Raw genomic sequence first — 72089 nt, forward strand, 5'->3', positions numbered from 1 at the left:
GCATTTCTTAGTTCTTCTAAGTTATCCAATCATTTCCGTTTGCGGCTGGTTATCACCTCATAATTTCTGAGATGTTATCCATAAGTCCACGACAAGCTTATTCTTTCGTTGTTGATTTTCTCAACAACTCCATTCAATCTCTTCTTCTAAGGTTGCTTTCTATTTCATTCGTGGGACAAGTTGTCATTTTCTTCCCCATTCTTTTCATTCAACTCTTTTAATTCTTTCTGAAGGTTTTGTGTCATGTCTTCATCAAGTATCATTCCATCCTCTCAAGTTCATGTTCTATTCTTTCCATGTTCAGTCATAGTGCTGCCTAAATCCTTTCAGTCTTATTCGTTTCTTATCTCGTTCTAACCGGAGTGGTTTCATAGTCTATCTAATTCCGTGAGCTTTTGATTCTCGTCATTCTCGTCGTTCATCTCTTCTTCTCGTGTGCTCGCGATTCTTTGCTTCTTCTCTTCAGTTCTTGTTTCACCTCATCCATTTTCTCTTCCGTCTCGGTCCTAAGATCTCGGGATGAGATCTCTTGTTAGTGGAGGAGTGTTGTAACGCCCCGGTTCCGATGCTCAGGTGTCTGCCAGTTATTCGCCTTCGTTGCCATGTCATTTGCTTGCGTGTTGCATTTTGTCATGTCATCATGTGCATCTCATTTTGCATACGTGTTCGTCTCATGCATCCGAGCCTTTTCCTCGTTGTCCATTTTGCAATCCGGCGCTCCTATATCCTCTGGCGTCCCCCTCTTCTCTCTTTTCGTGAGTGGGTGTTAAACTTTTTCGGAATGGACCGAGTCTTGCCAAGCGGCCTTGGTATACCACCGGTAGACCGTCTGTCAAGTTTCGTGCCATTTGGAGGTCGTTTGATACTCCAACGGTTAACCGCGTAGCCCAAAACCCCCCTTTCTCTTTGCAGCCCAACACCCTTCCAAAGTGGCCCAAAACCCATCTAACTCCCCTCCATGCTCTCGGTCGTTCGATCACGATCATGTGGGTGAAAACCGCTCCTCATTTGGACTCTCCTAGCTCCCTCTATCTATAAATATGTGTCCCTCCCCGTCCAAATCGCAGATGAAACCCTAGCCTCGCTCCGGCTAATCGCGGCCTGCCACGTCACCCCGCCGCCGCTCCCAGCCTCTCCCATCGCGCCACGTGGCCTAGGCCTCCGTGCACCACCGCTGGCTCGCGAGCCCGCAGCGGGCCCGCGAGGCCCGTCCGCTGCCGCCCGCTTCCCGCCGTTCCCCGTCGCCCGAGGCCGCGCGCCCGCACCTCTGCGTCGCCGCGCCTCGCCGCTTCCGGCCACGGGTTGCCGCCGCCTGATGCCGGCGACCTCGTCAGGTCCGGCCTCCCCGTCGCCCCTCTCCCTCCTTCTTCCCTCTCTCTCTCTCCAGGACCCGCGCCGCCGCCTCGATCCGCTTCCGCCGCCGTTTGGAGCTCCCTCAAGCTCGGATCCAGCGTCCCTGCGTCCGGATCCATCCATTCCCGTAGATCCCCGCCGTGCCCGCCTGCTAGAGTCGTCGTTGCACCGCCGTCCCGGTGTCTTGCTCGTGCGCCAGGCACGAGGAGGACGACGCCTCGCCCGCGTGGGCCCCTCCCTGGCCCATCTCCAGCGACCGGCCCAAGCCGGCCTGCCTCCTCCTCCAACCTGGGCCTCGGCCCACTATGGTGAGCGCCCAACCTCTCCTAACCCCGCCCCAAGCGCTGTTTAGTATCCCGCGCTCACTCTGTTTTTCTCCAAAAAAACGGTTGTCCCCGAATATTTTGACATTTTCAGGCCATGTTCATCGTATCGTATCTCTGCATCCGTAGCTCCCTTTCATGTGTGTAATATGTCAAATTGTTCGCCTCAACGAGTACATCATTTCATTCCATTGCATCATGTTCATTTGAGGTTATCTTGATGCCTGAATCATCGTTGCAAGAGTGCTTCATAATGTTTTCTGCTGTCTGTTAACAGAACGAGCTCTTTTGTCATTTTTGCCATGTTTGATGTGTGCATCCTATGAGGTTGATGTCTATATGTGTTTTGATCTATGTCATGACATCTTTACAGAGGTGCTTACTATGTATTTTTGTGATCAATGTGGTGACTAGCACAAGCATGCAAACTAGGCTTCGTGATATTGCTGATTTTAGTCCTTGTTCTACTGTTATTTTGATGCCATGTAAACTTGATGCTACAGAGAGATCCATGCATATTTTGAGATACTTCAGTAAGGGTTTTTTGAACATATGGTTGTTGTATATCCATTCATGCCTCTGTTTGCAATTATGGAGTAGTCTAGCATGTCATTTTCGTGCTCTACTTTTGCTTCAAAATGTTTCCTGGCAGATTGTTTACATGTTATTCAATTTTGCCAAGGTTGTTGTAGTTGATCCTAGCATGCTATGAACTTGTTCTTGCCTTGGATTGTTTCACAAACATGTCTTCTTGATGATTCTATGCTTATCTTGTCATGCAATGACTTGTGGTGAGTGAATCGAGCTTGTTAAGTAGTGTACTCGTTGTTGCTGTTTTGCTAGGCTGAATCTGTTATTTCGTGATGCTATGTAAACCTGCTGCTACAAATCATTCTATGCATAATCTAGAGATGTTCACTAAATGTGTTTTGTTCTACATGTTATGCTCTATCCATCCATGCCCCTATTTGCAATTATAGCTTGTTGTATCTTGTTCATATCTTGCTCCAAAGTTGCTTCATAATGTTGCTGTCAGCCTGTTAACATTAAGTTCAGTTGTTGCCATGATTGTTGTTAGTGATCCATGCACCCTATGACCTTGCTCTTGCCATGCTTAGCTTCAAAAACATGTATTCTTACTGTTTGGTGCCTTTCCATGTCATCTCTGTGGTGAGTTGCACAAGCTCATCTACATGCCTTCATATTCTGTTTCTGCCATGTTTAAATCTGTATTATAACTTGCTATGTTTACATGGGTGCCATCATATTTTCTGATCCTTTTTTGGTTCATGGTCAGTAAAGTACTTTTGATCTATGCATTAAGTAGTTTCATGCCATGCCTTTGTTTGCCATGATAAGTTCCTGTAACATGTTGTTTGATAGCTCTAAACATTGCAACCTGATGTTATTTTCTGCAAAGTCTGAAATTGTTATTACTTGCAATCTTGCCATGTGTGTTTGAGCATGTTCTAGTGATTTCTGGAGATAGCTCAGTGTTCATGTTTTGTAATGCTTTACCTATACATCATGTCCATGCCTTTTGTTTTCATGTTGATATGCTGTAGCTTGTTGTTTTGGTGCTTGCAATATGCCTAGTTGCTGTTTTGGACAGCTTGTCCTTTAAACTTGTTTCATGTGTGTGTGTTGAACCGTTGCTCCGTTTTGAGTGTGCTCTATTTGAAACTTGCTTAGAATTGCATGTAGTTTCATATTATCATGTTGCATCCTTGTTTTGAGGTGTTTGCTTGATGTTGTATGCATTTTGCATCAATGCCATGTTTAACTTGTTTTTGCTCATATCTTCTAGGCCATAGCTCCGAACTAAATGAACTTTATATGTAACTTGACTAGAATCTCGTGTAGATCATCTTTGTGCATCTTAACTTGCTGTTTAACAACTTGAACATAAGGTTTATTCATATCTGGACCAATTTCGAAATATGCATATGAGGACTAACCGGAATTGTTATATGTTGTTCCCGGACTCATTTAAACTTGCCTTGATGTGTTGCTCTTGTTTGCATCATCTCTTGCCATGAGTAGCTTCATGTAGCTTTGTCATGTATTATGCTTGTTTGTGCATCATGTCTTGTTCATGTGTGGTGTGTTTACCTTGTTGTGTGCTTCTTCTCGATAGTTCCTGTTTCGTTGCGATCGTGAGGACTCGTTCGTCTACGCTTGGTTCGGCTTCATCCGTTCGTCTTCTTCATGGACTCGTTCTTCTTCCTTGCGGGATTTCAGGCAAGATGACTGCTACTCTGGATCTCACTACTATCATTGCTATGCTAGTTGTTTCGTTCTATCGCTATGCTGCTACCTATCACCTGTTTATCAAGCCATCCCAAATTGCCATGAACCTCTAACCTTTGACACCTTTCCTATGCAAACCGTTGTTTGGCTATGTTACCGCTTTGCTCAGCCCCTCTTATAGCGTTGCTAGTTGCAGGTGAAGTTGAAGATTGCTCCATGGCGGATAGGATTTTTGTTGGGATATCACAATATCTCTTATATTATTAATGCATCTATATACTTGGTAAAGGGTGGAAGACTCGGCCTTTTTGCCTGGTGTTTTGTTCCACTCTTGCCGCCCTAGTTTCTGTCATACCGGTGTTATGTTCCCGGATTTTGCGTTCCTTACGCGGTTGGGTGATTTATGGGACCCTCTTGACAGTTTGCTTTGAATAAAACTCCTCTAGCAAGGCCCAACCTTGGTTTTACCATTTGCCTCACCACCACCTATACCCTTCCCTTGGGTCGGCCAACCCGAGGGTCATCTTTATTTTAGCCCCCCCCCCCCCGGGCTAGTGCTTGTCTAAGTGTTGGTCCGAACCGAGCCGCCTGCGGGGCCACCTCGGGGAAACTCGAAGTCTGGTCTTACTCGTAGCCTGTCTCATCCGGTGTTGCCCTGAGAACAAGATATGTGCAGCTCCTATCGGGATTGTCGGCGCATCGGGCGGTCTTGTTGGTCTTGTTTTACCATTGTCGGAATGTCTTGTAAACCGGGATTCCGAGTCTGATCGGGTCTTCTTGGGAGAAGGTATATCCTTCGTTGATCGCGAGAGCTTATCATGGGCTAATTTGGGACACCCCTGCAGGGTATAATCTTTCGAAAGCCGTGCCTGCGGTTATAGGCAGATGGGAATTTTTTAATGTCCGGTTGTAGATAACTTGACACCAGATCCGAATTAAAACGCATCAACCGCGTGTGTAGCCGTGATGGTCTCTTCTCGGCGGAGTCCGGGAAGTGAACACAGTTTTGGGTTATGTTTGACGTAAGCAGGAGTTCAGGATCACTTCTTGATCATTACTAGTTGACGACCGTTCCTTTGCTCTCTTCTCGCTCTTATTTGCGTATGTTAGCCACCATATATGCTTAGTTGCTGTTGCAGCCTCACCACTTTACCCCTTCCTTTACCTTTAAGATTTGCTAGTCTTGATACCCATGGTAATGGGATTGCTGAGTCCTCGTGGCTCACAGATTACTACAACAACAGTTGCAGGTATAGGTTCTGCGATGATCATGACGCGAGAGCGATGCTTGCTTACGTTGAGTTCTTCTTCTGCTTCTTCGATCAGGGGATAGGTTCCAGGTCGGCAGCCTGGGCTAGCAGGGTGGATGTCGTTTGAGTTTCTGTTTGTGTTACATCCGTAGTCGGATGATGCTCTTATGTATTGTGATGTTGCATATGTGTGGCATTGTATGCCTTTTGTATATATCCCCATCTATTATGTAATATTGATGTAATGATATCCACCTTGCAAAAGTGTTTCAATATGCGGGTCTATCCTTGGTGGGACCTTCGAGTTCCTTTTGGATAGGGTCGCATATTGGGCGTGACAGTAGGCGGGGTGGTGGTCTCCGCATATGCTTGTTGATGTGTGGTTATTGGTGTGCTCTCGGCCGGCTCTAGACGAATAAGATTCTTCGGCCATAGCAGCACCCAACCCTTGCAACTTCCAATCCGTGGCGGGGTCTAGTCGTCCGCTCCCACATGCTGTACTGGAGGAGGCAAATCCTCGTGCCCCGATTTCACACTGGTCAAGCTAACCATGAAGTGCCCGGCGGGGATCGGCTGGTTGTGGAACGTGGGTTGCGAGGGGTCCACTATCATCCCCTTTCCCACGTCCACCTTCTGGCCTTTGATCAAGTAGAGTATGGTGCACGGGGTTTCTTTCGCCTGCAAACACATATGTCTGTGGCATAAAACAACTGAAAGACAACAAAAATGGAATATTATATATATATATGTTGGTGCGACATGTAATTACCATAACGGCGTCGAGCTCAGCCAAAGACGAAGGCCCACCTAGCGCGCCTGACTGAGGACAGGCTGCTATGAGTGGGAGCGGCTGCGAGAGGAGGCCCGGTTACGTGAGCAAGTGATGGTGCGATGGTGTTGTTGTTCATGGAGTTACTCCCGACGAAACTGGGCAAAGGGAAATCATGTACCATCTTGTCTGAATTTTCCTTCGTCCAGTTGATGATAACTGGAACCAAGTTAGTAGCGAAATCATTTCTGCAGGCAATTACAGCTGCATTGACGGCCTGCTGTAGCAACTCATATTTGTTCTCCGCTGCTTTTTTCGCGTCCTCGGCTGCTTTTTTCTTGACCGCAAGCTTCACCTTCGCGTCGATATCCGTTTGACTAAACTTCTTTTTCTGCTTCTTGGCCTCCGGACCCTCGTTGTAAAACACCTTCCACGTGGCGTCATCTCCAGCGCCGTGCACACGACCATATTGCGGCCGCTGGCCCAAAGGGAGTCCCTTAAGTTCGTTCAAGGCCCGGTTGAGAGGGGTGTCCCACTTGGGCCTCATCGGAGAAGTAGGGCTTTCGGCTGCAAGCTGGTGTTGCTTCTCCAGTAGTCTAATCAATTTCCTCGTGATCTTGTCCGTGTAAAAAAACCTTTTTCTCCTTGTCCCACTTGTAGCGGGCCCTGATGAAGTCACGCTCCAAGGGGTTGATGAACTTCGCGAAGGGGTCTGGGAGACCCGCGGCTTCATGTTTCGCGTCCTCCTTATCCCATATGGGCCTTTTACCGAGGTAGCCACAGCTTCCGAGGCGATGCTTCCCCGTGTTCCTTTGCTGAAGGCTCTTGAATTTAGCAGCCTTAGCCTTGGCTACCTCGGTACGCAAGTGTCCTTGAACTTTTCGAACTCCTCTTCCTTAAGTGTCGTATTTTCCTCCAGAATCTTGGACAGGGGTTCATTAGCCTCAATAGCTCGTTTCACCCTCCCTTTCCAGGAGGCCAAATCATTGCTGAACATGCCCATGGTGTGGTTGTTAATCTTTTTCATCTTTGGATCATCCCAGGGTTATTCTATGTTATCATCCCGGTCGGGGAACTTGAATCTCTTGTGCAACTTCGTTAGGAGCAACTGCGTCAAATGTTCTTTACTCCTTAAGTCATCGTCGTTGATGCTCGCGCATTCCCGTAGGATGCATCCTACTTGGTTTCCATAGCACTTGCGAGGTTCTTCCGGCTCTAACGGCTCAAACTTGCCAGGTGCCATCTTTGTGATCACAAGTCGTCCAATCCCTAGTTTGTTAGGTTTTCATATCCTTTGCTTCTTATGCTTCCTCTTTTCGGTAGCGGCATCGGGGCCGGTACCTTCCCCGTCGGTATCTTCCCCGCCGGTACCTTCCCCACCGGTCTCGGCGCCGCCATCGGTGCCGGTGTCGTCGGTGTCGATGTCGGCGTCAGTACCATCATCGAGGCCGACCTGCAAACCTTGTTTAGCAGTCAAATAGTCGAGGTACTCTTGTTCACCCTCATAATCCATCTTGTCTACATCTTGGTCAGAAGGCCCAGTTTCTTCGTTGTTCGACATGTTTCCTATGATTAAGTGTCCTCATTTATTTCTGAAAGTATGAATAAATGAGAAATGACATAAAAATAAATCTATGTGCCAGCACTCGATATGCCAACTATGTAGCACAAATCATGCCTTTATTCACGGGAAATTTCGGCATGACCTTTGCTAAAAAATGGACATATCGAGCGCCTGAAATTCACCGGAACATAAATGAATCAACATTCTGGCATAACATAGGCCACTTGGATCATTTTCCAAACATGACATGTCCAAAACATGACATATCCACATATCACATGTCCAGTTCAAATTTGCATATAAATTCAGCTAATTTTGAAACCTAGCTAAATTCATAACTAAATAGATAACCTAATTAACATACTACCCTAACTAAAACCTAAGTAAATTAACCAAAGAACCCTAGCAGAGAGAGAGGGGGGGTGTTTACAGAGGGTGCAGGGGCGAGGAGGCAGGCCCGACGACGGCCGAGGTTGGGAGGGGAGGAAGCAGAGGAGGGAGGCGAGGGCCGACGGGTCGGGGGCGAGCACGCCGGGGTCGGGGGCGAGCGCCTGGGTCGGGGGCGAGCGCTGGTGTCGGGGTCAGGGGCGAGGGCCGGGTCGGGGGCAAGCGCTGGGGTCGGGGTCGGGGGCGAGGGCCGGGTCGGGGGCGAGCAATGGGGGAAGAGAGAGTGGGGATTTGGGGGGAAAAGGCGGGATGAAGCAGGGATAGTGAGAATTTTGGGTTAAGTGGACGCGTTTGGACAAAACGTGCTGCTACTACCTTCAGTAGTTTTAGCGGTTTATACGAAATGCGCTACTACTACCTTCAGTAGCTGTAGCGGTTTATACAAAATGCACTACTACTACTGCCAGTTTTCCTTTTTCTTTTCCTTTATTTTCTCCCACTTTTATTTCCCGAGAGCAGTGAACGAAGGGAGAGCGATATATATTGCATCATTTGATGGTTAAATATGTATGCAAAATAGGAACATATATATTACATCATTGGACCCATGCATAATAATGGCTAAGTGTGTATACAAAATAGGAACATATATATATATATATATATATATATGTATATTACATCATTTGGCTGATAACATACGGTTCCTCAGCGTTGACGTTTTCGTTTTTGAGTCAGCTTCTTTCCCTTCTTGTTTGTCGAAGAATAATTGAACCCCTCATTGTGACTTTGCCTTTTTCCATGGAGTACGATTTTTCTTAGGTAATGTAGAATTGATTCTTCTTTTGACGTATACTTCATCATCATCGTCATCTTCCCTCATTGGGTTGCCGTACTGATCATAGTCTTCCTCGTTGGCGACATGTTGTGCATGAATGACGGCCCCAGGTCTATTATGTCATCCACAATATGGACACATAGATGCACCATCACGTCAAAGAACGCGGGCGGGAAGTACATATCAAGCTCATTCAGTATCACAATGATCTCTTCATGTAGCCTTCGGAGCTGCTTCACACTGATCGACTTTCGAGAGATGATGTCGAAAAAGTTGTAGAGACCAATAAGCGTGTCACGGACGTGCTTGTCCATTATCCCTCTAAGGGCAACAGGTAGTATCTGCGTCATCATCACATGACAATCATGAGACTTCATCCTGCTAAACCTTTTCTTGTCCGTGTCTAGACATCTGCTTATCTTGCCACAGTAACCGGAACTAACTTTGACTCCGATAAGGCACTTAAAGAATTGATTGATCTCAGCCTGACTTAAGGTGAAGCAAGAAGGGGGGCAATAATCCTCTTTCTTTATTTTCTTGCCCTTCTTCTCCCGTGCCTCTGTCTCCGTCTCTGTCTTGTCTGACATTTTACGGGGCGGCATGCGCAGATCTTCCCTGATTTTCAAATCTTGCAAGTCTTTTCTTGCCTTCGGCCAATCCTTGGTCTTATTCGGCATGTTCATCAGTGTTGCGAGCAAGCTCTCAAGGACATTCTTACAGATATGTATTTGATCAAGGCAATGAGGTGTATCGAGTTTGTGCCAGTACTCCAAGTCCTAGAACACAGACCTCGTCTTCCATACCTTTAGCAGCGGCTCCGGCGCCTTTCTCATCGTCTTTCTCGGAGCGGGGCACTGCTTCCAGTTTTTCAACAGCTCATCGATTTCGGCACCGCTTTGCTTACATGGAGGTCCTCGATGCTCAGAGTGACCATTGAATAGATCTCCATGGTTTCTCCACGGGTCGTTCTGTTCAAACCATCTTCGATGCCCCATGTACACGATTTTCCCAGACCCGCCATCTTTCCTTGACGTTAGCTGCTGAGACGTCGTATCATCCATGCACCGCGTGCATCCGCAATATCCATGCACACCTGGCCTGCCACATATCCGTAACCGAGATAGTCGTGCACTGTCATGATCAGCGTGGCTCTCATGTTGAAATACTCGCCTTTGCTGGCGTCCCATGTCTTGGCCTGTGTTTTCCATAACGTGTCTAACTCCTCTTGAAGTAGCCCCAGATACAAATTAATATTATTTCCTGGTTGTTTCGGCCCTTGAATAAGCATGCTCATGTGAATGTACTTCGATTTCATGCACAACCAGGGGGGAGGTGGTACATCCATACAAACACGGGCCATGTGCTATGGTTGGTGTTCTGGTTGCCAAACGGATTCATGCCATCGGTACACATGCCGAGCACGATGTTCCTTGCATCACATTCAAAATACCGATAGAAGCTGTTCAACGCTCTCCACTTGCTTCCATCCTTCATGTGTCTCATCTTCAGATCATCTCCATCGTCGGGCTTCTTCCTCTCCGCGTGCCAGCACATTAGCTTTGCTTCCTTGGGATCTAAAAAATACCTCTGGAGACGGGGAGTGATCGGTAAGTACCATACAACTTTCTGGGGACATTTCTTCCCGGCCTTCTTGTATCAAGAAGCATTGCACACCAGACAGCTTGTTTTTTCCGCGTGCTCCTTCCGATAAATTATGCAATCGTTGATGCATGCATGGTACCTAACGTGTGGCAGATCAAGAGGGCACACGATCTTCTTGGCCTCATCAACACTAGTAGGACATAGATTACCCGCAGGAAGAACATCCTTTAGGTACTTGAGATGCTCATCGAGGCTAGTGTTGGTCCATTTGTTTTTAGCATTCGTCTTCAGGAGTTTGAGCGTGAAACTCAAGCAGGTCACCTCAGGATTGCAACCATCATACAATGGAGTGTTCGAGTCTACCACCAGTTGCTCCAGCTTAGCCTCCTCTCTAGAAGCAGCTCTCTCAGTACTCGTCTCCTTGCGAAGCAATGCTTGAACATGAGGGTCCCGCACGATTGAACTTAGTACCGACGAACTCTCCTGCGTGGAGTCCATGTCGTTCTGTCCACCGCCATGTCCGGCCCCTTCTCCTTCGCCATGTCCGGCCCCTTCTCCTCCGCCATGTCCGGCCCCTTCTCCGCCGCCATGTCCGGCCTCTTCCCCACCGCCATTATCGATCATCTCTTTGTCTTGCCCCGTGTCATCATTGCCTGCCCCGTCGGCATCCTCAACATCGTCATCCTCATCTTCAGTTATCCACCGAGTATAGCCATCGATGAAACCAGTCATGAGCAGGTGCGCTTCGACACGACCATCGTCATAGGGGTCGAGCCAAACTATTCCTTTGCATTTTCGACACGGACCTAAAACCTCTGTCAGGTTATTTTCTTTCATGTCCTGCATCGCCGACCGCAACCACCTATCCACCATCGTTCCACTGACCATCATGAACGTCTGCACGGTAATAATAAAACAAATTGATTATAAAAATGCGTGCATGCATCAAAGTCATACAAAAATTCGGCATGACCTTCCCTAAAAATAGGACATATATGGATCTAGAGTTTGCCCGGAATTCGTCGAAACAGAAATAAATCGACATTTCGGCAAAACATAGGCAACTCAAAAGCACAATTTGGCGTCAACTCATGCCACACACACAATTTCCACAAACATATCACACACACATAAACATATTTCCATTTTGCAAAAGCATGAAATTTTCATCACCTCTATCTCGAGATCGAGCACATGGTGGAGATGATGTTGTAGGGAGATCAAAAGTGCAAAAGCTCTTCTTGACAAAGATAGATCTAGTTAGGGGGCAAATAGGTCACTTAACTAAATCCTACATCTACCTAGCTACCTAATTTGGGAGGAGACAACTTCAACTAGTGGAGGGGAAGGAAAAAGAGAAAGGAGATGCATTAATGGAGGTGGTGTAGTTAGGTAGGAGTAATGAAGAGAGAGAAAGGTAGATAGAAGAGAGAGAGTAATGGGGGAGAAGTATTGAGGAAGAAGAAGAGTGAGAGTGGGAGCATGTGGGAGGTAGGGGAAAGGGAAGAGAGGAGGGGGAGGGGGAGGAACGGATGGGGAAAAGGTGGTGGGTTGGTGCGGATTAGCAGTAGAGCGGGAGTTAAAACGCGCTGCTGCTAAGGAAGTAGCAGCAGCGCGCTTTGGGCAACGACGCTTGAGGGAGTCCTGGATTAGGGGGTGTCCGGATAGCCGGACTATCATCATCAGCCGAACTATCATCGGCCGGACTATCATCATCGACCAGACTCCAAGACTATGAAGATACAAGATTGAAGACTTCGTCCCGTGTCCGGATGGGACTTTCCTTGGCGTGGAAGGCAAGCTTGGCGATACGGATACGTAGATCTCCTACCATTGTAACCGACTCTATGTAACCCTAGCCCTCTCCGGTCTCTATATAAACTGGATGGCTCTAGTCCGTAGGACACAACAACAACCATTACAATCATACCATAGGCTAGCTTCTAGGTTTTAGCCTCCTTGATCTCGTGGTAGATCCACTCTTGTAAACATCCACAATATCAATATCAATCAAGCAGGACGTAGGGTTTTACCTCCATCAAGAGGGCCCGAACCTGGGTAAAACATCGTGTCCCTTATCTCCTGTTACCATCCGCCTAGACGCACAGTTCGGGACCCCCTACCCGAGATCCGCCGGTTTTGACACCGACATTGGTGCTTTCATTGAGAGTTCCTCTGTGTCGTCACCGATAGGCTTGATGGCCTCTTCAATCGACAACGACGCAGTCCTGGGTGAGACTTTTCTCCCCGGACAGATCTTCATATTCGGCGGCTTCGCACTGCGGGCCAACTCACTTGGCCATCTGGAGCAGATTGAAAGCTACGCCCCTGGCCGTCAGGTCAGGTTTGGAAGCCTAAACTTCACGGCCGATATCCGCGGGGACTTGATATTCGATGGATCTGAGCCACAGCCGAGCATGCCGCGCTGTCACGATGGGCACGACCTAACTCTGCCGCCGGACAGCACCTTGGAGGCGGCACACGAATCCGCTCCGACCCATAGTCCGGAGCCGATCGCTCAGATCGAGAACGGATAGCTGGACAACGCCTCGGGAGCTGCAACTTCTACGACGATGGAGCCAAACACTTACCTTGTCCCGCATAAAGCTCATGACTCCGAGGTGCCGGACTCTCTGCCGGACTCCGAACCTCCTGTGCCCCTGCCAGTCGAATCCGATTGGGCGCCGATCATGGAATTCATCGCAGCGGACATCTTTCAGCACTCACCCTTCGGCGATATCTTAAATTCGCTGAAGCATCTCTCGCTATCCGGAGAGCCCTGGCCGAACTACGGCCAGGATGGTTGGGACGCGGACGACGAAGAAATTCAGAGCCCACCCACCACCCACTTCGTAGCCACCGTCGACGATCTAACCGACGTACTCGACTACGACTCCGAAGACATCGACGGTATGGACGATGATGCCGGAGACTATCAAGAACCAGTACCTACAGGACACTGGAAGACCACCTCGTCATACGACATATACATGGTGGACACCCCAAAAGATGGGGACGGCGAAGAAGCAACGGAGGCCGATTCCTTAAAGAAACAGCCCAAGCGCCGACATCAGCGGTGCCGCTCTAAATCCCGCCACAGCAAGAATGGAGATTCCGGCACAGGAGATAATAACACCCCAGAAAGTGCCGAAGACAACCCCCTCCAGCACGATCCAGCGTAGGAGGAGGCAGAAGCAAGCCCCTACGAGAGGGCGGCAGACGAAGAGGTCGAGGATGATAATTACTTACCTCCCTCCGGAGACGAGGCAAGCCTCGACGACGACGAATTTGTCGTGCCTGAGGATCCCGTCGAACAAGAGCGTTTCAGACGCAGGCTAATGGCCACGGCAAACAGCCTAAAGAAAAAGCAGCAACAGCTTCAAGCTGATCAAGACCTACTGGCCGACAGATGGACCGAGGTCCTCGCGGCCGAAGAGTATGAACTCGAACGCCCCTCCAAAATTACCCAAAACGCAAGTTGCTCCCCCGACTAGAGGAGGAAGCGTACAAACCTGCATCACCAGCGCACAATACGGCAGACCGACCACCTCGTGGCCGCGACAGAGAGGCGTGCAAGCCCTCCACCAAAACCGTACCCCGGCATCGCTCAAAAAGCATGAAGCCACGGGGGAACGCGCCGGACTTGCGGGATATATTGGAGGACAAGGCAAGAAAATCCAGATCTATCTATGGATCACATGGGCTCCCCAAGACCCACGACGGATACCGTCGCGCCGGATACAACTACTCCGGCCGGGCCGAACACAGCAGACAACGCTCTCTCGAGCTACGTCGCGATATTGCTCAATACAGAGGCGCCACGCACCCACTATGCTTCAGTGATGAAGTAATGGATCATCAAATCCCTGAAGGGTTTAAACCCGTTAATATCGAATCCTACGATGGCACAACAGACCCCACGGTTTGGATTGAGGATTATCTCCTCCATATACATATGGCCCGCGGCGACGATCTTCACGCCATCAAATATCTCCCGCTCAAGCTTAAAGGACCAGCTCGGCATTGACTTAACAGCCTGCCCGCAGAGTCAATTGGATGCTGGGAAGACCTGGAAGCCGCATTCCTCGACAACTTCCAGGGCACGTATGTGCGACCACCGGACGCAGATGACCTAAGCCACATAATCCAGCAGCCAGACGAATCGGCCAGGCAATTCTGGACACGGTTCTTAACAAAGAAAAATCAAATCATCGACTATCCGGATGCAGAGGCCCTCGCTGCCTTCAAACATAACATCCGCGACGAGTGGCTGGCCCGGCACCTAGGACAGGAAAAGCCGAAATCCATGGCAGCCCTCACATCACTCATGACCCGCTTCTGTGCGGGAGAGGATAGCTGGCTAGCTCGCAGCAACAACCTCAGCAAAAACGCTGGCAGTCCGGATACCAAGGACCGCAATGGCAGGTCGCGTCAAAACAAAAACAAACGCCGCATTAACGGCGACAGCAATGAGGATACGGCAGTCAACGCCGAATTTCGAGGCTCCAAGCCCGGTCAATGGAAGAAGCCATTCAGAAGAACCACTCCGGGCCCGTCCAAATTGGACTGAATACTCGACCACTCCTGTCAAATACATGGAACCCCCGAAAAGCCAGCTAACCACACCAACAGAGATTGTTGGGTATTCAAGCAGGCAGGCAAATTAATCGCCGAAAACAATGACAAGGGGCTACACAGCGATGACGAGGAAGAGACCCGGCCGCCGAACAACAGAGGACAAAAGGGATCCCCCCCTCAAGTTCGGACGGTAAACATGATATACGCAACGCATATACCCAAGAGGGAGCGGAAGCGTGCACTAAGGGACGTATACGCGATGGAGCCAGTGCCCCAAAATACAACCCATGGTCCTCTTGCCCGATCACTTTTGATCGAAGAGACCATCCGACCAGTATCCGCCATGGCGGATTCGCCGCATTGGTTTTAGACCCAATCGTCGATGGATTTCACCTCACGAGAGTCCTGATGGACGGCGGCAGTAGCCTGAAACTGCTTTATCAGGATACAGTGCGCAAGATGGGCATACACCCTTCAAGGATTAAACCTACAAAGACAACCTTCAAAGGCGTCATACCAGGTGTCGAGGCCAGTTGTACAGGCTCAGTCACACTAGAAGTGGTCTTCGGATCCCCGGATAATTTCCGAAGCGAGGAGTTAATCTTCGACATAGTCCCGTTCCGCAGTGGCTATCACGCTCTGCTCGGACGAACCGCGTTCGCAAAATTCAACGCGGTGCCGCATTATGCATACCTTAAGCTCAAGATGCCAGGCCCTCGTGGAGTCATCACGGTCAATGGAAACACGGAACGCTCCCTCCGAATGGAGGAACATACAGCGGCTCTCGCGGCAGAAGTACAGAGCAGCCTTTTAAGGCAATTTTTGAGTCCGGCCGTTAAACGACCGGACACGACCAAACGCGCCCGGAGCAACATCAACCAAGACCACCTGGCACGTTCCGAGCACGCGTAGCAATGCGGCCTCAACCCCAGCCCTCGCACAATTGTAAGACAAACTCTCCGCGTACATAATTACGCCCTGGAGATACCATGGGCATATGGGGAGAGGCACAACCACAACAGACCCAGAGTGCGGTTCGACCACACCAGGGGCTCCCAAGTGTGTCGCTCTTTTTATATTTTATTTCTCCCTTTTTTATATAGAACTCTGTTCGGCGGCGAACCTGCCGAACTCATGATGCAACAGCCAGGGAGGGACAAAGGCTGCGACGAACACTCAGGTGGTCTCCATTACGAGCATTAAATTTGTTAAATACACCATTCCGCGGCCTACCCCTAGAGGGAGACGCCTTTTATTCGTCCAATCCCTTGCTTTCCGCACTATTTGTATCATTCCGCACTCATAGCATATCTTCTCGAATAAAATGCAGCACTTTTTGCCCATAATTGCATTACCTTATATATATATATGTTCATTTACGACATGTTGCATCCGTACATTTTGGTACGGCCAAATACACCAGGGGCTTATGTTCCCCGCATTATGGTGTGATAAAGTCCGAACACTTTCACAAGTGCGGCACCCCGAACTTATAGCATTATATGAATCGGCTCCGAATCATGTCTTGGGTCAATAGTTGGGTTTGTCCGGCTCCCAAGTTTGGCACCTTACGTTCCGTTCTATCGGCTAAGGTAGCACTGGGAGAACCACTGCGATTGCGCCCCGGTTGAGCCGGGTTAACGCCTTAGTGGAGAAAGCTAAAACTGACTGTCATGATAAGGCGAGAGACTGGTCGCTGTTCAAGAGGTCTTTTCGGGTCCTTAAAGACCTACGCCGCTTCGAGCGAAGTACCGGATAATGTCCGACGAAGGCGTGGATAGCGCCCCGAATTCGGTCTTCCGAATACTAGGGGCTTCGCCGAAATTTAAAATTATAGAATTCTATGGCTAAGTGAGAGTGTTCAAGCACAATAAGTCCGGTTGCCTTGTTCGTTGTGTTGAGCGCCTCCCTAGATGGACCCAAACATGGGAACAAGAGTGCTCAAGTTTATCCCGAACACCCCAGCACTCGTGGCATGGGGGCTGAAGCCGACGACTTGCCATCTCTCAGATTTAATACACGGCCGCACAGAAGGTAATATTTTAAATTAACAAGCGTTGCTTAGCGCATATGAACAAAGTTTCCAGCGCACAGGATAACACATTGCGAATTCACTCAATAATTACATCCCCGAGGCACTCATCCGCAATCTTGCGGGCACCCTTCAGGACAGTCTTATAGTACATCTCGGGCGTACGAAATTCCTTGCCCGCTGGTGGCGCGTCAGTGATTAGCTTCTCCGCATCCAGCTTGCCCCAATGCACCTTTGCGCGGGCAAGGGCCCGACGAGCACCTTCAATACAGGCGGAGCGCTTGATAACCTCCACCCAGGGGCACGCATCCACCAACCGTCGCATGAGGCCGAAGTAGCTCCCAGGCATGGCCTCTCCAGGCCACAGCCGGACTATGAGGCCCTTCATGGCCTGCTCGGCCACCTTGTGGAGCTCGACCAGCTGCTTCAGCTGGTCGCTAGGGGGCACCGGATGGCCGGCCTCAGCATACTGAGACCAGAAGACCTTCTCCGTTGAGCTCCCCTCCTCAGCTCGGTAGAATGCGGCGGCATCAGACAAGCTGCGAGGCAGATCTGCAAACGCCCCTGGAGAGCTCCGAATTCGGGTAAGTAACACGTAATTTACATTCACATGCTTGCTTTGCATGAAAAATGCCTTACCCGCCGCTATCTTCCTCACCAACTCAATCTCCTGAAGGGACTTATGGGCATCGGCCTTGGCAGTTTTGGCACTTTCGAGAGCCGAGGCAAGCTCGGACTCTCGAGTCTTTGAGTCACGCTCCAAACTCTCATGCTTTTCCATGAGAGCCTGGAGCTCTTGCCGAACCACCGCCACCCGCGCCTCCTGCTTTTCTCGCTCTGCCCGTTCCGCGGTCGCATTGCGTTCGGCCGCGGACACAGCCTCCTTCAGGGTCGCCACCTCGTTCGTGGCCCCTGCAGTACCCATGTTATCCTTGTTATTTTTTGTTGCAACCTAAATCCTTTTCTGTAAGGTACAAGTTCAAAGTGGTGTTACTCACCTCCTTTGTCCTGGAGCTGCTTCTTGGCGCGGCCGAGCTCTTGCTTGGACCACTCGAGCTCCTGCTTCAAAGCACCGACCTCCGCAGTCAGTGCGCCAGAGGTCAGCAGCGCAGCCTGCAACCCATATTGACATAATTTTTTAGCAACCCTGCGTATATCTTCTTTTTTTCAGATCCTCAGTCCGGCTTTTCTTTCCGAACACCGAACCGAGCATTAGGGGCTACTGTCTATGCGGTATTACATTGCATATTTTTAACTTCTTACCTCAAAGCCTGATAGAAGGCTACTGCAGGCTTCGGTCAGCCCGCTCTTGGCAAGTTGTACCTTCTGAATCACCGCACTCATAATAGTGTGGTGTTCTTCCTCGATGGAAGCGCTCTGGAGCACCTCCAACAAATTGTCCGGCGCCTCCGGTTGGACGGAAGCCGCCGGCGTCACGGTCTTGCCCTTCGTGCGAAGGGGCCGCCGGCCGGACTCCGGAACCACTGCGGGTTCTGATGTGGAGTCCGGCGCAAAGTCCGAGAGGTCGCCTTGTGGCGCCTCCGGAGCCTCCCCCTGATGGGTCCCTTCTTGGGATCCCACCTCGGCGTCCTCGGTGTCGCGAGGGGTGGAGGCGGTCGGGATGGAGTCTACATCCGACGGAGCCAACGACCCGCTCGATGAAGCGGGGAGATCATCATTGGCCGGACTACAGGCAGCATGCGGCATCAGAATGACACTATGTGACACAGAAAAAGAAATTATAAATCACTCAGGAATCCGGATACTTACGATCTCGCTGGAGGCCTGGCCCTTGAAGGCCATTCTTCCTCGCCAACGTTGATGTTGGCGGAGCTGTCCGGGGGAATAGTCCTTCCCCTCTTGGACCCTTCGGCCTCCCCTGTTGGGGAAGCCTTCCTCTTCCTCTCTCCCTCCTCTGGGAGAGAGTCCTCTTTCTCCTCCTCGTTTTCGGGGGAGGAGTCCGCCCCGGAGTCGTCGGACACCTGAAAATGGGAACTCTTTCGAGCACCCGTGGCCTCCTTCTTGGCCTTCTTCTCCGGCACCACGTGCGGTGCCGGAACCAGTAGCCTTGCTAGACGGGCGTCTAGTGGGTTTTCTGGCATGGGAGCCGGGCAGATAATCTGCTCCGCCTTCCTCATCCAGTCCTGTCAAAGGAAAAGGGGAAATTAAAACCCGCATAGAGTCAAACTATGAAAAGCAAGTGTCCCGTAAAGGGGTAGAATCACTTACCTCGTCGGCTTGGCACTGCGAGCGAAATCTGCGATCTTCAGTCGCGGATGCGGGGGCTTCGGCGCCCTTAAACAGCACCCTCCAGGCACCTTCGTACGTCGTGTCGAAGAGCCCGCTCAGCGCCTGGTGTTGTTCTGGATTGAACTCCCACAGGTTGAATGCCCGCTCTTGGCATGGGAGAATCCGGCGGACGAGCATGACTTGGACCATGTTAACCAGCCTGAGCTTCTTCACCAGCTTCCGGATACAGGCTTGGAGTCCCGTCAGCTCCTCCGAACTACCCCACAGCAAGCCCTTCTCTTTCCAGGAGGTGAGCTGCGTGGGGATACCAGATCTGAACTCGGGGGCCGCCGCCCACGTAGGGTTGCGCGGCTCGGTGATATAGAACCACCCCGATTGCCACCCCTTGACGGATTCCACGAAGGCCCCTTCGAACCAAAGGACGTTGGGCATCTTGCCCAACATGGCGCCTCCGCACTCCGCTTGAGTGACCTTCACTACATTCGGCTTGACATTGAAGGTCTTGAGCCACAAGCCAAAGTGGGGCTGGATGCAGAGGAAGGCCTCGCACACGACGATAAACGCCGAGATGTTGAGGATGAAGTTCGGCGCCAGATCATGGAAATCCAGGACGTAGTAGAACATGAGCCCCCGGACAAAGGGGTGAAGTGGAAAACCCAGTCCGCGAAGGAAGTGGGGAAGAAAAACGACCCTCTCATGGGGCCTGGGGGTGGGGATGAGCTGCCCCTCGTCGGGCAGCCGGTGCGCGATGTCGCCGGACAGGTAGCCGGCGCTGCGCAGTCTTTCAATGTGCTCCTCCGTAATGGAGGAGGTCATCCACTTGCCTCCCGCTCCGGACATAACTGGGGAAGGTTGAGACGAGATGTGCGGGCTTGGGCACTGGAGCTCGAGTGCGCCGAGATGGATAAGCAAAGGAGGAAGAAGGCGTAGGTGAAAAGGTAAATCCTTATCCCTTATATGGGCGGGCGAAGTCTACGCGTCCCCCACCGGCCTGGTAAAACTCGCTTATCCCCCAAGCGTCACCATCAATGGCGCGGTTGGGTCACCCACGTCCGTATTGATGAGAATCCCGGATTAAGGGGGAACACGATCTCTGCTTCGACAAAACGTGCCAAGGAAACCACTTCGCTAAATGCGCTGAGGTGGTAGAGTAAAAAACAATTCAAGTAATGGCTTGGTAGTGGCGTGACGTCATGCCGCAAAAAACGTCAACAGATTGAACTTGTGTATATGTTATTCTCTCTACGGTGAATGTGGAATTTATTTTGCAGAGCCGGACACTATCCTGGTGTTCACAATCTTCTATCATTCGGAGGAGGAACCCGCCTTGCAATGCCAAGCAATATACGCACCGGACTTATCGTCATTGAAGCCTGGTTCAGGGGCTACTGAGGGAGTCCTGGATTAGGGGGTGTCCGGATAGCCGGACTACCATCATCAGCCGAACTATCATCGGCCGGACTATCATCATCGACCGGACTCCAAGACTATGAAGATACAAGATTGAAGACTTCGTCCCGTGTCCGGATGGGACTTTCCTTGGCGTGGAAGGCAAGCTTGGCGATACGGATACGTAGATCTCCTACCATTGTAACCGACTCTATGTAACCCTAGCCCTCTCCGGTGTCTATATAAACCGGATGGCTCTAGTCCGTAGGACACAACAACAACCATTACAATCATACCATAGGCTAGCTTCTAGGGTTTAGCCTCCTTGATCTCGTGGTAGATCCACTCTTGTAAACATCCACAATATCAATATCAATCAAGCAGGACGTAGGGTTTTACCTCCATCAAGAGGGCCCGAACCTGGGTAAAACATCGTGTCCCTTGTCTCCTGTTACCATCCGCCTAGACGCACAGTTCGGGACCCCCTACCCGAGATCCGCCGGTTTTGACACCGACAGCGCTACTGCTAACCGGGACCAAAATGTGTGCCAATTTGAAATTTAGCAGCAGCGACCTCAGAAAAAGCGCGCTACTACTACATCCATAGCAGTAGCGCGGCTCGCGGCACCGCGCTGCTGCTAAATGGAGTTTGGTGGACACCCGCTGGTCGATATTTGTAGCAGCGCGGTTTACACCGAGCGCGCTATTGCTAAAAACTTGTCAATAGCGAGTTTCCCGCACACGCGCTACTACTAATTAGCAGTAGCGCTCCTTTTTGAGTCGCGCTGCTGCTAAGATTCTGTGTATAGGCTTTTCCCTAGTAGTGCTTGCAATTCATCATACCTGCTCGTTTTAGCACATCTGACACATACTTTTATTGACTCAAGACTATGCCATCTTTAACCTTTTTCACTTCTATTCCCAAGAAGTAGTGCAAATCACCAAGATCTTTAAGAGCAAAGTCTCTCCTTAGATCTTCAAACAATGCTTTGGTTGCATCCTGTGATGAGCTTGCAACAATAATATCATCAACATATAGTAGCATAAAAATGATGATTTTGCCTTTTCTGTAGAAGAATAGTGATGTGTCAGCTTTGGATGGCTGAAAACCAAGTCTTTGGAGTTTCACACTCAGCCTAGAGTACCATGCTCTAGGTGCTTGTTTCAAACCATATAAAGCCTTATCAAGCTTACATACATAATGGTATTTGTCCTTTACCTCATACCCAGGTGGTTGTCTCATATACACTTCTTCCTCTAGAACACCATGAAGAAACGCATTCTGCACATCCAATTGATGAAGACTCCAATTGTTTGATACTACAATAGAGAGAACAAGTCTGACAGTAGCTGCTTTCACAACAGAGCTAAAGGTATCCTCATAATCTATACCATATATTTGTTTAAAACCCTTTGCAACTAGTCTAGCCTTGTATCTGTATATTTCTCCATTTGCCTTTCTTTTAATTCTATAGACCCATTTACAGTCAATTAAGTTTCTCCCTTTTGCTGGAGGAACTAGATGCCATGTTCTATTTTCCATAAGAGCATTATATTCCTCATTCATTGCATTTTTCCAATTTTTATTTTCCAATGCCTCTACCAAAGTGTTTGGTTCTCCTGTGACAGCAAGACCAACAAAACGCCCCTTGTCATACCTGACTGTACCATCCGTACACACTTTTGGTTTTAAGGTACCATGATGAGATCTTGTTCTTGGTGGAGACACAAGAATCATCGCAGAAGGCGGCTGCACAGAAGATCCGGAGCCCTGCACAGCTGATCCGGAGCCTGACCCGGCCGCACCAGATCCAAGGAGGATCTTGTCGCCATCGCCAGCATCTGTGCCTGGCCCGACAGCAGCATATCCGAGGCGGATACTGTCACCCGTCTGTGATGCGCCTGATTGGCCCGCGCTACCGTGCGGAGGAGACCGCACCACTTGGCGGGTGGAGAGCGGCGCCTCGCTGCTTGTGGGTCCACCTGACCCTGAGTGCGCCACAGTGCCCGTGCCCATGGGCCCGCGAGAGGACACGCGTCGTGGCGAGGCTGGGTCGCCCGCTCCCGAGGCTGATGCGGTACGGGTCCCACTATCCGGTGCGGCGGGCAAGGGAAAATCTTCCCCGGGGTCGCCGCTAACTGGATCCAGCGCAGCACCTGAATCTGCACTGTGTTCCGCGCCTGTCTGCTGCATAAAATCATGGCCAACAATAGAATTTCCACCAAAATTTATAGCAGGATTTTTATGAAGATTAACCGAAGGATCAACTGTCTGTTCGTCCCCATGATCAAGAGGTTCAGATGGAGCAGTTTCTGCAAGAAGAAGAACTTCGGAACAAAGGGGAACGCCAGGATTTGGATTAAGCGAGGCAAATGGAAAAATTGTTTCGTCAAAGATAACATCTCAAGAGATGTAGACACGTCCTTCTTTGACATCGAGACACTTGAACACTTTATGGAGATTGCTATAGCCAAGAAAAACACATTATTTTGAACGGAATTCTAGCTTCTTAGAATGAAAGGGTCACCAGAGATTTGGCCAACATGCACAACCAAAGGTGCGTAGAGCATGGTAGTTGGGTTTTTCATGAAACAATTTTTCCAAGGGAGTATCAAGATTGATCACTTTGCTAGGAGTGCGATTGATAAGATAGGTGGCGGCTAGAAAAGCTTCGTCCCAAAATTTTAAGGGCATGGAAGCATGAGCTAAAAGCGAGAGACCCACATCTATAATGTGGATATGTTTTCTCTTGGCTGACCCATTCTGTTGATGGGCATGTGGACATGATATGTGATGTGTGATCCCTATTTGACGAAAGAATGAGTTGAGGCGCTCATACTCACCGCCCCAATCTATTTGCATGGTGATAATCTTGCGATCAAAAAATCGTTCAACTAGTGCTTGAAACTCATGAAACACTTTGAAAACTTCTGATCTATGTTTGAGGATATATATCCATGTGAATTTGCTAAAATCATCGATGAAACTCACATAATAATTTTTCTTATTGATTGAATCTCGGGCAGGCCCCCATACATCAGAGAAAACTATCTCTAAAGGAGCTTTTGAGATACTACCAGAATTTGGATAGGGAAGTTGATGGCTCTTGCCTTGTTGGCAAGCATCACACACTCCCTCTTTATTCAACTCTTTGCTAGAAAAAGAAATTTTACTGTGTCTAATAACATGTTGAACTATTGCCGAGGATGGATGTCCTAAACGATCGTGCCCCCTTGACGGAGAGATCTTGGGGGTGCCAAGTGCATGTCTGCCCGAGCTTATAAGAGCTGATGATAGGGGATAGAGCCCGTTTCTAAACCTGCCGTGGAGGAGGGTTTTCCTCGTTGCCTTGTCCTTGACAAAGAAAAATTGAGGATGAGTTTCAAGAAACACATGATTGTCATAAGCTAGACGATGAGTAGAGATCAAGTTTTTGGTGGCTTTGGGCACATGCAAAATATTTTTAAGATGAAGATTGCGAGTAGGGGTACGAACATATGCATGACCTATATGGGAAATCTTCATACCTACGCCGTTTGGCACGTTTACTTGATCGTGTCCATTGTACTTGTCACGGGCGGTGAGTTTGTCGAGCTCGCTAGTAATGTGGTCTGTTTCACCTGAGTCCACATACCAGTTTGTGTCCATACCGTAGGAGGAGTTGGTGCTGACGGCTGCTGCACTTTTCTCCTTGTTGAAGGAGATGTCAAAACGGCGATAGTACTCCATGGTCGTGTATTGGGCTTGGTGCAGATTTGGCAGAAGACATGAGGCAGATCGTTGCGGCCTCCTCCATTGCCGCGGCCGCCGCCGCGACCACGACCACCGCCGTCGTTGCCACGGCTGCCTCCATTGTGGCCACCGCGGCCACCGCCATGGTTGGATCCACCGCGCCCGCCGCGAGACACGGCGTTGGCAAAGGAGTGGGAGGACAGCCCTCCGCCTTCAAACATAGCCAATCTGCTTTCAAAGCTGATCAGCTGCGAGTAAAGCTCGCTCACCTTGATTTGCTGAGTCCGAGCATAGATCATGGAGACGAAGAACATGTAGTCGTAGTCGAGTCCCGCCAGGATGTAGGACACCATGTCATCGTCGGTTAGCGGCTTGCCCACCAATGCCATCCCATCATCGAGCGCCTTCATGCGCCCGATGTACTCGGCCATCTTCGAGTTGCCGTTCTTGGTGGTGGAGAGGGCGATTCTGGTGTTGACGACATGTGCTTGAGTTTGGGAGATAAAGATCTCCCTGATGGCGGCCCATGCTTCGGCTGCCGTGTCGTAGTGTGGAACCTGAACCATAACAGGGGCTGAGATGGAGTTGAAGATGAAGCTCAACACCTAAGAATCTCAAGCCTTGTCGATGTCGTATGCAGGGTTGGGCACGTCCGTGGGCTTGCCGTCCTTGTCGCGGAGCTTCTGCTCCGGCTGCTCCCTCTCTAGATAGAGGTAGGAGACGAGGTGCGCCCCACGGATGGCCACCATGGCTTGCGCGCGCCATACCAGAAAGTTGGAGCGATGGAGTCGGTCGGCTATGGGGATGAGGGCAGGCACGGCGACAGCGGAGCTTGAGGAGGCCATGGCTACAAGAGATGTGCTTAGAGGAGATAGGGTCTGAATACCATGAAAGATGGCTTGAAGCGTATGCCTAGCAGGGACGCGTTACATGTTATATATACCCATAGGCTAGGGTTTACAGGATTCGATAGTTAGGTTAGGCTTGATCCTCAAGTTAGCTAATCTACAAGATAAGGATCGAAGCAAGAACCTAACTAGCAGATTACAAGATCACCACGCACGCAACTTAAAGGGTATATTTGGTTTTATATATACAACCATATATACGTACATTGTATTCCAACAAGGATATGGCTGCCAAGGTATATGCCGTTTTTCACTACAAAAAATGCAACAATAATGCAGTACACAAATAACATTTGCGCATTTTTTCTGTCTTCCAAATGAACCAGATATGGGACATCCAGAGAAAGACGTGTGTCGAAACGCTAAAAGGTTTCATGTTTCCAGTTGTGGCTGTTGTTTGCCATCCTAGTCTTCCACTTGTAATCACGGGTATTACAAGAGATGGCATCGTTCATTTTTGGAGCTTGACCAATGTCAGGTAAACGCTCACACTTTCAGGTAGGAGTATGCCCCCCCCCCCCCCCCCCCCCCCCTTTTTATTTCAAAAAAAGGAGTATGCCCTTACGAAAACACTTTCACAGTTTCCTTCAGAGCTTTGCAATGTTTTCAACTAATGCTAGCATGACTTGAGAATTGAGATACTACTAGAATGTGTACAATTTCCCTAAAAAAGGTATATACAATCAATGCTAGTTTCACGCAAGTCTGCTTTGAAATGTTTTCTCCCATGTGATACAACTAAATTTACGGGAAATTCGTAAGTGATGGTAGTACATTTTTCCCAGGTTTGAGAGAATCCTTAACGTCGGTTGTCATCAAGGTGTCTGTGGTCTCGCTGCATTGACGGAGTCAAGAAGGTAATCGATAGTATTTAATGTTCTTGCTTTTACAGCCCAGCATTGCTTCACCGCATGGTAATTGGAGGTTGCTTGGATAATTTTTGCCATTTGCCTACATACTCGTTTTCCATTATCCTCTCTGCCTATGATGTCGAGCATGTAGATTAAAGCACATAATCTTTATCTGTCAGGGTTTTGATTGGACATGGTTCAGCAGTATCGATGGTGGAGATCCATGACGAAGAACCAGCTGATATCAAGGGCGAAATGGAAGTCGGTATGAGCGGCAACGATGAAAATTCCGTGTGAGCAACGGACTAGAAAAAAGACCATCGTGCTGAGCCTGAGCGAGGCCGGACAAGGATCCGATATATGACTTGTTGTTTTAGTTTGATATATAGATAGAGCGTTTATGCAGTTGGCTGGTTCGTGCTCCTGGGTCTGGGTGTATATCCAGAGGCTTCACTTGGCCTACAAAATGCATGAGGGATATCGATCCATGCCATGGATCAATAGACCATTTAGCTAGCTATATATGGAGGTGGATGGACTAGGATAGTACAGTCGACTCTGCGAGGGCATCATCCATTACACACGCGCAATGCAATTAACTAATCAGATGCTTGTGGAGAAACAACCGGTTCTACAGTACTTGATACATACCATCACCATTGGTCAACTGACTCGATATTTTCTAGCTTAAAAATGAATTTGGAGCCAACTACTTACATGATCAGATCAACTGCTCGTCGCACGTACAATTATGGCGCACATTTGCGTGTGTGCGCCTCGAGCACTATTGTTGCGTCATCAAATCTCAACACTACTACTAGTACTTGCGCGTATACCTAGGTTGTCAATTTTATCACCCTAATATAAATTATATAACACAAAAATTATACCTTTTGAAAGTAGAAACTCCAAAGTTTATGTTGGTATATTTTTTGTAATATATGACTTGTATTAGGTTGGTTAAATTGACGGCCTAGGGGTACGCACACGCCCTGTAAACTGAGAGAGAGGTAGTACTACGCTAGAAAAACAATATCGACACTGCTGATGTAAAATAATAATATTCTCTCAACACTACCGACTACTGCTGGTTGGTCTGTAAATTAAGAACAGCGTATGGTTTTTCTTAAAGAAAAAAAAATAGCAATTAGGATTATTATTTTTCTTTGCGAGTAGCAATGAGGATGGATGGATAGGGATGACCCTCCATTTTGGGGGCCTTGCGCGAGTGAGCGCAGCCGAAAAGCAGCGTCAGTCAGTCTCAGCAGGCATCGTGTAGCTCAGTAAAGAAAAACAGGCATCGTGTAAAGAGAAAGGCAGGCAACGTGTAGGGAGCACCCCCGTGCACACAGCACGCACGGATGCATCGCCAAGTTTGTGCAGAAATATCAGCGCCAGGGTTAAGCCCGAGCCATCTACTGTAATCATCATCATCAAAGCGGTGGATGGGGAACCTGATGCCACACACATGGCTCCACGCGACAGCGACGACGGCGACGCCAGGAAGCTGCCAAAGTTGATGCAATGACCCATCAGCCATGCTCATTACCGGAGCAGTAGCACGTCGCACTAAATCCGTTCAGTTAGTTCATTAATCGTGGTCAGTCTAGCTAGCGAAACAGGAAGGCATACGCTGTTCAAGTGTTGATTATTCCGCCATGGAGCGAATGATGCTCGCTGCGGCCACGGCGGCGAGCGTTTCACCGGCCATTTGGATGGACGCGCGCGCGCGCGACGACTCTTCTGTCCAGGCTTGGCGTGCCGTGCGGGGTTAAAACTGTAGATGGTCGTCTGCAAGATGATAATAATGATTTAATAGGTGTTGGGTCATCATTAGCCTTTCCTTGCGAGCGTGATCTTTTCATGACTTTGCTCGCTTGATTTTGAGCCCAAGATACATCTTTTTTTTTTAGCCCTAGCCTAAGATACATCATCATTAGAGAAAGTTAAGATGCATAAGCGAACACAGAAAAATTAAGAAGAAGCAAAAAGATCAGCATGCACATGTCGGCCGGGTACGGTGTTTTCGGCCTGCACCGACTGCCCATATATTATCGCATGATTGGATTGCCATCGTCTTCGTCTGGATGATTGATGTTCGATTGGACCGCGAGCGTACTATTACTAGTGACGTAGTACAATCTTTTGGAGAAATCCAATGTTATCATTATTTCAAAAACCACATCATATATTAATTAATCAACATAGTTATTACAATCATTCATTACAAAATTCACCACGCAGGGCGGAACACTACTACTAACTAAGATATCATCTGATCTATTATCAAAACTAAATTTAGCAATCATAGAGGCCACCACATTGGCCGGGCGATTGATCTTGGAGATCTTAAGACTAGATATAAGCTTGGAGATACTCATCGCTTCCTTCTTCAAATCCACCAATGACGACCTGTCAAAATTTCCATTTTCTAGGGTCGCCATCATAAACGCACAACCAGTCTCTAAAATTATAGGATTTTGTAGAGTAATACCTATATAAAGACCGACAATGCATGCCCGGAGCTCCACCTCCTCCATGCTTTTACAAAGTCCAATGAAATCCCGGGATGAGACTATGACCCCCTCCGAGATGAGTCCCTTGCCACCACCCCCACACTCGCCGCACCAATGCTCTCCACAAAACTTGCATCTACGTACATTGATCTTTATATAATTCAAAGGTGGGAGTTGCCATATCACCTGAGCTTCTGAAGGAATAGCAACAATACTTGAATCGGCCACCTACCTCTTACCTTTATTTTTAGAGTCGACCTCTGGGTATGAATGACAATCGACAAACGATGCCCAATAATTATGTACAAAACTTGCAGAGGCTGAGACGGATTCCTTCCCCTTACCAAAAATCATGTCATTTCTCAAATGTCAGGCTCTCCAGAAAATGAATATAATTTGATCACACATAGTAGAGCTTAATTGATCCAAAAGAATAAGAAACTAACTCAGCCCTAGTATACTTGAGAGCCTCCTTCGCAGGCAAGATCCAAATATCTCTCATGGCCATGCGCAACGCATATGCCTTAGGACACACGACTAGCGCATGAAAGGTACTTTCATCTTCCACTCCACAGATAGAACATGTATGAAGAGTGGTTTGGTGGTGGAGAACTTTGTTTACTTGGACAACCAAATTATCAGTAGCGACATACCAAGCAAAAATACGGATTTTCTGAGGAACATTGGCCTTCCAAATAATATCCCACATTTTTCTCTCTCCCAACATCTCACCACTATATTGGCCCTCGTTATCTTTATGGTCCTTTAGACTAAGCACAAGTTTATACACGCTTTTAACCGAGAACAACCCATTCTTCTCACAGTGCAAGGCAACAAAATTACCGTCCCCAAGCGACTGAATCCGCAGCCTTAGGATCTCCTCCGCATCATGTGGATAGAACAGGTTCCCAATCAACTTCTCATCCCATCTCCTTTGTCCACTCATCATTAGATCAGAAACCCATTTGATCCTGGTCCTATTCTTATTTGTAGTAACTTTAAGGTCTGAGGCTCTTGGAAGCCAGTTATCTCTTCAAATATTGATATTAGACCCATCACACACTCTCCAAATACCATCAGATTTAAGCAGATCCAATCCATGTAATATATCTTGCCAAGTGAGCGATGCCGCTTGGGGAAAAGTTGTGTCAAGAATATGCCCCTGGGGATAATATTTTACCTTCATCACCTTGGCGCATAAGGAGTCTGGGTTAACCACAAATCTCCAAGCCTGCTTAGCCAGAAGGGCTTTGCTTAAATAATCTTAGATCACGAAAATTCATGCCCCCTTCACTTTTCCCCAATATTTTTGGTATACAAGATATCGGAATATCATATAATAGACGCGATTTTCGTCAAAATGATGCAAATTCCAGCTCGTCTAACTTGGTTTGTACATCACCGGACATATGCTCTCGCCCTACTTTACATATAAAGCATAAATAAAAATACACGGCCGACCGATACAAGATGATGAAGGAGCCCCCTTATAAAGCAGATACCGGAATAACCGGACAACATAAACATACATGACTACATTGTCGAAAGCTAACACAGGAGCCCTGAATACAACACCACGACCCACCCTAGAACACCCTAGAACACATAAGCTCCACGACAAAGCCCTCAAGAGGGGAAATGATACTAAACATCGTTCTTGTCGAGTTCGAGACGAGCAAGGGTCTTCACTCAAAAACCTGGCATGAAGAGGAGAACCACAAGAACGTCCTCAAGAGGATAGTGACAGCTACCGTTGAGCAAGAACGGCCTAGCCCTTTGGCCTAAGCGAGCTCTAACGCCGCCACATCCATGGTCATTGACGCCGATCCGTCCTACGATGCAGCAACACCCAGGGCGCCCAACTCAGTCCGACGCCACGAACGAGCGCCAGACAGGGAAATCACAACGCGAGGGCTTGTGCCAGCACGGACCAAGTCAGCCCCCCATACATGCGCAATGTCGGACGTCGTCCAACCATAGACCAGATACCCAGCCGCGACCCTTACACCGACATATAACAATTGGACGTCACCCGAACCAACCCATGGGACCCCAACTCGACATGGCCGGAGGTGGCCAAGGGCCAAGGACCTCCACCTGAATTGGCCACGCCTGCACAATCAGGCCTCCCCGTCGTCTGCGGCTTGCCCTTTTGGTCGTTGTGCAGGGGCAGGGACACGGGACAGGAGAGGAGGTCGAGTCTTGAAACCGTGATGTTTTCTACCCTTCTACCTAGATTCTTCGTCCCAAAAAAATGACTCAACTTTGTATTAACTCGGTACAGAGTGAGTACTACATCACATTTTGTCTAATCTTTTTCTACCCTTCTAGTTGCTCTGAACCGTAAATCGTAATAAGTAAGCCAGAAACCAGAACTAGACATTTCAAAGTGAATTAAATGCGAGATCTCGACATGTTGAATTACTGCAATGTACACTTGGTAAGAGTTGACCAGTCCACAACTGCAAGCAACGACAAGAAAAAAATCTACAGATTCTCGTGGCATATCCATTCACATTCGTTAAAAGAGAGAAGAAAAAAAAAAGAACCGAACGTGGGTCCCACACTCACCGTCGACGCAGCTACCCACCGAACAGAAGATAAACTTACCGCAAATGACACCGGGCCCCCACATCATCACCAAACCGGGCCCCACCCGTCAGCCTCCCCCACTCCAACAGCCTAACCACCTTCCCGGCCCCATCCCTACAAGAGCGAGCGCAGCCACCGCAACCCGCACGCGAAAGCGAAGCCCAGTTGAAATTAAAAGGGGAAAATAAACCCAGACCACTCGCCGAACAGTACACCAACCCCCAATCCCACCCCCGCCGCCGCCCCTGACCGGCGCCATGGCCGCCGCCGGAGAGCGGCGCCTCCTCGCGGGCCTCCTCCTGCTGGCCCTGATGGTCTCGGCGCACTGCCTGGACGGCGGCGCGGGCCACCACGGCCCGCGCGTGAAGCGGCGCCGCAAGAAGCGCGAGATCCACTCCCCCGTCAAGACGGTGGTGGTGGTGGTCATGGAGAACCGCAGCTTCGACCACGTCCTCGGCTGGCTCCGCGCCGGCCGCCCCGACATCGACGGGCTCACCGGCACGGAGTCCAACCGCCTCAACGCGTCCGACCCCTCCTCCCCGGAGATCTTCGTCACCGACAAGGCCGGCTACGTCGACTCGGACCCCGGCCACGGCTTCGAGGACATCCGCGAGCAGATCTTCGGCTCCGCCGACACCTCCGCCGTGCCGCCGCCCATGTCCGGGTTCGCGCAGAACGCGCGCGGCATGGGCCTCGGCATGGCGCAGAACGTCATGAGCGGCTTCGCGCCCGACTCCGTCCCCGTCTACGCCGCGCTCGCCGACGAGTTCGCCGTGTTCGACCGCTGGTTCGCGTCGGTGCCCACCTCCACCCAGCCCAACCGGCTCTTCGTGCACTCGGCCACCTCCCACGGCCTCACCTTCAACGCCCGCAAGGACCTCATCAACGGCTTCCCGCAGAAGACCATCTTCGACAGCCTCGAGGAGGACGGCCTCTCCTTCGGCATCTACTACCAGAACATCCCCGCCACGCTCTTCTACCAGAGCCTGCGCCGGCTCAAGCACCTCCTCAAGTTCCACCAGTACAGCCTCAGGTTCAAGCTCGACGCCGCAAGGGGCAAGCTCCCCAACTACGTCGTCGTCGAGCAGAGGTACTTCGACTGCAAGGAGTTCCCGGCCAACGACGACCACCCGTCGCACGACGTCGCCCGGGGCCAGAGGTTTGTCAAGGAGGTCTACGAGACGCTGCGGGCGAGCCCGCAGTGGAACGAGACGGCTCTCATCATCACCTATGATGAGCACGGTGGCTTCTATGACCATGTTCCCACGCCTGTCGTCAAAGTGCCTCAGCCTGATGGCATTATTGGCCCTGACCCTTACTACTTCAAGTTTGATCGGCTCGGGGTGCGCGTGCCCAGCTTCCTCATCTCGCCCTGGGTTGAGAAGGGCACCGGTGAGTACTCCTTAAGTAGTAGTTTTGCTGCCCTTTATCTTCGAGTTCGTAGTGTCTATAAGTAAATTTTATTTATTGATCCACTCTAGCTGCAATAGGGATGAATTGGCTTGCAAATGTTATTAGCTTGCGCTGTGTTTTTGATAGGAAGACTAACTTGAAGATGAATGATGTTTGTATGAATTTCTTATTGATTTTGCATTGAACCATTCACTTGGTATAGTATAGAAGCATGTGGTGAGCTTGTTTCTGGTAATACATATCGATGACCTGATGGCCTCTGCGTTTTAAAATATTGCATCTGAATAATCAAAGTTTTCTAGTAAGAAACTTGGCCAGTAACTTAACCTCTCCATCTTGAAATTGCTCTTTTTACCTTTTGTGACTTGCTTCATATATCAATATCTTAGTACTAAGCACCTTGCTTTGACTTTTGTGCAGTGATCCATGAACCAAATGGTCCTGACAAAACATCACAATATGAGCATTCATCCATCCCTGCGACAGTAAAGAAGCTATTTAACTTACGTGCTAACTACCTGACAAAGAGGGATTTATGGGCTGGGACCTTTGAGAGCTACCTCAAAGTTCGAAAGACACCAAGAACTGATTGTCCAGGTAAATAGTTTTTGTAGTTCAGCATGTTACTACACTAATATGTTTGAGTTATGACATAGTTGTCATTTGATTGGCATTATGCCAGCCATGGTTAGTGGATGTTCATAAATAAGAGTAGATAGAGTTAACAATGTTTACAATTGCTTTTCAATGTGGATATAAATGGCTGATTCTATTGGCATCCTAATCACATATATTAATTTTATTCGAAACAGAGAAACTCCCAGAGGTTACAAAGTCTCTGCGTCCATTCGGTGCCAATGAAGATAAATCTCTATCGGAGTTTCAAGTGGAGTTGATTCAACTCGCCTCTCAGCTCAACGGTGACCACGTGCTCAACAGCTATCCGGATATTGGCAAGACGATGAGCGTAGGAGAGGCAAACCGCTACGCAGAGGATGCTGTCTCCAGATTCCTGGAAGCTGGAAGGATCGCTCTTAGGGCAGGTGCAAACGAATCCGCTCTGGTGACAATGAGGCCCGCGCTCACCAGCAGAGCCGCAATGTCCACCGGCTTGTCATCTGAACTCTGATGGACTGTTACCGGATACTGCCAACAGATTCTGCATCACGATTACCGCTACATCTACATCGGCTGCAAGAGTACGGTAGCATTTATGTAACGGGTATTAGATCTTGCACATGGATTTTTTGTACATATACGCCATGATACTTTGTATCTGAAGCTTAACTTGAGCGGACCCTCGTGGTTTACGCCGAGATATCAGCTGAGGAGTATCACCCAACGACGCACCAGATGCATGCCAAATTCCACTTCTGGATAAGCTGTGGCTGGTGTTGTACCTATTCAGCTCTCTACTGTACCTGCTTGTATAGCAGTTGAACTGCAACGTAAGGAAGTATTGTACCATGAATGATTGTTGGATTTGGCCACCTGTAACTATTTGCATCTGTCTGGATTTGATACAGTTCTGAATCTTTGTTTCACTTCAAATAAAACTGTCAAATGTCAGGCAGAATTTTCGGAATACAGTAGCCAACACTGGCCGGGTGTATGCTCACCAGCCAGAGAAAGGCACATCTCAGAGGGATACCTTCTAACTCCATCATTCATTCTAAAAAATCTGTAGCTCCAAGCATTTTATCGAGGCAAAACCTCACTTGCATACTCTATTGCTTTTATCTCATCCCAGATACAGATAGTGTCTCGTCTTGCCATAATAATAGATAAGAAGATAAATATGTTCACTCTACTTTCCTAGTGTCATTGAAAATTAAGCATGTCCGCGTTGCCACTCAAGCGACCAAATAATTGTCATCTCCTCATCTCCTTCAGTTCTCAGTTTGTTGATGAGGTACGACCCCATCATCTCCTTCAGTTCTCATGCTGCACTTCCAGCCCCGCTTCTCATCTCGGCATGACTTGATGAAAACCGATTTATACTTGTCGCTTGGCGTGCGCAAGCTGATCAAGAACGCGGGATGTTTGACAGGGACTCGTGTTGCTGCCCATGGACACGGTTATGATGAATTGCCTGATCTGTCTGTAATAGTTGTGCAGGCAGTTCTCTGACTTGTCCGCTGGTACTCTTTCAGATGAGAGGAGAGTGTATCTAACAGGCATAGACAGTGTTTATCATCTCAAGCCAACACGGTGTATAATGTCAGGACACCTGCAGCAAAGATGGTAATAATGTAAATCAGATTTCAGGGAAACTCAAGTGAACACTTTACAGATATCCCTTGGCAATAACAACACCCTAGCTAGTGTGTGGAAGTTGGAAATGGACCTCCCCATGTGTCCGTGGGTCAGAAGAGAAAACTTGTGAATTCAATGATGTGTGTGTGTTCTACATGTCTGTTTTGGAAAGGCGAAGCAAGGACATAGATATGATAAAATGAAGGGCAAACAACAGATTACTTTGATTATCATAAAAACACCGCCGGAAGAAATTGTGGTCAGTCTGCAACACTTATTCAGGCTGGCATATCGTGTCTGTAAGTTAGAAATTCTGGCCATCAGCAAGTTCTATTTATATTGCTTTTTTTTGCATGGTAATACGTGTCTCATTTATATAGAATAAATATCAAGTTACAAGGCACGTAAGTACTGACCATACATGACTGAAAAGATAGGAAGATCCTATGCAAAATACCAGCGCCTGTCCCTTTCCTTCGACACCACCGAAGCGGCCACCAAAGGATAAAAAGACAGATCACCTCTTCGCCCAAGCTCGACGCGGCTCCATCGCTGATCAGCAGCTTTACGGACCTCCAAAATAGTTTGCCAAAAGCAAAACCATAGCCGTTGAAAGAATCAGACCGGGGCAACATGTCCCCGGATACGCCATCGAACTTCAGAATTGACACCCTCGCATGACGACGACGTCGGAGAAGGAAACCAGAACTGCCCGCCTTCGACCACAGACCCAACACAAGATACTCCATCTTCCAGCTGTCACTTGCGTAGACAACCGTCTGCGCGTACTCCTGAACGACAAAGCCTCCCTGCTCCACCATGACGTCGGAGACAACGCCACAGCAACGGGGACAGAGCAGAAGGAGAGACACACCTGATGGAGTTGCCGTCGCCGCCTCGTCAACACCATCCATGAACCCTAACGCTGTCGATCTGAGGGATCGACATAGACACGATGCCATCAACTCCGAGACGCTGCCATGAAGGACACCGCCGGTGTGGGAGTGGGGTTGAGGCAGATTTATTCGTCCGGGCGCCGCTCCCACCACCCCAACGACGCACCACGACCTACAAATCCAAAACCTAACTACAGAGCGGAGGAACGGGGTCCCCCCTGCCGCCGGAGCAGCAGTCGAAGGGAGAGGGGGCCAGCGCATCGGCCGGTGGAGATCGGAGGAAAAAGTGCCTCGCCCTAGTCGCCTGGTGGCGGCGGCGGCTAGGGTAGGAAAACTGTCGACCCTATTTATATTGCTTTTACTAGGTCAATGGTGACGCTCGTTGCCGTACTCGTGTATTTTAACAAAATAATGGCAGGAGTATTTCAAAATTCTTAACCTGTAAGTATCTGAATTTTATTACAAACAATTCAAGTTATTGCCCCTCAGTAAATGTGCGGATTATTGCAAAATAAGCTCAAAGTAAACGAAGCGTTTATAGGATTCATCATTTAATATCTCGGGCACCGGATGCTTGAGAGTCAACATTTTTACAAAGTCTGCAACCGAATATGAATGTTTGGGCACATGGCTCTAATCGAGCTCTTCTGAAGATGGTTCGCTACTTCTCATCATTTCAACACTCTCAACCGGGTTTGGTTTCAGCTTTCCAGCAAACTTGGCTAGTATTACGGTCTGGCTCTCGGCATTTTTTTCTACGTGTGCCTCCATGTCGTCAGTTCATAAAATATATGAAGAATAAGCCACTCCAGATTCCATCCCATGGTTTGGGAAATTTCTTATAGACTCATTCATGCGGTAATCTATTTCGGTAGGGTAGTCGCGTGTGTGCTGCGTGTTCCGGTTATCCTGTGATCGGCATTGGATGAGGGTCACCCCATCTCCTTGTATCGTTCGCTCTTGTACTCTGTTTAATTGTTGCTTTATATGTGAAGCGGGATGAAAACCTGTTTCGAGAGAGTGAGAGGTGCATGGAGTGGCCCACTAGTGCCACCTGATTGTATTTTGCAAATTGTAGCACATGAGACCCACGGAAAAGCTCCTTCACGTTCGCTCGTTGGAGCGATCGAATCGATCGAAACGGAGAGTCTTGCGACAACTTCCCTGATATCTCACTGGACCCACCACATGATTGCAAAGATTTGCCAAGACGTGCATAACCCACCTATTAATTTCCATATAATCTGCCCCCCCCCCTTGATTTTCAGTGAGGCCGGGTGCGGGGCCCACAGTAATTACCATAACCCTTCCCCTAATCTTGTACGTAACCTAGTGCAGACTTTTCAAATAGGGAAGATCCCGGCCTGTCGGAAAGCGCGCGTTGGCACGCGCGCGCGCAACTGAGACCCATGACCTTTTTAAGTAATAAAAGCAAGTTATTCTATAAAAAAACTGAGAGCTGCACAAATTTTATTTTAGTGTATTAAAAGGTTGATGAAGGTTGTTTATATTCCTTCCAAAACTGTGTGTTATGTTTGGTTGAACCTGTCGTCTCCTCAGATTGTATGTCGAATGGCAGTCATTAACTTACGACGTGGTAACTGATTTCTCTCAATCTGGAATATCTATCTGATCATTGTATCCAATGGTATTGGTGTTTAGATTTTTCTGGAACTTTGAAAAACCAGGACAAGATGTTTGATGCCTTTGGAGATATCGATAGATATTCTTGAGTCCCAACCAATTGTGTTTGGTGGATCCGATGGCATTATGAAACACCCAGTCCCAATGTCTCATTTCCATCATCTTGGTCTAAATAGATTTTTCTCTACATCTAGACAATGAACTACCATGAAACTTATGGATGGATAAGATTTGTCCACAATGAATTTCTCCAATAAATTTTGGATATAGACAACGTAGTATACCATAATGTATGAATGAAGGTGCTCAAGTTATAGTAATGAGCGGTACTTTGGTTTACCAAAATCCTTCATTTTAAACTCCGTCATTTAGATGATTACATGTGTCGTCATTGCAGACACACAAACATGGATAATCATCATTGTAGGAGTAATCCTTGTGTATAAGGATCTCACTACGTCAGTTGTATCATATGTACTGACAATAGTGAGTCATATGGTGACTTACTGATTTTACACAATGTATGTCGATTCAGAATTGAGATTCCATCGGGAACCATCTATGTTTGAATCTAGTGATCCACATGTATATGTAATCACTACATCTATCAACTGCAGAGATAGATGATTTTGTACTGCCAATGATATAAGTTATCGGAAAGAGATTCCACCTCTGGAGAATAGTTGGGTATCTGCATGAACCCTTGTGCTACAATACTTGCTCTTTGTTTCACCATCTCGTTGTTCTCAATTCTGTTTCCAGAAGAAAACTGGTGTAGGTATTGCTTATGAATACCTTCCTATTATTGAGCAAGATCATTTTTACCTAGATTATAACCTTTGCTTGAGTTCAGTCCGAGTGTTGTTCACACTTTGCCATGGCCATGGTCTTTGGATCTGAATCATTTGAAAGGCTTTTGCAATCTAGTTGAGAAATGCATGTCGACAATTGTAGACTTCCTGTTATATGATTCTCCAGAATCTATATATCAATATATAGTTGATGGAAATATCATTACCCATAGCGACTGCTCGCGATTTCCCAATGCGATTGAGTCGGGTATTCCAATGTCCTAGTCATTTTGTGCATTATGACCTAGGTTGGTGGAGGTTTCCCGTCCACTGGGTGTATACTACCCATCAGGTGTCGGTCAACGTGAAGTTGACTTGCATTTACTGATTCACGTGCCTTCATATCCTTGCTTGCGAGAAGCTGAATCCTGATGTACTATTGTCGTACTTCTCCCCCTGTTGCTTTGAACGGGGAGTTGAGTGATTTTAGTTGTTATCTCCACTCTTTCGGACATATTTTTCAGGATTGTAGGATTGTGTGACACCTTTATAGTCAGTAAATGAATCTGGCAGGTTATTTGCAATGTGTTGCAAATCTTCTGAACGCATGGTTCAGATCTTTGAGTATGTGGATTTGAGGCAGAAATGTGTTGCACATTCCACTAATTTCCTGGCATTCTTTATGGTACTTGAAATCTCCCCCTAATGCCTGGAAATGTTCCTCATTGAATGAGCATACTAGCCTTGAATAACTCCCCATGCAAGGGGCTTGAGGTATTGACGGAAATACAGTTATTCCTCAGATAGATCCCAACTATATGTTGAGGGGCCAATGATGTATGCCGGGTGGTGATATTGGTATGCAACCGAATTACCGCAGATAGGAAATACTTGGTAGATATCCACATATCAAAGATAGAGGGGAATAATATTGTGCAGTTCTGTCATGAGTGTGTAAAACTGCATGACTCCAATGTAAAGTTGGCAAGTTGCAATTCCAAAGTAAAGATAATGCAATTAGCTTAACTCTTTGGATAGGATTCTATCAAACCATTTTGAGTCTAGACATTAGGATAAATTGCTAAATTTCAATCCAAAAGCCATAGAGAAGGCCCTCAAGGAGAATTCTGCAATGTTATCCATTCGATTTGCTTGAAATCGATGTCAGGATAATTAGCCAATGGTTTCGTGTGAATAAAGAACACACTTGAGATCATCATGTAGATATTGCTTTTACTAGGTCAAAGGAGATGCGCCTTGCCGTACTCGTCTATTTTAACAAAATAATGACAATAGTATTTTCAAAATTCTTGACCTGCAAGTATCTGAATTTTATTACAAACAATTCAAGTTATTGCCCCTCAGTAAATGTGCGGATTACTGCAAAATAAGCTCAAAGTAAACGAAGTTTGTCTAAGATGCATACACATCAATCAATATCGTACCAGCAGAAGAAACACATCATGGTTAGTTCTAACAACCAACATAAAGCAAGAAATATATTTTTGAGCAAAAGAGGGTTTCCCCTCCGATTTCATTAAGAGAAACCAAGCACAACAGATTCAGTCCAGTTCAACGAGAAAGAAAAGGCTAAGTTCAAGCGCATTACTAATAAGTTCAAAAACATAAACGACAGGCCAGCCACCACACAGGGGGGTGGGGGGGGGACTACAGGGGACCAAGTCCTAGCACCAACCAAGCTAAAAATCTAGTGGAACACAAAACCCACTGAGCAAGGCTTCATAGAAACAAACTGCAACCACCGCCAAAACCAGACAATTACCATGAAAACCGAGGAATCAAGGAATTCGGGAAACCGATAATCCACTTCTGAGCCCAGACTTGTCTGCACCCGCGCTGAAGAAAAGAATCAAAACAAATATTAGAAAAATTCAAAAAAATTCCAATTTTTTTGGAAAAAAGTCCATTTTACTACCCTGAACAAAGTCGGTGGTTCACATAACCCCCTGATGTTTTTTCTGCTCCTTTACATCCCTCAACTATCCCATGTTGGGGAACGTAGCACAAATTCAAATTTTTCTACGCATCACCAAGATCAATCTATGGAGATTCTAGCAACAAGAGAGGGAGAGGATGAGCATCTTCATACCCTTGAAGATCGCTAAGCGGAAGCGTTACAAGAACGTGGTTGATGGAGTCGTACTCGCGGCGATTCAAATCGCGGAAGATCCGATCTAGCGCCGAACGGACGGCGCCTCCGCGTTCAACACACGTACAGCCCGGGGACGTCTCCTCCTTCTTGATCCAGCAAAGGGAGAGGAGAAGTTGAGGGAGAACTCCGGCAGCATGACGGCGTGGTGGTGGAGCTTGCAGTTCTCCAGCAGGGCTTCGCCAAGCACTACTGAGGAGGAGGTGGAGTTGGAGAGGGGGAGGGCTGCGCCAGGGGCAAGGGGTGAAGCTCCCATGCACCTCCCCACTATATATAGGGGTGGAGGGGGCTGGTTTCTTGCCCTCCAAGTCCATTGGGGCATTGGCAAAGGTGGAAGGAAAGAAATCCCACCATTTCCTTCCCCACCGATTGTTATTCTTCCTTTTTAGGGATCTTGATCTTATCCCTTCGGGATAGGATCTTATTCCTTCTAAGGGGGTATCTTGGTGCGCCTTGACCAGGGGTGTGGGTCCTTGCCCCCACTACCCACGTTCATGTGGGTCCCCCCATGCAGGTGGGCCCCACTCCGGAACCTTCTAAAACCTTCCCGGTACAATACCGAAGAATCCCGAACATTTTCCGGTGGCCAAAATAGGACTTCCCATATATAAATCTTTACCTCCGGACCATTTCGGAACTCCTCTGATGTCCGGGATCTCATCTGGGACTCCGAACGACATTCGGTAACTGCTTCGAGCTCGGGTGTGAAGGTGATTCGTCATTTTTTTTCTTTGGTGGCTGCTATGGTGGTTCCAGAGGCAGGTGACGGGCGTTGGTGTCAAGTTCAGAGGTTTGTTCGGTCTTGATTGTAATTTTACTTCTTGGTTGTTGTTCCTTTGTGCAAAGACTAGTGATTTGCTGTCTTTTTAGTTTTGCCAATTCGGTTTGTACGTGCCTTGTACTATGATCCTTATGATATAAAGAGACATGTATTATCATGCAAAAAAAGGTTTTCGGATCGAAGCATACGCGTGTGTCCCTAGAGTTGCGCATTGCCATGTAGGTCAACGTCGGTTCTGCGCTGCTGCTCACCGGAATCTGACTATCTGATGGTCCTCGAGATTTATTTGTAGCTAAAGAAAATAAATCTAACGGGATTCCCTATTTGTGAAAGTGAAAACTGGATTGGAGTTAATCCAAAGAATCGATTTAACCTTTGATTGATTGGGTACCGCGCCGCCAGGGAGAGGAGATTAATGCCTTGCAGGCAGCGGGCTGTGAAAGTGGTGGAAGAACATATGATCGTATCGCTGGAGTAACCGCTCTAATATCACTATGAATGAGTCAAATATTTCTATCGTATTGATCCGACCCTCATACGATGCGAGGAAACGAGACTTGGAAGTACAGGACAAGTTACGCATGGTTTAAACTTATTCTATCTCTAACTTCAACATAATATACTTCTAACACGAGTAGTGGACTTCGATTGACATGGGACCGGGCCCTCGAGAGATTATTGGACGGCAGTGACACTTGTGGCTTCGGCCATATGAGAACACCGCAATGATGTTGGTTTCAATGGGGCATCACCTTCGGCTGCCACGGTACTCTAACAAGTGGCTGAGGAAGGCCAAAGTTGGAGGATAATGAATCTATTGCGGAGTGATGGGTCTGTACCATTTAGGATGGATACATTGTTGGATAGCAAGTGGTCGGTATGAGGTGAGGAGTTTTAGTCTAAGTGGTGTTGCTTGTAAACTGATGTGATGAGGTAGCCATCCTGGCGTTGACGAGGAAGCCATCTTAGAGTTGCTCTTCTATGATACCGATACGTCTACCTTAGGTCTATACTTAATTTTTTTTGCATCGGTCCGGTCCACGCGTAGGCATGCAAGCCATGCAGAGCAAGCACGGTCAGGTGGCACGTAGCATGCGATGTAAATGGAACAGGCGGTGGATTGAAATACAAAGGAAACCAAAATTGGTAGTAAGAGATAAACAGTTTTCACCTATGTCGGTCCCGTTCATGCAATCCACCTAACCAATCCTAGTGCTTCACTATTATTTCATCGACTCTTCTTTTCGTTCTATTAGCTAAATATCAGTGGTAGAGCAGGATGTGAAAGTTGGAGTATAGATGTTTGTAGATGGGGTGGGGGTAAATACGACTATTTCCTTCAAGCTATGTCCCTAGGAAAAAAATATCCTCAATCATATCTTCTAGGCTTTGTGGTTGGGGGGGGGGGGGGGGGGGGGGGGGGCACCGCCCCCAACCTTGCTATATTCACCGAAGAAAGTCATTTGTTACACGCCGCAAACATTTCTTCTTCTCACTTTTCCCCCTCTCCTCAAACGACGAACATCGACGTGACCATCATCTACGGCGACCGGAGTGACTACGAGACCGTCATCTACGGCGATCAGAGTGACTACGATGGCTACCACACGGATCTAACCAGCACACTTAGTAAATAAACTATATCGACATGTCGTTTATCGTGTCATCTCGCTTGTCGAATTAATGATTACCTTCATAGTATGGAACAAAACTTGTGTGATCATTTCCATGCATGCATGAAGGCTTTTCGATCATGCATGTGGCAACATATGTGCGTATAGTGTAACTTAACTTGTGTGCTTGATCGATCAATTGCAGCCGTCACATGTAAAAGTACATCACCCACGACATGACCATCGAGAATTCGATAGGAGCCGCCAAGAACGCATTCCCGTTCGAGTCCAACAGATCCGTCGTGTGCCAGTGTGCCATCCTAGGCTCAAGGACACTTTGTACGCCAAGCATCACAGGCGGTTCTACCATGAGTGTCGGATCGAAGGCACTATGAATTTCATCTTAGGTGATGTGACCACGACGTTTCATAGTTAAAAGCATCGTGGCATTTCTGCCGCTCAATGGACAACAGAACGCCATTACCGCCCGGGGAGGATAGTGGCTGCCAGTGTTGGTGGTTTTTAGTTCCAATTCTGCTTGGTGTCACCCAACAAAAAGAAAAAACAATGAACTAACAAACAAACAAAGCTACACTTCAAAATGCAAGAAAAGGGCATCCAACAGCTGTATGTCATTATTATGCCCCACCGACATGTTTGGTTGCATGGATGAGTCACATAAAAGCTTTGGGGATCAAATCTGACCCATTGGTTGCATCGACCGCTTGGAGAAACAGACCGGCATGATCCTCAAAACAGTCCTTAGCCTATATATCCCTGGAGGAATGCTCGATCGACGGTTTCCTCAGAGCCAGGCTCAGCGCGTGCAAGGAGGGGGAAAGTGACGGCCGAGCTCGTGCGGGCTAAAAAAATAGGGGGAGTAATTTGATTACCTCCTGCCCAATTGCCTCGTCTATTTACCCCCCCTTTGTCTCATCACCCCTACCCGCGCTCCACAGTCCCCTCACTCCCTTCGAGCTCTCCATCCCGGAAGGCTTCTTCACTGATGACCCCGTACGCTGCACCATCTTCTCCAGTCAACGGAGGTCAGCGGCGGCAATCCTTATTCCTCCTTTTCTCAGAGTTGTTCCCCGTCTCCTCCCCACTGCTTCAATGGTTGTCAGTAACATCAAGCCACACTTCCTGTAGCTTAGATCCGTGAGCATGTTGTAGACTAGAGTACATTTTAAGGTGAGGACGTGGGCATAGCCCAGTGGTTGGGGGCGCATGATTGTAAACCCAACGACCAGAGTTCAATCCACGTCGGGGACGAATTTCTGGAATTTTCATGAGGGATGCTTCTTCTATATTAATAAACCGTGGGTGCTAGTGCCCATGGAGTTTCATTTTTTTTAGAGTACATTTTAAGGTATAGTTTTTGCAAGTATTGCATCATGATGTTGTGTGAGGATGTGGTAGATTAGATGCCGTTTTGGTAATATGGTAGGTTTTGCATGTCGGCGGTGATGATGTTGATGGTGTGGTGGTAGATCGATGCTCGTGTGGTTGTATTACAAGTTTTCCATGTTGGTTTTGTGAATTGCTGTGCGGCCGTAGTATACCAGATGCTATTTCGGTCATGTGTAGTACAAAAACTCGTAGGGGCACGTATGAATGCCAGCTTTTGGAAGAGTGCATGCGATCACCCTCCCCAACCTCCCATGCTTTTCCATTTTTACCTCAAAACTTGAATTGGTGATCTTTTTGTGCATGCATGCAGACAGCCAGCTTCAATTGGCGTCAAGATTAGTACAGACAGCCAGCTTTTGGAACTGTTTGTGCATACATATCCATGAATTGAGTAGTTAATAAGAATTGTACATTGGCGACCGTAGAGCGTAGAGGGAGAGACAGAAAATCGGTGAACGAACTAAGACAAGTCACACAAATGTACTGTGCGTATATATGAAAATCAATCACCCGGTCCGATCTTCAAATTTGACAGTGTCTCAGCTGATGAGGTCTCGTATCGCCTGCATGGTGGCCGGGGAGAGGAAGAAGCTGCTCGGGGACAGCGGCGATATCGATGATGCAGTACCTGGGGAAGCAGAAGGTGCGGGATGATCATGACGACACGGCGCACGCCGCTGCTCCTGGCCAAGCGTGAGAACCAAAGCGTCCGCGGCCGTCGACGTCGAGGCCCTGCCGTCCCTAGCCCCGGACGTCGCCTCTGGTGGCAACGTCGCTGCCGTCGACGACCGCTGCTTGCCCGTGAGCCTCTGCACGACGGCCATGAACTCGTGCGGGTCGGCGTGGACGACCCTCGGCGTGCGCTCGTACACGATCACGGGCCCAGCCCCAGCTGATCCGGCGTGGCCGCCGACGCGTGGTTTCTTGGACGGCCGGGTCGGCAGGCTCAGCGGCTGCGGCCTGTGGCCCTGGAGGCCACCTGCTCTCTTCGGCTTGGACGACGTCGATGGCATGGCGTCTCTATGTGTGTGTGTGTGTGTTGTGTCTCTGTTGGGAGGTTGTCTTTGCAAGCGGATTTAATTTGTCTGTGCTCACGGCGGCATATAAATGCTTGCTTATATAGGGGCGTCGCCGTGGTTGAGCGGGATGGCAAAAGAAATGGTGAGCCGAACTTGGACTTGCTTGTGCATGGCGGCGAACGATTCTGCGTGCACAAGAAAGGGTCAGAGATGGGGATAAGCTAGCGTCCTTTCCTCCGTATGGAAGAAGTTGTTGGTATTACTTTAAATTATTTGATGTGTTTCGTGCGTGATCGCTCCGTTACTATACTATATACACTCGCTTCATAAAGAAATATAGCAGTGATCTAAACGTCTTTATATTTCTTCACAGAGGGAGTATACAATAGATAATGTTGTGTTTTACTACTTTGTAGTATATTGTTTAACATTGATCGCTACCTTTTGCATATGAGAATATATATGTTTGGCGCAAAGGGAATCTAATAAACCATTTACCTATATACTCCCTCTATTTCAAATAGATGGCTCAACTTTGTACTAATTTTAATACAAAATTAGTACAAAAGTTAGATCATCTATTTTGAAACGGATGGAGTAAGTTTGTTTGCAACCCTTGTAAAGCGTCATCTGTTTTGGAACTGAGTCAGCTTACAATATGCATGTAGCAGCCAGCAGACGTATGCATGCCAAATGACGCTAGTTAACTAATAGTAGTATGCCCAATCTTAATCTTATTAGTACTATATAAGGTTAAGATAGGGGGACATCAATCAATCACTAATTCAACGCAGAGCGACTATAATTCACACCTATACGAGGTAGTTTAGTTAGTTCATCTGTGGATTCTGCTTCTTCCTGGACGGAGCATATTTGAGCTGCATTTAACACGGGAGTTAGATGCTAGATGCTTAATTAACTACTCTCTACGGCTTGGACAGTGAGTATTATTGTTGGATTAGTAAAACGTTTCAGGTTAGGCTTTACGCACCGGATGATGCAAGGAAGGAAGGAGCAACAGCTCAGGGCAATACTCCAAATTGATTTAACTAGCCTAGCTCCAGGTCAACCATACACACGCGCAAACGAAGCAGATAGGCAGCTAGCTAGGTGTGTTCAGATTACATTTTATCCTTCATAACGAACGAAATAATGTTTTATTCATACCAAGACCACCACAGGTTTTTGGTTTACAAACATTTTTCCAAGCAACAAGACATTGTGCCCCGGTGCAATTTTTGTCAGCCGTCCAGGAAAAGGCCCTACGAATCGCGTCTAGTTCTTTTAAAATCTTTTTTGGAAGCCTAAAGACAGACATGAAGTAGATGGGTAGCGAGTCAACAACCCAGGAAATCAGAGTAAGCCTAGCACCACGCGACAGTAGACCTGCAGCCCATCCAAAGAGGAATTTATAGAATGAGGCAGTTAGGGGGTGGAAGACTGAAGATGGCAACTTGATATGAGAGAGGGGTAGGCCGAGATAGGTTTGGCGAAAAGAGGAGACCGGACATCCTAGGGTTGAGGCAATGAGACTAGTGACGGATGTGTCAGAGTGCAAGAGGACAAAGATTGTTTTGTGGAAATTGAGGGCAAGGCCAGTGGCAAGGGCGAAGTCATCCATGATCTTTTCTAGAGAAATTGCGGCCTCGTGGGAGCGTGAGCAATGAGTATCATCCGCATATTGCAACACGGCGAGCGGGTGGTCTTGGAAGAGGGATGATGAAATTAAAGTAGTCGACATTATGAGCCTGCAGGATCTGACGTTGCAACAAGTCAGCCACGATGATGAATAGGTAAGGGGAGAGGGGGTCCCCTTGCCGGAGACCGTTTTTGCATTTGATCCAACGCCCAGGGACAACATTTAGAAGGACAGCCGTACTACCGGAAGAAAGAAGAGTTTGAATCCACGAACACCATTTGCGGGGAACACTCTGTGGTGTAAAATAGTTAAAAGAAAGTCCCAGGAGATCGAGTCAAACGCCTTACGAAAGTCTAGTTTAATAATCATGGTGGAAGAAGCCTTTCGGGTGTGGCAACAACTTATGAGGTCGGCAAAATACACGAAATTTTCAGCGATGCTTCTAATGTTAATAAAACCGGTCTGGTCTCCATGGACCAGCAGAGGGGTTAGGGGTTTAAGATGGTTAGTGGGGAGTTTGGCAATTGCTTTTGTGGGACGGTTTTGAAGTGAAATGGGCCTGAAGGCATCTACAGATCGAGCGATGTCTTTCTTGGGGATAAGGACCATGAAGGCCCGGTTGAAGCGTTTGACATTAGCAGTGTGGTTATGAAAGGCATTCAAAAAAGGTAGTAGTGAGTGTCGGTGTCAAAACCGGCGGATCTCGGGTAGAGGGTCCCGAACTGTGCATCTAAGGCTAATGGTAACAGGAGGCGGGGGACACAATGTTTATAGGTTCGAGCCCTCTTGATGGAGGTAATACCCTACTTCCTGCTTGATTGATCTTGATGATATGAGTATTACAAGAGTTGATCTACCACGAGATCATAGAGGCTAAACCCTAGAAGCTAGCCTATGATTATGATTGTTGTTCTCCTACGGACTAAACCTCCAGTTTATATAGACACCGGAGGGGGCTAGGGTTACACAAAGTCGGTTACAGAGAAGGAAATCTACATATCCGAATTGCCAAGCTTGCCTTCCACGCAAAGGAGAGTCCCACCCGGACACGGGACGAAGTGTTCAATCTTGTATCTTCATAATCCAACAATCCGACACAAGTACATAGTCCGGCTGTCCGAGGACCCCTAATCCAGGACTCCCTCAGTAGCCCCTGAACCAGGCTTCAATGACGATGAGTCCGGCGCGCAGATTGTCTTCGGCATTGCAAGGCGGGTTCCTTCTCCGAATACTCCACAGAAGATTTTGAACACAAGGATCGTGTCCGGCTCTGCAAAACAAATTCCACAAACCACCATAGAGAGCACAATATTCCACAAATCTAATCTGCTGACAACTTTTCGTAGCATGACATCACGCCGCGGCCCGGTCATTATACGAACCGTTATTTCCCGGCCTGCTACTACACGTATTGCGAGGCAATTTTATTGGCACGTCTTGTCGAAGCAGAGATCGTGTTCCCTTTATCGCGGGATTCTCATCAATACGGGTGTGGGTAACCCAACCGTGTCGTTAGTATGACTCCTCGGTTCTAGGCAAGTTCCAAACGGCCACGCGGAGGACGCTTGATATTCACCCTCTTTATAAGGATGCCAAGACCTATCCTTTACTCCCCACGCTCGATCCTTCCCTTCTCCTACCTCGAGTTCCAGCACCCAAGGTTTAGTCTAAGCGCTCCGGACCTTCAACCATGTCTGGATCCAACCTTCAAGGCCGGTGGATGGCCTCCTCCATCACAGAGGAGGACATCAAGAAGCTTAAGGAGGCTAGGTATCTGACCGCCGAAATCCCGCACAGGCTGCCCGCTCAAGGGCAGGTCATCCCCACTCCCGAACCCAACAAGAGTGTTGTATTTATTTCCCACTTCCTCCAAGGGCTAGGCTTTAGTCTTGATCCCTTCGTTAGAGGGCTAATGTTCTATTACGGGCTAGATTTCCATGATCTAGCTCCAGATTCCATCCTTCACATCTCGTCGTTTATCGTCGTGTGTGAGGCCTTCCTCCGCATTACCCCTCACTTCGGCTTATGGCTCAAGACCTTTAATGTGAGGCCGAAGATGATCGACGGGCGACACGCGGAGTGCGGAGGTGCTATAATAAGCAAAGGTGCCGACGCCTTATGGCCAAAGGGTTCCTTCCCGGAAGTGTCCGACCTATGGCAATGGGAGTGGTTCTACATCACAGCACCCCGAGGTACAAAGCGGGCGGCCGCCCCAGCCTTCCGCTCGGGCCCTCCACCCCAACTGGCGTCATGGGTCAACAAAGGGCTGGACTGGGGGGCAGTTAATGACGTGCTGACATTGCAAAGCCGCATCCGAGATCTCCTCAAGAGGGATGTCAGTCTCGACAAAGTAATGCTAGTTTGTTGTGTCCTGCCATGCCAACATCGATCTCTCCGTATGTGGGAGTTCAGCCCGGAAGGACCGCGAACTATACAACACTTCTTCGGCGTGACGCTCGAAGGGATGCATCGATTATTCTTCGGATCACGAATAAAGTGTCCGGACACCACCGATGATGCGGGTATGAACTACAACCGTCCAGATACCCAAGTAAGTAACTCCGCGACCGAACATGATGTTTATTATATTTGTCACAACATCATTCTGAAAAACTGCCCTCGTCCAGGACTGGATAAGAAAGGCGGAGAGGATCAGGTGTTTGGCCCCTCTTCCCGAAGGCTCGCCGGATCCCGTACTAACCAGGATGCTGGCTCGCGCATCGTATCAAGTGCCATCAGGAGAAGATGAGGGGAGGAATAGAGAAGCCGAAAGCGGGCTTCATACATTACACATCCAAACTGGGGGAATTAGTGCCTTCGCGAAGGAGGGTGATCGGGGAGGTGAATCTAAAATCCCCCTCCCCACGAGAAGAAAAGGACAGCCCCTGAAGACTTGGAAAGGAAGGTTTCCAAACGAGGGAAGAAACCTTCACCAGGGGGCCTTGCCCCGGGGGGCGTCCTTACCGCACAGCACCCACAAGGGGGCCAGCCGTCAACCGAGCCGTAAGTGAACGAAGGAACTTTGGTAAATATGTCCTGCTTTTTCTTTGAGAATAACAACCAAGACATATGTTTTGCAGTCCGGCTCATAGCCCTTCTCCACAAAGTTCGTCTTTGGGGGATCTTCTTCCGGAGATGATGGAGAGCAAAACACCTCCCCCTGCTTCCCCGCCTCGTGAGACGGACAACCCTGAGGTGTCATCGCGGAGGATTTCTCCTGATCCGCAAAGGCCAGAAGGTAACTCTTCGGCCGCCCGAAGTCCGAGGTTCTCGGCTCCTAAGGAGACCAACAGAAAAAGCTCGGGACTATCCGGTGTACAACCAGACACAGTAATGGATCTTTTGGAGCAAGCGGCTATCTCAGAAGCACATCGTACCTTAATGGGTGCGATGGTTAAGAGGATCTCATCCGCCAAAAGCGGGTTGAATGAAGCTTTTATGAGCCTACTAAGAGGGTTTGTGGTACGCAAAGTAATATATTTTTTTGACTGTACCGCACATGCTAGCTGTGCTCTGTGTAGATAATAGCCCCTGAGACTCTGGTTGCCGTCCAGAGGCGGCAAGCAGAGGATCATAGTCTCAGGTAATGATAGCACTGCATTCATGCGCAGGTGGCTGAGGGTGCGGCGGCTGACCGGACTATTGATTTTGCCAAATTGAGGCGGCAGCCTGACGTGGTGGATGCGGACATCAGCTTGTGAACAAGCGGCTTGACAAGGCACATGGTATGTATATTTGGGTGGTCAGCAAAATTTAAGAGGAGCATGATGCTAGTATCTATAATATGCTTTGACTGCAGATGGTGCTGCCGCCGTGGAGACCCTTCGGGCAGAACTTGCCCGAGCCCAGGAACAAGCCAGGAGAAGTGATGTGGCCGCCCTGAAGGTGGCCGAAGAGTTAAAAGCGGAATAGGCTGCTCATCGCCAGAGCGAAGAGAAGATAGCCAACATGGCTCTTGAGCTGCAAAATGCCGCCAGCCGATATGAGCTCCTCGAAAGGGAAAGCCAAGAAAAAATGGCTGACCTAAAGAAGGCCTTGGAAGCAGCCAAGGAAACTCGCTCTGAAATCAGAGCGGCGCGGGAGGAGCTTCGTCAAGCCGGAGATATCGCGGCTGGGAAGCCCTTTTTATTGCGGACGAAGTTCGACAATCCGAAGTACGTCCCTCTTGATCAATTGTGGAGTTCTGCAGACGCATACCTGGATTTAGCAAAGAGTGCTGCTGATGCGACTGAGTATTTCAAAGATCAGAAAGATCATGAGGTGGAAAGATTGTTCTGGTCGCAGTTCGGTAATCCAAGGCGTCTGCTGCTGTTGAATGAGCAAATGGCTGAGTGAGCTGAGCTTCATAGGTTGTCCGGACTTGCCATGAAGGCTGTCGTGGATTGTCTGTGGCCGAAGGAACCAAGTCCGGAGAGTTATTTTAGTTTGGTGCAACGATTTCTTCATGATGTGCCGCATATTGACGCTACTAAGAGGTCGGTGTGCATAGAGGGTGCGCGGATGGCTCTTGCCCGTGTTAAGACATGTTGGGCAAAGATGGAGGTCACCGAAATTGCAACTAGGGGTCCGCCAGGAGGCCAGGGCTCGCCCGAGCACTATTTTGAGGAAGTCCTAGAAGGTGCCCGTTTAATAGAGGCTCAGTGCTCAAAGAATACCATGTTCCAGTGACATATATCTTGATTGTAAAAACAATGCTTTTAGTAATAACGACTATATTTATACTTTTGCCCGTAAAGTATTGTGGTGCCTCCTGTGCGTCCGTTCATGTATGTATGTATATAACCTGAAAGTTTGCAGTCGTCGGCTTCAGCCCCCATGCATATAATGCGGGGGTGTTCGGTAAAAGCGCGTAATCACACTTGATCCAACGTCTTGGTCCGTTAAGGAGGTGATAGCGCGGCGAACAAGGCAATCAGACTATATAGCTTTAACACTTTCACTTAGCCATAGGAGTTTGATGGTGGGGCTACTATATAGCCCCTAGTATGTCCGCGCTCATCCGAATATGGTGCGTGTACATACGTGACCAGGGAAACCGGTCCTTCGTTAATGCGGAGGAATCACGAGGATTCCGCTGGGTCATCGAGTGGTTGACCAGTCTCTCGCTTTATCATGGTAGTCAGTTTTCGGCTTTCTCTACTGAGGTGCTCATCTAGATAAACCAGGGCACAATCGCAATAGTTCTCTCGGTGCCACCTTAGCCGATAGAGCGGAACGTAAGGTAGCAAAATACGGGAGCCGGGCAAACCCAACTATTGACCAAAGACATGATTCGGAGCTGATGCATATAAGGCCAAACTCGCGATGCCGAACACTCCCGAAGGTATCCAGACTTTAAAATATATACTGGGCTGAATATTGCCCTCGATAATGATCCCTGAATTTATGGATACGTGCATAGATTCGGCGTGACGAAAGGGCAACTATGGTAGGGGCATAGATCCCAAGAACACATCGGTTGCTGCCCTTGAAACTTCTATTTTAGATCGCCAAATAATAAACTTGCCAATAACGCCGACCAAGAGGGTTTGAATCAACAAGAGATGAAAAAAAGGTTTACACAGGGTCTTAATCTAAAAAGAAACCTTTGAATGGGGCCCTGCTGCACGTCTGCGCCTTTGTCTCCGTTGTGCCGTATCTCGGAAGGGTGTATCACCATGGTCATCTGAAAAGAAAAAAGGAAAAGCCAAGGTGAAAGAGTCTGGTGTGACCGTGCATAACGTTGGTTAAACTTAATGAACCATAAAAATTCAATTTATTTGATTGTAAATAGGATCCAGCCGAACTATGGATTCTTTTCGTGCGGGCAGCCCCTAGCACCACATATGGGGGTATAGCCGTTTAGTCAAGCTCAGGTTTATCTGGGCTGCTACAAATAGTGGTGCGCCGAACACGTCTAGCCGTGTCCATGGTCTTGACGACCGATTAGATACTTGGGTTGGAGAGGCTGGTCAGTGGTTCGGCTGCTAGAGCCACCACGTATTCTTTCGCACGCAGGGAGCACTCTGTATTTCCGCTAATTGTGATGACACCACGTGGACCGGGCATCTTAAGCTTAAGATAAGCATAATGCGGAACTGCATTAAAACGAGCGAAGGCTGCTCTTCTGAGTAGTGCATGGTAGCCTCTTCGGAATGGAGTGATATCGAAGATTAGCTCTCCGCTTCGGAAGTTGTCGGGAGAACCGAATACAATCTCTAGTGTTAGAGAGCCCGTGCAGCGGGCCTCTTTGCCTGGTATTACTCCTTTAAAGGTGGTATTGCTTAGGCTGATTCTTGACAGGTCTATCCCCATCTTACGGACAGTGTCCTGATATATCAGATTAAGACTACTGCCGTCGTCCATGAGGACTCGGGTGAGATGGTATCTGTCGATTATTGGGTCGAGCACCAAGGCAACCGAACCTCCGTGCCGGATACTAGTCGGATGATCCTTGCGACCGAAAGTGATTGGGCAGGCCGACCATGGATTGAATTTGGGGGCGACGGGTTCTACAACGTATACGTCTCGGAGTGCATGTTTGCGCGTCCTCTTTGGTATGTGTGTGGCGTAAATCATGTTCACTATTTTGACCTCTGGTGGAAATTTTTTCTGTCCCCCAGTGTTCGACTGGCGAGGCTCGTCCTCGTCTTCACTTGGCGTCTCCCTCCCCTTGTGTTCAGCGTTTAGCTTGCTGGCCTGCTTGAAGACCCAACATTCTCTGTTGGTGTGATTTGCAGGTTTCTCGGGGGTGCCGTGAATCTGACATGATTTGCCTAGAATTTTGTTTAGTCTAGACGGTCCATCTCTGCTGCCTTTAGATGGCTTTTTCCGTTGACCGGGTCGAGAGCCCCTGAATCCGGCGTTTACCGCCCGTTTGTCTGGGCTGTCTTCATTATTTCGACGCTTGTTTTTATCGCGTCGCGGCTTCCCGTTGCCATCCCTGACTTCGGATGTTCCTGGGTCGCTGGTGCCGCTACGGGCTAACCAACTGTCCTCGCCCGCGCAGAAGCGGGTCATAAGGCTTGTTAGGGATGCCATTGTCCTCGGTTTTTCCTGGCCGAGGTGTCTGGAGAGCCATTCGTCCCGGACACTGTGTTTGAAAGCCGCTAAGGCTTGGGCATCCGGGCAGTCGACGATTTGATTCTTCTTGGTGAGAAATCTGTTCCAAAGCTTACGGGCTGACTCTCCGGGTTGTTGGATTATGTGACTTAAATCATCTGCATCCGAAGGTCAGACATAGGTCCCTTGAAAATTAGCCCTGAAAGCGTCCTCAAGTTCCTCCCAACTTCCAATTGAGTTTTCGGGGAGTCTTTTCAATCAGTGCCGAGCTGGTCCTTTCAACTTGAGGGGAAGGTATTTGATGGCGTGGAGATCATCTCCGTGAGCCATGTGGATGTGAAGAATAAAGTCCTCAATCCAGATCGCAGGGTCTGTCGTTCCGTCGTATGCCTCTATGTTTACGGGTTTAAATCCCTCTGGAATTCATGATCCAGCACCTCATCGGTGAAGCACAGGGGGTGCGCGGCACCCCGACATTTCGATGTGTCATGGCATGCTTCCGACGGTTGTCGTGTTCGGTGTTGATTCTGAGCTGGTGTTTGATACGTCTCCAACGTATCTATAATTTTTGATTGTTCCATGCTCTTATATTACCCCTTTTGGATGTTTATGGGCTTTATTTTACACATTTATATCATTTTTGGGACTAACCTACTAACCGGAGGCCCAACCCGTATTGCTGTTTTTTTGCCTATTTCAGTATTTCGAAGAAAAGGAATATCGAACGGAGTCCAAACGGAATGAAACCTTCGGGAGCGTGATTTTTGGAACGAACGGGATCCAGAGGACTTGGAGTGCAAGTCAAGAAGCAGCTGAGGCGGCCACGAGAGGGGAGGGCGCGCCCACCCCTACAGGGCGCCCCCCTGTCTCGTGGCCCCCTCGGGCGACGTACTTCTTCCTCCTATATATGCCTACGTACCCCGAAAACATCCAGGGAGCCAACGAAACACAATTTCCACCGCCGTAACCTTCTGTATCCGCGAGATCCCATCTTGGAGCCTTCGCCGGTGCTCCGCCGGAGGGGGAATCGACCATGGAGGGCTTCTACATCAACACCATAGCCCCTCCGATGAGTTGTGAGTAGTTTACCACAGGCCTTCGGGTCCATAGTTATTAGCTAGATGGCTTCTTCTCTCTTTTTGGATCTCAATACAATGTTCTCCCCCTCTCTTATGGAGATCTATTCGATGTAAACTCTTTTTGCGGTGTGTTTGTCGAGATCTGATGAATTGTGGGTTTATGATCAAGTTTATCTATGAATAATATTTGAATCTCCTCTGAATTCTTTTATGTATGATTGAGTTATCTTTGCAAGTCTCTTCGAATTATCAGTTTGGTTTGGCCTACTAGATTGATCTTTCTTGCCATGGGAGAAGTGCTTAGCTTTGGGTTCAATCTTGCGGTGTCCTTACCCAGTGACAGCAGGGGCAGCAAGGCATGTATTGTATTGTTGCCATCGAGGATAAAAAGATGGGGTTTATATCATATTCCGTGAGTTTATCCCTCTACATCATGTCATCTTGCTTAATGCGTTACTCTGTTCTTTATGAACTTAATACTCTAGATGCAGGCAGGAGTCGGTCGATGTGTGGAGTAATAGTAGTAGATGCAGGCAGGAGTCGGTCTACTTGTTGCGGATGTGATGCCTATATACATGATCATGCCTAGATAATCTCATAATTATTCGCTTTTCTATCAATTGCTCGACAGTAATTTGTTCACCCACCGTAATACTTATGCTATCTTGAGAGAAGCCTCTAGTGAAACCTATGGCTCCCGGGTCTATCTTTTATCATATAAACTTCCAATCTACTTTTATTTGCATCTTTACTTTTTGCATCCATATTATAAAATACCAAAAATATATTTATCTTATCACACTATCTCTATCAGATCTTACTTTGCAAGTGGTCGTGAAGGGATTGACAACCCCTTTATTGCGTTGGTTGCGAGTTCTTTGTTTGTTTGTGTAGGTGCTTGGGACTTTTGAGAAGCCTCCTACTGGATTGATACCTTTGTTTTCAAAAACTAAGGGAAATACTTACGCTACTATTGCTGCATCACCCTTTCCTCTTCAAGGAAAACCAATGCAAGCTCAAGATGTAGCAGTGTTCGACCAGTATAGTTGTTTTGGTGGCCGTGATCCTGCGCCAGAGCACGCTTCGTAGATCCATAGTGGACCTGGCCATACTGGCTTTTTTGTCCAGGTACTCACGTAAATCGTGTGCTGAGTTGTGTGCGGCGTCATTAGCCGCCCTGTCGCGGCCACGGGGTGGTTGGTTCGGCAGATCGACCATATTGTTTTTCGGCTGAATGGGCTCTATGGCCTCGTCGTCGAATTCGGGCAGCAGCTTGCGCTTTGGGTAGCTCTTTGTGTGGCGATCGCCACCGTATTTTTCGTCAGTGTCGAGCACTTTGTTCCATATGCGGTTGAGCGTATCCTGTGCGGCCTTAAGCCTTTGCTTCTGCTTCTTTAAGCTCCTCGCGGTGGCGATAAGCCTATTGCGGAGGTTCTCTTGTTCCAAGTGTTTTTCTGGGATGATGAATGCATCATCGTCCGGACTGTTCTCCTCTCTGAGACAGATTGATGAGTTTTACCCTCGGCATCGCTGTGATCGGACAGTGGCCCCGGACTATGTTCGCCGTCCCCTGGCTCATCCTGCTCCATCGCCGGGCCTATGGGGTCATTTTTACCTTTAGAGTCGTCCAGGGTATTATTCTTTCTTGTGCCGTTATCGCTGTTTTTGCTATGGCGGGATTTAGAGCGGCGCCGTGGGCGCTTTGGTTGCTTCTCAAGAGGATTATCCTCCATTGCATCCTTCCGTTCCTCGCCATTGTTTACTTTGGGTGTGTCCACCATGTATATATCATATGATGAGGTGGTTGTCCAGCGCCTCGTGGGCGGTGGTTCCTGTTCTTCTCCGGCATCGTCGTTCATACTGTCGATGTCTTCGGAGTCGAAATCAAGCATGTTGGTTGAGTCGTCGACAGTGGCTATTAAGTGGGTGGAGGGTGGGGAACGAATTTCTTTGTCGTCCGCTTCCCACTCAAGCCGGACATAGTTCGGCCACGAGTCCACTGACAGGGAGAGAGATTTAAGTGAATTTAGTACGTCGCCCAAAGGCGAGTGCTGAAAGATATCCATGAAGGTAAACTCCATGATCGGTGCCCAATCAGATTCGATAGGCACGGATGCGCGCAGTTCGGAGCCTATGACTGGAGACGAGTCCGAGGGTCCGATGACACAGACCTCATTGGAGGCGAAGTCTGTGTTCGGCTCTATTGCCGATGAGTGTGCGGCTCCCGTGGCAGGGTCTATCCACCCGTCCTCGGATGTCACGATCTTCTCCAGATCTAAGGCCGGGGCAGCTGCAGGTGCGTTCTCCTGAACACCACCCGATGGAAGATCTAAATCATGCTCATCGTGATAGTACGTCGCACCTGTCATGGGCTCGAATCCGTTGAAGATCAAGTCTCCGTGGATGTCGGCAGTGTAGTTCAGGCTTCCAAACCTGACCTGATGGCCAGGGGCGTAGCTATCGATCTGCTACAGATGGCCAAGCGAATTGGCCTCCAGTGCGAAGCCGTCGAATATAAAGATCTGTCCGGGGAGGAAAACCTCACCCTGGATCGCATCGTTGTGGATGATTGAAGGAGCCATCAAGCCTTATCGTGACGACACAGTGGAACTCTCAATGAAAGCACCAATGTCGGTGTCAAAACCGGCGAATCTCGGGTAGGGGGTCCCGAACTGTGCATCTAAGGCTAATGGTAACAGGAGGCGGGGGACACAATGTTTACCCAGGTGTGGGCCCTCTCGATGGAGGTAATACCCTACTTCCTGCTTGATTGATCTTGATGATATGAGTATTACAAGAGTTGATCTACCACGAGATCGTAGAGGCTAAACCCTAGAAGCTAGCCTGTGATTATGATTGTTGTTGTCCTACGGACTAAACCCTCTGGTTTATATAGACACCGGAGGGGGCTAGGGTTACACAGAGTCGGTTACAGAGAAAGAAATCTACATATCCGAATTGCCAAGCTTGCCTTCCACGCAAAGGAGAGTCCCACCCGGACATGGGATAAAGTCTTCAATCTTGTATCTTCATAGTCCAACAGTCCGGTACAAGTACATAGTCCGGATGTCCGAGGACCCCCTAATCCAGGACTCCCTCAGTGAGTTTTTTAGGACATGCCAAAAATTGCGGTAGAAAGCTGGTCCAAAACCATCAGGACCAGGGCTGGCGTTAGGGTTCATCTGGAGGAAGGCATCTTTGATTTCTTGCTCGGAGAAGGGGATATCGAGTGAGCGTAGCTGGGGGACAAGATTAGGGTAGAGGAGATTGAGATCGATGAGCCAGTTTGTAGGAATGGGTGAGCCAATGAGGCTGGTGTAGAAGTCTTTGAGGACCAGAGCCTTTTGATCAGGAGAGAAAAGGTCGGCGCCATTGTGCTCGAGAACAGAGATCTCTTGTTTTTGTGAAAACATTGTGACACACAAACGTGAAAGTACTTGGTATTCTCGTCGCCTTCAATAGCAGTTTCAGCCCTGCTCCTAAGTTTCCAAAAGAGTATTTTTTGACTAATAGAACGTTGGAGAGTGATAATGACGACCGTGCGAAGTTTCCTCTCGGAATGAGTGAGAGATCGTGATTCCTCAAGAAGGTCCAAGAGGGAAACAACAGTTTTGCAGTCCGACTTCAGTTGGTTTGCTTCCAGATTACTACAACAGCCAGACCTCCCTTGGGTAAACTGGTACCACTATAGATACACAAACGCCATTGCAGACAACACCTCCAAGCCCTCCTTCATCTGGAAGGTTGTAAACCACCAATTACCTACTCTAATGAAACTCCTTCGTGTTCACAAACAATGGCCATTCAACCCTTTTTTGGTTAGATACTTGGATCCACCAACAACCCCGGATCCTAGCCTTCCCCCATCTTTTCTCCCACTCCACCAACCAAACCACTATGGTCTCACATGTTATGCAGAATGGTTTACTGGCTAACCTTCTGAATCGCCTTACTATTGTTGCCACTGCAGAGCTTGCTTCTGTGTTGTCTTTGTTGTAGGATTTTCAGCAGAACGACGCCGCAGATGAAAGGTATATCACTCATGGGCTCTCGTTCTCCACCAAGAACGCCTACAGTCTCCTCACTGGAGTGCCTGACCACGACACCAACGACACCCTCGTGTGGGCCTCCCGGGTCCCCATCAAGGTGCAGTCGGGTGTCTTCTCTTCAAAGATCGACTAAACTCCAAGGCCAATCTCTTCTGCAAGACCATCGTCTCCGACACTACTTGTGCATGGTGGACTGCTCCTTATGAGGATGTCGCGCATATTTTCCTTCAGTGTCCTTACTCTGTGGCAGTGTGGTCAGCTCTCCAACTCCCCATGCTGACCTCCATCGACACTACTTGGGACATCGCCATCACGCTTGATCTTGACCAGGAGGTTTGGCACTCTGTGACGCTCACCATCCTTTGGAAGATCTGGGACTCCAAGAACTCTCTTGTATTTAGGGGTATCAGGCACCCTACATGTGAAACCGTAAACAACATTGCTCAGGACTTCACCCCGTGGACTGCTAGATTTAGGGGTACTCGCTAGAAGGTCGGTGCCGTATCATGGCACCAATACCTCTCCTCGCGCGCTACCCTCATGGCGCTTTGCGTAATGCATTCAGGTGGGGAGCCTCCCCCCCTCGTGATTGTTCAAGAAAAATGTTTTATTGGTAGGTACATACACCACAACCGGATTTCCCTAAAGAATTTGCTGCGGGGAAAGGACAGTATCTTTTATTAAAAAGACCGAGGGAAAAGTTCAGCGCAAAGTAAAAAAACAAAAGTACTAGAAATAAAGTGAGCATGTGTACACTTGATTAAAATACAACATTCACCACTGATATTTGCAAGTTTAGTCGAAATATGTGCGTACAGAAAAAAGGAAGCACCTTCAAAAACATACTCCCTCCTGTCCTTTTTAGTTTGCATATAAGTTTTGTCAGAAGTCAAAGTATCTTTACTTTGACCAAACTTATAGAAAAAAGTATTAACATACACAATGCCAAATCAACATTATTACATATTATTACATATATATATATATATATATATATATATATATATATATATATATTTGGTATTGTAGATGTTGATACTTTTTAATATAAATTTGGTCAAACTTTGCAAAGTTTGACTTGACACAAATCTAATATGCAGAGTAAAAAGGACCGGAGGGAGTGGAAGAAAGAGATGACCGAGTAGAGCTACAAAACAGATAATATAACAGACTTAACACAGCAGGGAACCTTCTCCGGGACAAAACTCAAACATACTCAAATCCTATCTCATCACATAGAGCATAACTCACATGCACTATATTACTTCCCACCTCAAGCACATGACTTCTATTCATCACAGATCGTCATCTCAGCTGTAAAATTCATGTCTATGGCTGGTTGTAATGCAAAAAAAAAAAATTAACTAGCAAATTTAGGACAGTATAACCGCACCTAAACCGAGCTCTCTCATGCCCCCAGTGATTTTGACCGTCAGATTTCATGTTGAGGTTGTTTCTGGCCGTCAGATATAAGTTTCAGCTGCAGTTTTACCGCGACCAGGCCGGGCTGTCCTAATGGGCTGATACTCTCGTGACCTTTTCCAAGGCCTGTGGTTGCTTGGGCTTTATCGGGCTGCTATTTGTCTCTGGCTCGCTTGGTTCGTACCAGAAAAATGTTCGTGATCCAGGCTAGGCACTCCAGAGAGGATGCGGCGACGCGGTCTCCGTCCATCCAGCCGATGCACAGGTGGGAGTCGATCCGGCGCGGGAGGGAGGCGAGGCGCACGAGGGGTACGGTTCGGGAGGGAGGCGGGGATGCGGACATCGAAGGGGCAGTTATCCCCACTCGCCGGCGATGAATCTCTCCGACCGGTGGCGTCAGGGGGGCACTCTCAGACGGTGCAACGAGGGCTGGTCTCAACTGCCAGGGGGAGAAACTAGGAATCTCAGTGATGGATAGGAGGTACGATCAATTTTACTTTTCGCCTCCTCTTCACATACATCCAACCAAGATTCGTGTCTCGACTCTCGAGGCCTCTCCATCCATCAGTTCGGTCATTTGTGCTTCGCAAACTCTGATTCGTGTCTGTATCTCCCTGGGGCGCATGTTCTTGCCACTCTAGAATCCATGATCACTCTTGTTTCTTCATACTGCTTGCTTGCGCGCAGGTCAGCAGGCGGTTATATATACTTCGCTACTGCGGGTCTTAGCTCGGGCCCGGGGATTGGTGTGCGGTGTGAATGGTGGAGATATGGGAGGAGGAGTGACGATGATGGATTGGCAGAGAAAAGGGTTCAGGAATACTTCCCGTGGCTTTTCCTCTGGTGCAGATCATTCCCTTCCGTTTGTTTTTGATGCTTTGTACTTTCTGATGATTTGGATTTCTACTTTCCACATGGATCAGGGAGTCAACGCTGTTGGTGCCCTTGTGCTCAAAGTTGTTCCTATATTTGTACTCCCTCCGTTCCAAAATAGATGACCCAATTTTGTATAAAGTTAGCGTAAAGTTGGGTCATCTATTTTGGAACAGAGGGAGTACTTATTAATCCACATATGGTTGCCTAGGATTCTTTGAAGGAGAACACTTTGGTTATTTATTTTTCCTGTTTTCTACAATATAGTCTTTGCTTTTTAAGTAATGTTGATCCGATATATGTTGAGAATATCACATGGGTATTAGTTACGTGACTGTTAAGTTTAGATTGCTGCCTTTGAGTTCTTTATTTAGATACAAGTACAATATTTTTGGTCGAGGTGAGATGATTATAAAATGTAAGAGGATATGGCATTATTACTATCAACAGTCAATTGATTCTTATTTTCCTATAAATTTGGCAAACTGAGGTGCAGGCTTCGAATTTCAGTGTCTATATTTACTCATTTCTTTTCTTTCTAGATGTGGTCAGCTCTATTTTTCGGCAACTAATTTCTTCTATCTCTATGTTAGAAACTTAGTTTCTTCATGGTAAATTATGGCTTGCTTATCCACACAAGATTCCTCACTGGTCAAATATTTTGCATGCCCCCACATCAGGTTAATTTTTCTGCTTAATCATTTACTTAACCTGCTACCTTACGTCATGAATTATTTACGCAGAGAATATACATTTAATTTTCTTCTGCCTCTTGAATATTTCCAGATATTGCTCATAGAAAATTTTAAAATTAGTGTCTACATGTGATTAATTCATCTCATTTATAAGTTTGTTCAAGGACATATGTGATACTTTTTCATTTCTCCAACAGTTATTTGCAAAAGAAAAACGTTTTCTTGGTATGGCCGAGAGTTTGGTCATGTCTCCTATTTGTACTATCTTATTTTTAGCATATCAGTTTATATACACTAATATTGTCAACAACATTGATCACGATGATTTAAATTTCATAGTACTATAAATCCATATCTTCTGCCAATAGGTGAATAAGTTCCACTAATTCAGATTATAACTTGTTGTTTTCTAAACGCTGTTCCTATACAACGCTAATTCAGAAATAAGATGGGGTTCATGCATGGGTGGTTTCAGGCTTCAAATGAGGATATTTCAAGGCTTTGTGGTTTTGGTGTCAGAATATCAAGTTCATCCAACAATCTACCTTTCATACAAGGAGAGCATCCACCGGGAGAGATATTATCGTATCTATGTTCAAAGTTGGAGTCGCCAGAGGTAATAAGTTTGATTTTTAAGTATAGTTAATATACACAGAACATAAATCTGTTGAAAAAGGCTATCATTTATGGACCTGTAGCATGTATTTAGTCAGTCCTCGCCAAAGCCGTTGACCTACAATTTGTTACGGGCACATGTACATGCATGCATATACACGGAGTATGAACATAGGGAATTCCCACTAATAAAATTGCTTCCCTCTGTAGTGGTGGAACATAAGCCCATTTGCTAGAGAAAGCCACCAAGTTACGATCTAGGGCTTGAGAAGGTGCATTTGATTTCTGACCTGTTGTATATATTGTATTACCAGTAATGCAGTCATGTTTGTTAATGTAGTAAATAATCATTTATGTAACTAAATATTTTATTGCCTTCAGTTATATATTCTATCTTCAATTCAAGAGGAAGTTCTCTCTATAGCAGTACAATTTTTCAAATTTTGCATCATAGGCCACACCATGAAATGAATTGCCATGTTAACTTAATTTAACAAGAAAAGTATTTGGCTCCACATATTTGTATCAATCACTAACATTATAATGTCAAAATGGACGGGCGCAGCAACGCGCGCCATTAATGATCTAGTGCTTGTTATGATTGGTTGTAATGCAGGTCATGGCGGTGATTACTAGTAAAATGCAGGTCATACAATAATCAAAATATCATTACTGAAAATAAAACATCACAAAGCACTCAGGAAGCAGCATCAAAATAATTTGTATACAGCATATATACATAAGTACATGAACCATGCACAAGAAAATAATGGAGGGAAACTAACATTGAGATGAAAATAATCCTAAATGCCATATTAGTTCATAAAAAAAGGAACTTCCCGCATAGCCACCAATACTAAATGCTATATTTTGAAGCAATACATTCTATTCATCCATATTGTTCTCTATATGGGTTTTACCAGTTTGTGCGGATAAATGATATATTGAAAAATTAAATCATATATATTAAAAACATACTCCCTTCGTCCTATTTACATGATGACCTTGTATTTTCATGACTTCCTTGTTTTGCATTACATGACTTCCTTGTTTTTCTTTTTTCCTTTTTAGGTTTTCATTCCATTTTTCCTAACCGAGAATGTTATGTTTTTTGGTCCTTTTTTTATAGACTGGACCATCTCTCTTCTTCTTAATGAAATGTAGGAACCTCTGCCCTCGCATGCGATTTCTCAAAAAAAAGTTCCATAAAAATCCGTGGGCTTGTTTGGTTCGTGAGCTCGTCATTGTGCCTGGAAAATTAAGTGCATGGAATGGCCTGAGAACCCTTGCGTTCTATGCCTGAGCAGGCTAGCCTGGAAAAGGGCGTTTGGTTGATGTCCTGGCCTAGAAAAGAATTGTAGAATACTCCCTCCGTAAACTAATATAAGAGCGTTTAGATCATTATTTTAGTGATCTAAACACTCTTATATTAATTTACAGAGGGAGTATTTTATAGTTCCAATTATATGTATAGATGTGGAGCCCACTGACCTAGCAGAATATTTTCACTCTAATCAATAGCCAGGAATCGCACGAGGCGTGTGAAATTGGTCGCCTGCCAGGCTAATGATGACTTTTGGATTAGCCCAGGCTAATGACGATGGCATGCTTTTTTTAGGTCAGGCATTTTGCCAATCCCCCAGGACACAAACCAAACGGGTCTCAGGCAGGTTTCAGGCATGCTCGCGTCCAGGCACAAGATTGCCAGGAAGGAATCGAAACTGACCCTATTTCATTGGAAACCTACATTTTATTACAAATTGAAAGATACTGTATATATTTTGTGACACGTAATTTATGTTTTGTTGGTCAATTCAATGGCCGAGCCACCACCCGGCGACCCCGGGCAGCTGCCTGAGCTCTGCCCAGGAACTTCCATTGGATTATAGAAGGAGATGGAGAAAATTTCATACCCTCTAGAGGATTAAGGCAAGGTGATCCCTTGTCACCGTTCTTATTTCTGTTTGTTGCTGATGCCCTTTCTGCCCTGTTCTCGAAATCAGTGGAGGAAGGCTCGTTAAAGGGGGTGGCTATATGTCGTGGTGCACCCGTTATTTCTCACCTGTTGTTTGCAGATGATACTATGTTGCTTTTTGAGGCGTCTGGCGAGCAAGCGAGCATTGTGAAGGGGCTATTGAACACTTATACTTCTGCGACGGGTCAACTTATTAACCCAGAGAAGTGTTCCATCCTTTTTTCTGACAACTGCTTGGATGCGGTAGCGGATGAAGTCAAAAGCACCCTCGAGGTTACGCAGCAGGTGTTCGAGCCAAAGTACCTTGGCCTCCCGGTGCCAGAGGGAAGAGTGCACAAGGGACAATTTGAATCTCTTCAGGAGAGGTTGAGGAAGAGATTGATTGATTGGAGTGAACAGTTTGTCTCGGCGGGCAACAAGGAAATTTTGATCAAGGCGGTGGCGCAAGCTATACCTACATATGTCATGAGTGTGTTTCGGCTTCCGGCCTCTGTTTGCGATGATTTAACGCGTATGATGAGGCAATACTGGTGGGGGGTGGAGAATGGTAAAAGGAAAATGGCATGGCTCGGTTGGGAGAAAATGATCTTGCCCAAGGATATGGGAGGAATGGGTTTTAGAGATATGAGATCTTTTAATCAGGCGCTACTCGCGAAGCAAGCCTGGAGATTGCTTGATAGTCCGGACAGTTTGTGCGCCCGGTTACTCCGGGCCAAATATTATCCCAATGGTAATTTGCTTGACACAGTCTTTCCTTCAAATTCATCGGCTGTGTGGAAAGGCATCATGCACGGACTTGATCTGTTGAAAAGGGGGCTGATATGGCGTGTGGGTGATGGCTGGTTAATTAAGACCTGGCGGGATCCCTGGATCCCAAGGAAATATGACTTCAAACCGATCACCCCAAAGAGGAATTGTAGGCACAATTGGGTTGCGGATTTCTTGGATGAATCTGGTGCATGGAATATACAAATGCTGAGGCAATATTTTTGGGATATGGACATAAGTGAAATTGTGAAGATCCGAACATCACCAAGTCGGGGGCAGGATTTTTTGGCATGGTTCCCAGAAAAGAGTGGTTTGTTCACGGTTAAAAGCGCTTATCATATCGCAAGAGAATACCAATTGTCAGACTCGATAAGTGTGTCTAGCTCTAACCCAAGCGGACACAGGTCGATTTGGAGCCGGGTGTGGGACGCGCGGGTACCTCTCAAAATGAAGATCATGGCGTGGAAAGTGGTGTCAGGAGCACTCGCAACAAACTCTTGCAAGAAATATAGACACATATCCACGCATGAGACTTGCCCTATCTGTGGATCAGAAAAGGAGACCAGCTTCCATGCCCTGGTTACTTGTGAGTATGCTCGGGCAGTGTGGATGCAAATGCGTTCAGTTTGGAACCTCCCTGATCCCCAACTGCTCCGAGACACAGGAAAGGAGTGGCTGTTGAATGTACTGATGAACTGCAATGATGAGATGCGGGACTGCACTATAATGCTACTTTGGAGGATTTGGACACTGAGGTCTGATATGGCACATGGTAAAGATGTTCCAAGCTCGGTGGCTACGGCAGATTATTTGCAAAGTTATATGCACTCCATACATTTGGCTAGCAGATACTCTACGGAGGAAATCATAAAGAGGAAGATGCCACTGCTGGGAAAGGAGCCGGTCAGGTCGCCCGCCACGGCGGTGCGGTTACCTTGGCCTCGTCCGGAGGATGGCCAAGCGGCCTTGTCGGTCGATGGATCCTTTTCACCAGTGGATGGATCAGCTGCTGCAGGTATGATACTGAGAAGAGTTGATGGGTCTGTCATATTTGCAGCTTACAGGTGTATCTTCAACTGCAATGAAGCTTTGGAGGCGGGGCTACATGCAATAATGCAAGGAATGGCACTATCAATCCAGCATTGCAACTTGCCGATTGTTGTTCAGTCCGATTCTGCACAAGCACTTTTGTCGCTGACCGGTGAGAGTCTGGCCCGGTCGGCTTATGGTCATCTAGTTGCTGAGATTCGTCGTCTGATGGGTGATAGAGAGTTTATTTCAATGAAACTTAAGCGTGAACAGAATAGGGTAGCAGATCGTTTGGCTACGTATAGTCGTACAGAGAGTACTACTGCTGTATGGCTTGGATACAATCCTCCTTGTTTAGAGGAGCTTTTGCCATTTGATTGTAACCCTATGAACATGGAATAAAACTTTTTTACCCTCGCAAAAAAAAAGATTTTGTGAGAAAATGCCCTTGAACCGCATCCCTGTATTTTGCCCCGGGTCCATGGACGGGCTAGCTCCGCCACTGGGTCAATTGATGGTCAACGTTAAACTTGAAACATGTGCGCCATGTAAATAGGACATATGGGTACAACCTAAAGTTTATAAAAGTCAGGACCTTAAACGTTCAAATTTTTACAAAATAAATGTTTTTAGTTTTTTCTATAAAATGATCTTTAAATTACGGAAATGTTAACGCCCACTCGTGTGGGCGTTAGCCAACTCACCCACACGCCTCTATCACCGTCCAGTAACTTCTGCATGAATCTTGGCACGAATTAGTCGATTTTGTATGCCACGTAGGACAACTCGCGTGTGTGGTGTCTGAGAGAGGTTGCCCACACATCCGTTTTACCACACGGAGGGGCCGGTGTGTGGGCGTTTAGCAGTTCGCCCACACACCAGTTTCAGTCATGCACAAGGGCTGGTGTGTGGGCAGTTTGCCATCTCGCCCACACGCCCGCCTCCTCTCCCACACCCAAGCTGTCAGTTGCCATGCGTTTTGCAGTGTACATGGCAACTGCCCTAGTGTGATTGCAAGCAGATGGCAACTCTTTTTTTTACCTGAACATGTCAGTTGCCATATGTTTGGCATGGTACATGGCAAACTGCCCTAGCGTGCACGTAAATAGATGGCAACTCTTTCTTTTTTAAATGGCAACTGCCCTAGCGTGCTTGTGAGCACATGGCAACTCTCTCTTTTACCTAAACATGTTTTTTGCCATGCCTTTTTTTGTAGCGCTACATGGCAACTGCCTAGTGTTAATAGGTGGCAACTCCTAAAGTTTTGAAATCATGGCAACTGCAGTAGACCAGACCACACATGGCAACAACTGTAGTTGTCCAAAAAATGACAATCTGGAACTTTGACCTGAGATGGCAACTGCAGTTGAGCAAACATGGCAACTGTAGTTGTCCGACATGGCAACCGTAGTTCAGCGACATGGCAACTGCACTTAAACGAACATGGACGAGGGTCCGGCCCATGGCAACTGCGGGGCGCGCGGTAAAGTGTCATATGGGGCGTGCGGGACCACGAGGTATGAGGCCTGACGTACCGGACATGTGGGCGTTATCTATTTCGCCCACACGCACGCGTGTAAGAGGGACCTGGAGGGGGAAAAAGAGACGTGTGGACGCTAGTTGTTTTGCCCACACACAGACGTGGCCTGGTCCTTTTAGGCACCACACAGAACATGTGGGCAGATTCCTTAACGCCCACACGTGTGGCAGTTAGCGGCGTCCTTAAATTAAAAGATGTTCACGAATTTAATTAATTTCGCAAAATTGGTAAGTTCTTGAATTTCGAATATATATTTGCGTACTTAAATGTGTTCACGAATAAAAATTTCACAAATTTTTATAAAAAACAAGAGTTTAAAAATATATAATATTAATAATGTTCACAAAAATGGAAAATGCAACATAAGAACAGAAAATTAGTGTAGGCGGTAAAAAAATCCTTTTCAGGGATAGGCCGTAAAAAGAACTAGTATATCATCTTGTGCGATGCTACCTTCTGTCTGGCGTGAATGTTTACTAGGCCCACCCAATATGGGTTCCTGAAGGTGAGGATTTTAATCATGTTTGTTGTTCTAAAAAAGATTATCAGTTTTCTATGTTCCTTTAGCAGTTTTCGTCGTGTTTCCTTTTTGTAAAAAAAATTACTATTCTCATTTTAGATTTCTTTCAGTTTTCTATGTTGATTTTCTTTTGAGTTTAGGATTTCTATGTTTTTTTACCAGTTTTCCTAATTTTTCTTTTCGTAACACATATATACTTTTTTCACACAGATTGTACATTTTTAATATAAATCAGAAACACTTTTTATACATGTCTAGTTTTTCAAATAAATCACTAACTTATTTTATAATACATGCTTTGATGTCTTTTTCTTTCATACACATTGTACATTTTTTGTATACATTTGAATTACTTTTGATCATGATTAACAATTATGACATACATCTTTTAAAAATATTAGTACATGTTATAAATATTTTAAATGCATGTCGAAACATTTTAAAACTGCACAGAAGTTTTAAAAAATTTCCAACATATTTAGACAATATAATGAACATATTTTTTAAACAATGAATATTTTTTAAAATACAATGTGCGCTTTTATAGAAAGGTACAAAAATATATTTTTGCATTACACGTATGTTTTGTGTAACATTGTATATCTTTATTAAATGCGGTGTATGTTTTCTTGAAATGCGTGACATTTTTCAGTTGTCACCAAAAATGCTATCAACATTTTTGAAATTATGCTAGCAAATTTTGTACACTGAGTTTAGATTGTTTTATATTCACGTTTTTATAATGTTCAAGTAACCATAATTTTTGAATATATGCATTTATATTTTTTTAGTAAATATGGTAAATAATACAAAAGATAGAAAATAAATAAAAACAAACTAACCTGTAGGTTGCTAATTGGGCTTCTCCAATTGAACGCTCACTGTAGGCGACGCTCGGTAACAACTCTCGCCAACCGATATATAGACCGGCCCATAGTTGAGCTCCAACACGTGGATATAAAATCAGTGGACAGGAGAGAAAAAAAGGAGCTAAAAAAGAAAACTCCTAGTAGTTACATGTGAGCGTCTTGTATGTAGTTGCGTTCGAGATGTGCAACTGGTGGGCAATATTTGCGAAAGAAAAAAAGCCTTATACACGAGCAAGAGTGAAGCTGGATGGGATGATTACATATTAAAATTTTAAAACTCCCCATAAAAAAGTTATAAACAATAAAAAAATAAACTGTGATCCCATCAACATCACTTTTTTTTCTAGGCAAAACCCATTAGTTGCACGGAGGCTTGGAAATATGTAACATGCACGGGCGCGGTGAATGTCCAACTGAGAAGTGATTATTAATGGCAAAAATAAGTACTTACACGTGGCCAGTGTGTATATGACTATTGTTGGCAAAAACAGAAAATGCTTTTACGTGGCAATTGTGTATGCGGCTTGGCTCGATGTTCTTCAAAAAGTAGGAAAACCCAATAATAACTAAATAAATAATAGACCAACTGGAAGTTGTGCTAGGTTGGTGAACATGCGGTTGTGCTACACCGTAGTCAAAATAAAGTTGCAGATCGGTTGGCCAAATATAACCACTCCGAGTACACCACGGCTGTGTGGGTGAACTCGGTTTCACCTTGTATCGAGGTTTTATGGCCTCTTGATTGCAACACTACAACTTTGCAATAAACTTCCTTTACCCCGCAAAAAAAAAAAAAAAAACAAGCGGTTGTGCCCAGTCGATGGATGTGGAACTGGTTGACAATATCTTTTAAGAACCTGGACCGTCAAGCAGTTCCGCATGACCGATAGATGTGCTGTCGGGCGATATCGCGTAAGAATCAAGACCCTATGGAGGTTGGGTGTGATCAGCCGGTGTGCAGTTGCATTGATCGAACAAGCGAATACCGATTGAGTAGTAGTTATTTTTCAAAATAAAAAGAATGAAATAACACCTGTTACGCGCTTGTTGCAGCACTTGCAACTGTGAATGACATGCGTCACGTGGAGTTGTGCACAGGACTCACACGTGTGACTAGTAGCAAAACTGAGGGAAAAAGCAACCCACACAGTTGCCCATATGTTGCGGCGCTTGCAATTTGCGCATCGGATGTGGCAAATGATGTTGCACACGAAGCATGTGTGTGTGACTTTTAGGAAAATGAAAAAAGAAAAAAAATCGAGCCTCCATTGTGTGTGTATGGACACTTGCAACTGCACATGAGATGCGTACGCGAGTAGTAAAATAATTTGGAAGAAAAATTAAGACAGTAAAAAATGCACACGTGCCAGTTGCATGTTTTACGATGCTTGCAATTTGCACATCGGGTGTAGTTGCACACAAGGCACGAACGTCCAAAGTTGTAGGTAAAACATAAAGATAAAATGAGCCCGTGTTCGTGTGTGTTGCGATGTTAATGGAACAGGAGGCGAATTGAAATACAAAGGAAACTAAAGTGTTGTAGGAGTAAATATTTTTCTCCAACATCGGTGTCGTCCATGCAACCGGCCTATCCGATCCTACTCCTTCCTACTATTTTCATCGACTCGTTCTTCTCATTCTATCAACTATATATGCATGTCCATCCAGCATTGTCTTCCTTGCAGTACAAATACGCATGAACTATCTCCGTGTTGAATTCACAAAGCAACAAAAACAATCAGAGCTTCTTCCAATCTCATTTCCTAGCTTACTTAATTGGCTCGATCGACAAAGCAATGGAGTACAAGGTGGCGTTTGCAGATGTTGCCGCTGAGGCAATAGTGACACTGCAATAGCAATACTGCGATCATTGATGCGCTCGCGGCCGCTCATGGTGCATCACGAACCTCCACACGATCTATGTCAAGAAGGGCGTGTACAAGGTGGTGTCAGGAGGCCAGCGCCCCCACGCACACCGCATTCTCGACATGATCGTCGTCTCCAGCGACCGAGTGACGACGGACAACTACCACATGAAAAATCAGCACACCGAGTAAGTAAAGTATATCGTAAACATGTTATCTTGCTTGTTGTCGTGAATGCATGAATTAATGCTTTTAATGCGTACGTTCATAGCATGAAACATAACTTGTCTACTCATTTTCATGCTTGCACAAATGCTTTTTCGATCATGAACAATATATGTACGTATGCATGCTAACATGTAGTGTAACTTACCTTGTGTGCTTGATCGGTCAATGGTAGCAGTCCCAGTTTCCCAGGTTAAGGGTTCATGGCCCACGACATGACAGTCGAGAACACGACAGTAACTGTCAGGCATCAGGCGGTGGCACTCCTCTCCGAGTCTGACATGTACGCCATATACTTGTGTGACATCCTCGACTACCAGGACACTTTGTAGCATCGCAGGCAGCTCTACCACGAGCGCAATGTGTCAGAAATGCAGCATTGTAGCACGTCTTCCACTTAAGGGTCAAGAAAATATCATCTCGGTTGAGGGGAGGACAACGGTCGAAGGTGTCTGTGGCATTTCATTCCAGTACTGCGAGGTCTTCGCTACCGACGAGCTCGCCCGAGTTGATCCTTCAATGGTGACATTCCTTGGTCGCCCATGGAAGCTTTGTTCTCGCGCTATTTTCATGCAGTGCACTATTTCCAACGTTGTGCAACCCAAGGGCTAGCTTGAGTGGAACGGCAACACCAACATCAGCAGCCTTTTCTGTGCCGAGTACAAGAATGTTTGCCCGGGAAACATATCAAAATACCAAAATTAACT

At 47.2% G+C, this 72089-nt stretch overlaps 1 protein-coding gene and 1 pseudogene across 1 annotated transcript; one reads left to right on the forward strand and one right to left on the reverse strand.

The window, feature by feature from the left end:
- Positions 1-24550: 24550 nt before the first annotated feature.
- Positions 24551-24690, reverse strand: LOC123118193 (uncharacterized; annotated as a pseudogene).
- Positions 24691-31330: 6640 nt separating this feature from the next.
- On the forward strand, positions 31331-34123 carry LOC123114074 (non-specific phospholipase C1). The gene is made up of 3 exons (XM_044535437.1): positions 31331-32577; positions 33019-33195; positions 33411-34123. The coding sequence occupies exons 1-3, from the start codon at positions 31443-31445 to the stop codon at positions 33725-33727; spliced, it is 1629 nt and encodes a 542-aa protein (XP_044391372.1). The 5' UTR covers positions 31331-31442; the 3' UTR covers positions 33728-34123.
- The last annotated feature ends 37966 nt before the right edge of the window (positions 34124-72089 follow it).

This window comes from Triticum aestivum, chromosome 5B (assembly GCF_018294505.1).
Source record: "Triticum aestivum cultivar Chinese Spring chromosome 5B, IWGSC CS RefSeq v2.1, whole genome shotgun sequence".
Classification (NCBI taxonomy): Eukaryota; Viridiplantae; Streptophyta; class Magnoliopsida; order Poales; family Poaceae; genus Triticum; species Triticum aestivum.

Coding starts and splice junctions, on each gene's coding strand:
- LOC123114074 (XM_044535437.1), top strand. CDS start 31,443: ATGGCCGCCGCCGGAGAGCGGCGCCTCCTCGCGGGCCTCCTCCTGCTG. Junction 32,578..33,018: donor CTGGGTTGAGAAGGGCACCG/GTGAGTACTCCT, acceptor ACTTTTGTGCAG/TGATCCATGAACCAAATGGT. Junction 33,196..33,410: donor ACCAAGAACTGATTGTCCAG/GTAAATAGTTTT, acceptor TATTCGAAACAG/AGAAACTCCCAGAGGTTACA.